The sequence below is a fragment of the Phacochoerus africanus genome, chromosome 6 (genome assembly GCF_016906955.1).
Source record: "Phacochoerus africanus isolate WHEZ1 chromosome 6, ROS_Pafr_v1, whole genome shotgun sequence".
Lineage (NCBI taxonomy): Eukaryota > Metazoa > Chordata > Mammalia > Artiodactyla > Suidae > Phacochoerus > Phacochoerus africanus.
Window position 1 is genome coordinate 85,548,117 of NC_062549.1, and position 65,613 is coordinate 85,613,729.

A 65,613-nucleotide genomic window follows, 5' to 3' on the forward strand; every position below is an offset into this window, starting at 1 on the left:
TCGATTAGTGAGTCAGAGATCCAGTGTTGCCATGAGCTGTGATGTAGGTCACAGATGTGGCTGGGATCCCGAGTGACTGTGGCTGTGGCTGTGGCCTGCAACTGTAGCTCCGATTCAGCCCCTAGCCTGGGAACTTCCATATGCCTCAGGTTCTGCCCTAAAAAGAAAACAAAACAAAACAAAAAAAAATCAGGGCTACTAGCTTAAGTACATAGGGGGGATCCTAAATTGCAATAGCAACAGCAAATATGGGGATGCTTAAGATACCTTTTAACTAACAGGGCCCAGACAGGAGAGGCTGCCCTAGGAGGCAGGAACCACCAATACTGTTTGTTTCCCTTCCCTTTGGTGCCTACTCTGTGTCCATGTTTGCATTTTCCTCCACACCCCCATCCTGTGTGTGTCCCCACCCCTTTTTGCAACTGCAAGCTCCCTATTCTTCTCAAAAGCTGCTCCGCGTCTCCAGATCATGTAATGCCCGTTACCATAGCACCCAGTACTTCACATTATTAAAACAATCTCTTTATTAGTGAGCCCGCTCCTCCCAAGAAGCCAGGCACCTTGGAGCCCATTTGACAAGATGATGAACCTGTATTTCAGGAGGCTTAGGGATTTGTTAGGGGGCGGAGGGGGGCAGGCCAGAGAGGCCCAGAGAGCTCAGACCTCACACGCTACTCCTGGATTGCACCTCGCTGCCTAGAGACGCTCACAGTCGCGTCTCATTTCCTTGCCTTTTCCTTTTCATCATGCACTCATAATAATTATACATGTTATCACATGTCACATTTTACAAAAGGCTTTCAAATGCATCCCTTCTTTCAATCCTCACAATATCCCTGTGAACTAAGAATTTTGTGTTCAGTTTTAAAGGCTGAGGGTACTGGAAATTGACGTTCAGAGGGATCTGACTGTTTAAGGTCATACAGACACTTAAGAGGCCAACTGGGACTCAAAACCCAACCATCCACTATCTCTACACCTACTTTTCTTATTGTGGACAAAACAGAGAGATAGATACACAGATAGATAATTCTATGGCTCTTTGCAGAATGGGTGCTCAATAATAATTTGTTGGGTTTTTTTTTTTTTTGGACTAATGTGTCTGCTTTTGAATCAAATGTAATGTTATGAATCTACAATCACTTGCTCCCTCCGCTCCCCTCTCCTCCCCTCCCCTCCCTGCTTTTTCCCCTTCCCTTCCTCATTCTTTCTTTGGCACATACTATGAACAAGACACCACTGGAAGTGTTGGAGGAGGACAGAGAGTGTCCTCCATCACCTATATTCTTAGACAGTGAAGGGGGCTGAGACGTGTTATACACACAAGCTGTCATCTGGCACAGCGTGTGATAAATGCCATTCATCCATTCACCAACTATTTTATTGCCTCCAAACTATGTCCCAGGATTCACTGATGAATCCTTCTTCTGTCTATGGAGGGAAGCAGGTGTTAAAAAACAGTTATATCGTTATTTAATTAGAATTGTGATATATGCTGGAGAGGAAGACTGGGTGTACAAGAGCATAGAGACGGAGGCTCTGATGTTGGCTGGGTGGAGGGATTGGGGGTTGCAACATGGAAAGCTTCCCAAGGAAAATAATTTAATCCGAAGAGGTGGGATGACATGCCTCACCCCCTGCCCCTACTCTGCCCCAGGAGGAAATTAAGGTCCTTGCTTCATCACAATGAGGCTGAATCTGCAGTGGAGGCTGAAGACAGCAAGAATTAAAAAGGTGAAAGTGAAGGGCACAAGGGACGGGTTTTCAGTAGCAGCATGTTCAGTGATATCAGTCGGTAGGAATGCTTCACATTGAGAAAATTTGAAGGTCATGTGGCTGCACTGGTTGTGGATCAGAACAGAGAGGTCCTCAATGCTGGGAGCGGGGGTGGGGAGGGAGTTTCAAGAGCAGGGAGAGAGAATAAGAGACACAGAGAGACTTATAGAGAGAAGAGAGGGAGAGAGGGAGAGATTACCAGCTGGGGAGGATCAGGAAGAGGTGGCATTTAGGATCCACTAGGATTCAGCTGAAGGGGACAAGTAGTAGGGACAGTGGCATCTGAGGGTGAAGCAGCCTGAGCAAAACGGGGAGCAAGGGGGAGTTCCTGTTGTGGCTCAGCAGGAACCCATAAGGACTCAAGTTCAATCCCTGGCCTTGCTCAGTGGGTTAAGGATCCGGCATTGCCGTGAGCTGCAGTGTAGATCGCAGACATGGCTCGGATCCTGAGTTGCTGTGGCTGTGGTGTAGGGCAGCAGCTGTAGCTCCAATTTGACTCCTAGTCTGGGATATGCTGTGGGTGCAGCCCTAAAAAGCAAACAAAAAACCTGAAACATGGTTGTTGAGGGGCAAAGGAGAGCACAAGATGTGTTCTAGGAAAGAGTATGCTGCATAATTCTCTGGAGTCTAGAAGGTGCTCAGTCAGGGGAGGCTGGAGGGCTTGGGGAAGTGGGATGGGACCCAGTGCAGATACCTCTGTAGGCCAAGGGGAGCCATTAAGAGTATTTGGTCTAAGGAGTCCCATCAGCACTATGCATTAGGAGGATTAATCTGCCAGGAGTGCACAGGATGGATGGGCAGAGAGAGAGGAGGGTGGCAGCTGCCCTTCTACTTCACTTACAGCATCTTCCCCTGGCAAACTGATCAATAAATGGAAGTTTTCAAACAGTCTTCTGCCCGCCCTTCAATGGAGAAAGGGCGATTAATTTTTAGCACTCATCATGATTGCTTTTCTTAATTACCAGGCATGACTGATACCTCCCTGAAGAATTGACAGGGTATATCCCAGCCCCTCAAACCACTGGGGACATAATGGATGTTCAAGAACTACTTGTTGGATTTATTGAACCCCCCCCCCGCCTTTTATTTTGTTTTTGGTGGCCTGAAGTCCTTGGGAGGTATTTTTATCTGCCAGGGTGTCAGGGGAAGTCCTCTCTGTTGCTGCTGCCTTCTCCATCTCTGATTTCACAGTCCTTCCAATCTTGGCTGGCTGAGGCTGGCAAAGGGCTAGACCAAGCGCATCCCGTGGGCCAAGGGGGAGGGGGCAATAGCAGCTCACACAGAGGTCTTGACTGGGCGTCAGAAAGGCTCCAGTCCCTAAATATCAGTGCCCCAGGCTGCTGCTGTGTCTGAAATTCCACCTTGAGAGTCATTGATATTTGGGCGATTTCAGAAATAGCATTGCATCCTTAACAGCTGCTGATGGGTGAAGTCATAGCAGCCAGCAAAGCCTTCCTCTCCGCATGCCGTTGCATCAGCACACGGCTTCTAGACTTGCCCCTTCTCCCTGCCAGCCTTCAGTTTCTCTTGGTTAGTTCTCTCTCACTGGAGATCTTCCGGATCTGCTTTGGCCAGGTGGTGCCTTTCTACTCGGGCCTTTGGGTAGTAAAAGCTTTGAACCCTTTCTTATCTCTTGGGCTGATTTCTCTCAACTAAGTCTTTCCAAGCCCTGTTGCTGCAGGTCAGCACCACCTCACTCCCATGTGACCCCTGTACTCAACCCATTTTCCAGAACCTTCATCGGACCAGAGGCTGGGCTTCCTGCTTGCTGGGGACAGAAGTTTGGACAGTTCAAGTGTTGCATCTCCAGGGTAAAGTGAAACATAGTGGAAAGAGCACAGAATTTAGAAGATTTGGCTCCCAAGCTTGACTCCATTACTTAAGAACCATGCCTTTAGGAGGTCAGTTAGGTTGTGAAAAGGCATTCATTCATACAGAGTAACCAGAAGGTGCCAGTGGATAATCTAACACTAAAAGTAGGCAGACATGACTAGTTAAGATATGGGAGTTCCTGTCATGGCCCAGTGGAAATGAATCCGACTAGGAGCCATGAGGTTGCAGGTTTGATCCCTGGCCTCGCTCAGTGGATTAAAGATCCGGCTTTTCCGTGAGCTGTGGTATAGGTTACAGATGCGGCTCAGATCTGGCATTGCTCTGGCTGTGGTGTAGGCTGGCAGCGACAGCTCCGATTAGATCCCTAGCCTTGGAACCTCCATATGCTGGTGGGCGTGGCCCTAAAAAGACAAAAGACAAAAAAAAAAAAAAAAAGAGAGAGAGAGATCTAGCCTTTTCTCAGATACCGTTCTATAAGGCTGTGAATCTCAAATTTCTCTGCTCATAGGAATCACCTGTGGATCTCATTAAAAAGGCATATGTCCAGGCCCTAAAGATTCTGATTCAGAGGGTCCTGGCCGTGCCCAGAAATCTCTGTGTTTAACAGGCCCCCTGACATAAGTCTGACTCAGATGTGCCTGGACCCTTTGAGCAACCCTGCCGCAGGGGGACTGTCTTAGAGCCAGGCTTTTTCCATGGTTGAAACTGGCACTATCTCCTCTAGAGCTAATATAATTAAATACAACAGCTACTCAAACTGTCTGATGTTGCTCAACATTCTGACTTAAAACCTCCCTTGTGCCACCCTCTCCTCCTGCCCTCAATCAACTGTTCCTCTGTCTTTAGCTATTTCTATTCATTTTTGCTACTGGACAGTTACCTAAATGCTGGTGGTAAATATAGCTCTCACGCAATTCCTTCTGAAACTAAATTATCATTATTATTATTTTTGGAAGTTCCCAGGCTAGGTGTCAAATTGGAACTGTAGCTGCTGTCCTCCGTACACCACAGCCACAGCAATGTGGGCACCGAGCTGCATCTACGACCTACACCACAGCTCGTGGCAGCAACAGATCCCCAACCCACCGAGTGAGGCTGAGATCGAACCCACATCCTCATGGATACTAGTTATATTTGTTTCTGCTGTGCCACAATGGGAACTCCCGAAACTAAATTCTTTCTGGCCTTTTGGGATCAGCTGCCTGGAAATAGAGGTGGTTATGCAGTGTTTGACTTTCGGCAGAAAGAGAACTACGTCTTGGCTGAACACTAAGTCCTTACCCATTATAGGGAGAATCATTACAGCAAGATACACTCTCATGTCTTAGTATCTGACATTTTTTCTGACTGCAGCCCCCTTGGTTGCTTTTAACAATGTCTCATGCCTATTTATAAATAAGCTATAAAAGCATGTGGTAGGCTCTCCGGTGTTATACCTATGGGAAATTTCATTACTATTGCTTATATAATTGTAAGACCTCCCTATGATATAAATGCCTGAGAATAGAACAAGGTCAGTTTTGCCTCAGTCCTCCTTTGCTGCATCTACTTGCTTTGCGCAGTGGCTCTTTGAAGGGGTCAAAATAGTGGTTTTCACTGCCCTACAAAGCCCATGCCCAGGAACTCTTAAATGAAAATCCAGTAAAATATAACAGACACTTGCCCTTCTGTAAATATAGCTCTACAAGTGGTGGGGCCTTTGGGTTGTGCTGAGGCTAATGGTGAGCTTCCTGACGTCCCTGTCTGCCCCGCCCTGCTCAGCTGCCAGCCATGATCGTCTGCCTCCAGCAGTCACTGGTCGGTATATTTAGAGCCTCTTCCCTAAGAGTGAGTAGGATCTGAAAATAGATTGCTTGGCCTGTGTGTGATTGAGTTGCAGCCTCCAGATCTACACCTGAGTACATGCAGGCAGGAGCCAGCTCAATACACATTGGTTCAATAGCATCCAAGTGACAGTGGCCTGGTCTTGGGGGCCTGGGCTCTACTGGAACATTTTTTCCTGCTTTGCAGGGACTTGAACAGACCTTTCTGAGGTCTAGGGCTGACATCCACCTCTTTGGCTGGGACTTCTTGGATTCAGACCCAGTCTGGATTAGAGTGACCCATATTTGCATGGCTGGCCTCTCTCTGGAAGGGACCAGATGTTTCCCTCTGGTCTCAGCCTGATTCTTCTCTCAGCACGATCACAGTTGTTCTGTATCCTGAGAGCTCCCATGTGCTTTGCAGCTGTGGTTGAGTTGTTTATGACAGGGCGGGTTTTATGATCATCATTTGACTGGGAACCAAGAGATGGAGGCATCTCTATAACTGTTCCTTCTACCTTGAAATTTTTATGACAATGTTATTTAGTTTGGAGTGAAGAGTAGTTATAAGTTACCCTTAAACTCTCAGCTTATAGCCCCTAAGAGCAGGGACAAAGCTCCTTCTGTTCATAATCTCAACATCCATTCAATAAGCGTTTAACAAGCCCTGACTGTGTACAATGCAAAAAATGCTAGATTCTTTGATAATATAGAGATGAATAAGAGGGTCTCCCTACACTTAAGTAGAAGATTCCGGTTTAACAACTAGTTATGATACAAAGGGAAATTAAACTAGTGCTGTAATAAATATTTAAGCAAGTTTTTTTTTCTCTTTTTTTTGGAAAGCAGTGGAAGTACTATTTGTATAGGAAGATTGACAGAGGAAACGGCCTTTAGATAGTGCCTTTAATGAGTAAGATTTTGACAGCAGAGGGGGTGGGGTGTGAGCATGTCATGCTGAGAACACAGTGCCAGCAAACCTCAAGTCAGTATATGCAAGTCTACACAGCAGATGGCCTCAGCCACCATATCTCCTCTAAGCAAGAGCTTCTTGGGTTCATAAGCCCCAACTGTATGTACTAGCAGATGGGCAAAGTGGATCTTATTGGTTCCTTGGAACTATCCTGGGAAGTGGTTTCTCATTTTCTGCTGATGGGTCCTTCTTAGCCTTTTGTTGTAGGAAAATTCTCTTGCCTTAAGTTGATAGTTCCTAAACTCATCTGCGTGTTAGGAATCTCCTGGGATTCCAAAAACATACTTAACAGTTCAAAGCACACACCATAGCCCCAGACCAGTTGAATAATCTCTGGAGACAGACAATGGTATTGGTAATTTTTAAAGCTTTCTGGGTGATTCTAATGCAGAGATAAGTTTGGGAATCACTCCCTTAAGGCACACTTAACTCAGCTGCTTTTACCAGTGACTGAGCAATTAGCTATGAAAACGTCACTGGTTGCTAAGCCGTAGATGACACCTTGTAGATATAGCATGTGCTTTTGGACACTTTTCAGGCTTTATGGAAATAGCCCAGTCTCTGATGATAGCTGAGACCATTCTAACTTAAAGGTAATCAGCATTCTTTCTGAATTAGGTACCTCATTTCTGTCCTCAGAGGATCTCAGTCACCAGGACTAGTGTTCTGTACTAATGCTGGCATGAGGCCTGTCCACATGTGAATCTGGGATTCCAGGAAAAGGAGTTCATGAAAATGAAATTTGGGTGTAAAAACTGTTGAAACCTAGGAACACCCACCTCCTCTTGTCCAGTGCCCTGAGTTGACCTCAGGAGATCTCAGCATAAACAACAAATTTATTCATTCACTAATTGCACATTTACTAGATTTCTATTATGTGTTAGGCTCTGGTATAAAGACTGTTAGGGCTACAAAAATGACTCAGATCAGTTATTTAAGCTTTGCAGTCTAGTGAGACAGGTGTTCAGTTGCAGTCATGGTTATAATAACATAAGGAGTTAATCCTGTTGAGTGACACAAGGTGGGTCCTAATCATAAACTATGGGAGTCTAGGAGAGAGTGGTTCAACAAGAGAGCCACCTAAAAGGCCTCATGAGAATAGCCTTGGGGAACGGGTAGTATTTGGACAGAGAACAGTAAGGGGAAGGCTATTCTGAGCAGAGGCGAAGAATGAAGATGGGTTATTAGGGGTTGTTCCGTGGGCACAAATGGCAAGTCCTCTGAATATGACCAGCATGTGAAGGAGAGACAAAGCCGGGATGGGAGGTTGTTCAGCAGTACATTTGACATTGCATGTTTTTTTTTGTTTGTTTTGTTTTGTTTGTCTCTTTTTTGTCTTTTCTAGGGCTGCACCCAAAGCATATGGAGTTTCCCAGGCCAGGGGTCTAATTGGAGCTGTGGGCATCGGCCTATGCCACAGCCACAGGAACACCAGATCCTAGCTGCATCTGCAACCTACACCACAGCTCCTCCCAACTTCTCTTTTCTTCCCTTGGCTGAATCCTACTCATCCTTCAGATCCGAGTATAACTGTCATTTTCTCAAAGAAGTCTGCCCTGACCTTTCAATTGAAATTAGATTCCCCTGCTATAGTGTCTCATCTCATCCAATTATTTTCATTTCTTTGTACTTATCGCGGGTTAATAATGATATATTTGTGTGTGTGACCATTTGTTTGATATCTGCCTCTTCCATCAGTCTGCATAAGCTCCATGAGGTCAGGGACTGTATCTGTCTTGTCTCTTAGTGCATCCTCAGTGATTGACAGACAATAAGGTCTCCATAAGTGTTGGCTAAATGATAAGTGAATGAAGGAATGACAGCAAAGAGAAAAAACTATATATATATAGAACCCCTCCTCCCCATTACACACACTCACATAAAATAGAAACATCTCATTAATAAGAGAAGGATTGTGGTCTGGTGCAAGACACATTGGCTGGGAGTCAGAGTTGGGGACCTGGTTTTTATACTCGCTTCTGTCACTACTTAACTGTGAGACCACATCCAAAATCTAATTTGTTTGAGTAGCTATTTTTCCTTCTCTTCTGTCACAGCCTTGGTCTCAAATTCCTCATTTATAAAATTGGGATAATACAGCCTGTCCTATTTATTGTCAATATTGGGGAAAATACTTGAGACAATATACTGTCATGTAGGTAAAGTACTATACAAATGTAAAAATATTAATCCATAGCATCAGTGTGTAGATATTTGCATCTAAATTTTATATCCAGTGACTATTGGCAATTGCTAAATAAATAACTTTGATTTTTCATACATGTTTGCTGAAAAATATTGTTTTCTATTGCTATTGGTTTAAAGCTTTTTAAAAAAAAAGTGGTAAAGCTATATCCTTTCATTACCAGAGTGAATATAAGATATTATGTGGAGTCTGTGTTGAACATGCTATGAAAACACGTCCTCATTTCATTTACTCAAAGGTACTAATGGCTTTCATAAAAGCAGAATATATTGTTTAAGTGGAATAAATAATTAGCCTTGACAAGAAGTAAGCTCAGAATTCTCATGAATGAATTAGCCAATTCCCACTATGGACATTGAACATTTGGTTTTTAATTTGACATCCTAATGAAAATTTAGGACCAGCTGGAGACACTGGACTGAGACACAGGGTTGTCTGGGAAGGGCTTAGGTTAGGATAAGGTTGTTATATCAACAATGGTTTTAGACAAGACACAGTGGTGCCAAGCCAAAAAAAAAAAATGTGGATTAGGAAGAAAAGCCACATTCATATTTCTTATACTTTAGGCTTAATACTTTATGGCTTGTAATGGAATGTTAAACCATATGGAAGGTATCCCATGAAGACAGCAGGTTGGAATATTTTGGGTCTAAGAATATCAAGCATTTTTTAATGGAGAAATATTTATTGAGCACCTATTGTGTGTCCCAGTGTTTATGTGGGAAAATTTTATGTGGGGAAACAGTTGGGAGAAGGTAAACAGGCATGAACAATGAAGCAGAGGTTAGAATGAACATAGCATGCTCCCACAGTAAGCAAAATAGCCAGAACGAAAGGGACCAAGAGAGAAAGGGAAGAAAGAAAAATAAGAGAATATCACTTCCTTGTATTTGTATAGAACTTTATGGTGTAAAACAAACAAACAACCCCCCCAAGCCAAACCAAACCAAACCAAAATACATGCACGACTTGCATTACATTTGATCCATCCACAAAACAAAAACCAAACCCAGAAACCTCAGTGAGGTCTCGGTGTGGGTGTTTTCCCCAGGGAGTAACGGAACTTGCCCAAGTCCACACAGCTGGACAGAGGGGGAGGGACCTCACTTTACTGTCCCAGGGCACTTTCTTCTGTAGAGCTAAAAAGGCAGGCTGAGACACGATGGTGTTGGTGGGGCCTTTCCATGCTAGGCTAAGGAATTTCATCTTTATTCTGTGAGGAAAAGAAGTAGACAGTATACCCAATTTAGCAGAAGGGGAAGAAAGAATCCACCACAAACCGCCAGCAGATCTATCTTGACACTGACCCTGGACAAGGCACTATGGAAAACCTTCTAAAGAAAGTTTTTTTGAGTGCCTGGAAGAACCCTTGTCAGCACCAGTTCACCAAAAAGCCAGTTGTTTTGGAGCAATGCATTTCCTTCTCTGACAGGCATACCATAGAAAATTTAGTTTGTACTTCAGCAGGATACTTGCTTCAGGTACCTCTCTGGAGAAAATGGACAATTATGGGATGAGCAGTGGATTAAGTTGTGTTGAGTTTTAGAGTTGAAAGGGATTTTAGAACTCATTTCACCCTGCTTAATCATTTTGCAGATGAGAAAAAGAAAACAAGGAGTAAAGTGTTGTATCATCATCATCATCAAAATAGCTTACCCATATTGAACAATTACTATGTATCTGGCACATTCTAAGTGATTAATATGTGTTGGCTCATTTAGTCCTCACAACAAACCTGTGCACTAACCGAGGCTCAGGGAGATTCAGTAACTTGCCCAAACCATGAGGTTGTAAGCAATGGACTTGGGGTTTGTATCCAGCAAGGCTGGTCTCTGAGTTGGTGGTTTCTCTTTAGGTACAGCCTCTCTAGACCATAAAACTCGCAAGTGGCAGTGTCAATGGCACTGATGAATGGACTTTCTGGGGATATGCTGTAAGAAGTGGTCCTTGCCAGGTCCTTTTCAACGTTTTTATCCACGAGTTGGATAAAATATGGAAAATGGTTCATTAGATCTTCAGAAATCATGATATGGGGAGAGGTATAAAAATGCACTGGACAAAAACAGCAGGATCTCAAAAGATCTGGTATGATGAATGAATGAATCCAAATGTTTTCATATCAGAGGAATATAGGAAGATATTTCTTGTTGATTCCCAAACCAATTGCCCAAGAATGGGATGGAGAATGTATGTAAGAGAGAATACAGCTTGGGGAGTGGGATTTATTGAGTTGGTCCTATAAGAATTAGCATGTGGGGCTGCCCAGAGGCTCTTGCAAACAAGTACATGGTATTCTGTGTGCATTCTGCACTGGTCATGAGCACACTGGTTCTCCACTGATGCTCTGACCAGCGACCAGCCAAGGGAGCTCCAGGCACCAAGACTCTTCATGGTGATGGCCTGATCTTTCTTCCTCCTTGCTGACCTGCTTTTGCTCGGACCTCCTCTTTGCCCCCTTATTCCTTGTCATGCTGATTTTTCCTGCATCTGACCCTTTATTCTCAGTTTTTGTTCTGGGTTCTCCTAACATGTGAATCTTGATTGTTTCTTCTCATGGGGCATTGGTTTGATTGCTTCTGTGGCTGTCTATATGCTGTGCCGCATCAGTAGAAAACCCCGCGTCCTGGTTTTAGCCCCTGAGAGCTCAGCCCATAACTCTGACCCCTGGTAGGTTGCAGATAGTACCCCATACATCCTGATACATACTCCATGAGGAGAAGATTTGGGCCATCTCTGCAGTATTATATCCAAGTCTGGCCAACCTCTTTCCCTACCTCGAACGTATCTCTGTAAATAGAAGTACATTCATAGAAAGAGGATGGATTGTGAATAGACTTGAACAGTCTGTGATATGTGAAATGAATGAAAAGAGACAAGAATGCCTAAAAAGGGTGGACTGTAGGCTTGGGGGATTTATCCCTGAATTTTTAGACGATCCCACTGTAAGAGACCTCACAGGCTTCTCCTGTGTGGCTCTAGGGAGTAGGCTAGAATCTGTGGGCAGAAGTGGCAGAGAGGAGGCAGATTTCAGCTCAATTAAAAATTTCTCATGGTAATAGCTGTCCAGAAATGGAATGGAATGGTAGTGAGCTCCCCATTGTTGGAGGTGTTCAAGTATAGCCGGGGCAGTGGCTTGGCAGGAAAGCTATATAGCAGACCCAAACATCAAAGGGATGCTTAGATGTTTTGATCTGTGGGTTGGTTCCATCCAAGAGGCTCTTTGTCAGTGAGGACGCCATGGTGCTTGGTGAACAGGTGGCCTGATGACAGTGGTATATGAGGTGAATGCATCCTTCCCTTCCTGTAAAGTGTCACAGAATGACCACTACGCCTGTCTTCCCTACCTGTCTGTCTTCCATGTGTTCAAGCTCTGGCTCTTAACTGCCCTTGTTCAGTGTCTGCTGTTAGATAGCAGACAAATGCTTCCAGCAACCAGATCTGGAGGGGCCCACCCCACATCTAAGGGCCAGTCTAGTTTAGTTTTCCAAAGCTGGGGATGGAGTCTCACACTGGCCAATCTCGGGCTTATGAAAGGGCTCTGTTCTCTCTTGGCATCCACCCCCACCCCCTTTCCCAGATCAAATACCAAGTGCACTGGAGAGATAGAAGTCGCAGTGAGAAAACGCATTTTAATAAAACCCCATTGATTTTGGAGGTGCAAGTCAAAGAAAAGGCACCTAAAGAGTCCCCACCCCACCTTCCTGCCACCTCCCTTTCATCTCCCCTGGGGCGGTCACACATCGATTGGCTTCCTTGATAATAGATTGTGCCACGGGTAGGGACCTCTGGGGATCAGCCAAGAGCTGGGAGAGTCGCACGCAGCAGCCCAGCCCCGAGTTAATCAAACTAGCAACAGGATCTCCCGCGGCAGCGCCGGCGGTGGCAGTGTGGCAGCGGCGGCGGCGACGGCGCATTATGCGTGATTACTGACAGGCACCAGCTGCTGCCGCCACCGCCGGCTCAACGCACGATGTGGACTCGCAGATCGAGAGGCAGATTCCTGACTAATCCCAGAGGGCTGGCCCAGCCCGAGCTGCCCGGGCTGCTAGGAAGCGATGACCACTCTTGTTAGCCCAAGTTGAAGGGAGCCCCGGCTGCGCTCCGGAGCCGGGAGAGGCCGAGCGATTGAGCAGACGCGCTACGGCGGACTATGAACTGAAGAGTCAACATGTATGGAAATTATTCTCACTTCATGAAGTTTCCCACAGGCTTCGGCGGTGAGTATTTCATACGGCTTCACCAGGTGGACCGTCTGGAGAGCCGGAGCGGAGCCGGAGAGATCCGGATAACCGGATTAGGATTGAATTAGAAAGAGGGCATAGATGTTTAGAGGCATTTATAGTGTGTTTCCTTGCAAGTGTGTGTGCGCGTGCAGAGAGGAAGAGGGGGCAGAGAATGGTCCATAGGTGAGGATCAGTTTGCACATCAGAATGAGTGAACAGATGGGAGGATATGGGGATATTCTAAGGAGAGTCTCAACCAACATGCCTGGGAATATGTCTGAGACAAAGATAGACTAAGGCATTGTTATACCACAGTGTGTTTGTGTGGGTGTGAAGAGTGGACGGAGGTCAGGGGACATTACTAGGATGTACCTCTTATTCAACTTGTCAGAGAAAAAAAATGTCTAAAAAGGTTTTGCCTGTATCAAGGGACCTGGGATACTTCGTAACAAGGGACTGATTGTTTTATTTAAAAGCAGATTTCCCTATAATTGGATTTTTAAAAAAGAAAACATAGCACTTTAATTTGCTACCCTGTTTTCCTTCCTCTGTTTTCTCCCCTTTTGATTTGCTAATAGCCTCCTGTCCCCTCCCCTGTGGCTGCCCCCAGTTCCATTTCAAGGATCAGGGCCCTCACTTTCCACTTTGAGGATTGGCCTCTGGGAATGGGGGTTTGAATGCTCATCACCGGAAGCGACTGTGGAATCGCCAAACCAGGCAGAGCAGCCCGGTGGCACTTCCCTGGGCTGGGGGGTGGGGACTGCCTTAACACCCAGGCACTCTGGTCCCAAGGCTCCTTTGATTCAGTGTCAGGGCAGCACAGTCGCCCAGCTTTGGGTAAATGGAACCAACAGCTGACCAACTGGCCTCTCACCTGTCAGCTGGTGGTGGCATGTAGTTGGTGTTCTTGGGAGCCAGAGGGAGAGCTTTTGCCCTGTGGATGCTGGCAGGCGCGACAAAGCAGAAATTCTTGTCAGGTCTTGAGAACTGAAAAGTCCCTGCTCTGCCCACCTCCTGTGCAGACAGACAGGCAATTCATCGGAGGGCTTGGGAGCAGAGCTCACCTACTCTCCTGGGTAGGACCCTCTGTGAGGCATGGTGAGAGAGGGCAAGTGGATGGGGTCCCTGTCCTGGAGGCAGTAAGCCAGGTGGTTTGCAAATGAATGATCGTTTGGTGTGCGTTGGGGTAGTTTTATGGGCCAAGCATGGAGTAATAGAGACGTGAGTGGGATACAGTCTCTACTACTTGGACTGGGCAGGCCTGTTCCCTGGTCACGTCATACTGCACGGTATGTGCCCTACTGGGTACAGGAGGAGGTTGCCTCTCAGACACAGCGGGTGGGGGGCCATGGACACACATCCTGGAGGAGGTGATGTTCAAGTTACTGGGGCCAGTCTTGTACCATGACCCAGTAAGATTGGTGGCCAAGACTGTGACCTGGACATCTGATCTCCAGTTTACAGTTGGGTCCTGGGTGTGAAAAGCCTTCTCAGCTCCCATCTTGGTCCCTCCCTTTGCAGCTGAGAAGCACTTTTTCCTTTACCCTCTGAGTTCAGTTGTCTGAAGAACATCCTTTTCCATGAGATTCTTGGGACCTCCAAGGTCTATGGGGTTATGGCTTCCTGACTGCCAAGAAGACCCTCTGCAACAGTTGGGGTAAATACAGGGGTTGAAGGTGGAAAGGTGGAGGGAGAGAAAGTCTGGAGAAAGAAGGTCTAGCCCCAGATTCACTGAGGATGCCTGCTGGATCCTGGGAATGGTAGCATATATTTTTTTAATTTTTATTTTTTTGCTTTTTAGGGCTTCACCCACAGCATATGGAAGTTCCCAGGCTAGGGGTCGAATCGGAGCTACAGCTGCTGGCCTGTGCCACAGCCACAGCAACGCAAGATCCGACCTACACCATAGCTCGGAGCAAACCTGGGTCCTTAACCCACTGAGCAAGGGCAGGGATTGAACCTGTGTCCTCATGGATGCTAATGGGACTCATCACCACTGAGCCACAATGGGAACTTCTGGATGGTAGCATATCTTAAGGAACCTCAGAGAGCATCTCAGCCCTCTCATTTTATAGATGTATCAACTAAGGCCTCAAGGAAGGCAGGACTAGGGTTATGTGGGGTTGAGGTGGGGAGCCGTTTTAGAAAAGTCCCCAACTCAAACTTAAAATAGTGTTCCTTCAATCTGATATACTGAAAAGAGCATGAAAGACACACGCACGTGTGTGCGCACATACACACACACACACAGAAAGAGAAGAGAGAGGGCACTGAGTTTTGTTCCTAGGTTTTGACTTATTAGCTGTGTGACCTTCCACAAGATATTGAATCTCTCTGAGCCTCATCTTTAAAATGGAGTTTAAAATCCCATCCCCAGACCATGGTTGTGAGAAATGCTTGAAAAAGCAGCTGTAGTGTGCTGTCCATATATTTAGTATTTAATAAGTTAATACTTTCATCCTCTCCATTTTGTCCAAGTACTTACATGCAAATTAATTTAAAAACCAAACATTACTGTAGAATAATGCATTAGGAACCTAGGGAAATAAAATTAAATCCATAAAGACCCACACACGTTGCTGGTTTAGATTTTCATAATTGGGAGAGCTCTGGTATTTAGTGTAATTAGGTTTCAGATAAAAGGAAACACAACGGCTGGGCCATCAAAGAAGCCGAGGAGCCGGAGGGAAAGGATCATCCAGGCTGTTGAAATGTCTACCTCTAATGCTACTTTTCCTGCCATCCCTGAGGGAGGAGAACAATTACTTTGCGTAGTTCTGTTGATATTTCCTGTTTCGTTTGCATGTGTCAGTTAAGAGGTGGGAACACTGAGCTAAGGACTGAGCCCCCATCTGCAGGGAGGTCTGCCTGAGAATTTGCAGTAGTGAGGGAGGAAGGGAAGGAGGAGGAGGAGGAGGACCCACCGGCAGGTACTGGGGAAACCTGAGGACCAGAGCGTAGTTGCCTGCAGCCTCTAACTACCTTTGTCCCAGCATGGCGTGTTGCAGCACATGTTAAACGATTTAGCATATAACCCCTGCCCTTTTAGATATTTGTCAAATGGAACCACAGAGGGCTCCTGTGATTTGTAAGAATCTCTAGGGAAGCAATGTCACCCTTGGGAAATAGCACCTGGGGTTGTGTCTGGGCTGTACTCACCAAATGTCAGTCCACCCTCCCATCAGTGAATAAGACACTGGTCAAACTGGCCACTGAGCAGGGACTAGCTGGGTTGCAATGGCCCCACCAAGGTGCCCACTCTCCCGGCTCTGGGCCCTGCCATGTGAGGGGGTGAGAACCCCTCTCTTCGCCTTTTCTGCCAAGTCCTGGCTTTGCCAGCTGCCCAGTAAGAGATTTGTTTGCCTGGATGAGACAGTTGCTGCCTCTAAGAAGATGGCAAAACAAAGCCTGTAATCCCCCCATCCAGTTGTGCAGTAATCCTCAGGGTGAGAAGGAGATCAGGGAGAGGGGACGTCTCTCGTTGCAGTTAAGAAGCACACTGTCGCACTTACTGGGTGCCAGCACTGCCAGTATCACCTTGTTTTATCCTCATGACAACCCTCTGAGTTGGTACTATAACCATCATTGTTGCACTCCTTTGATAAACAGGAAACTGAGGCACGGCAATGTGCAGTTACTTGTCTTAAGTTCCTCCGGCTGGAAAAAGGCACAGCCAAGGCTTTGAACCCAGGCAGTCTGGCTCCAGAGTCCAGCCCATTCAGAGCTGCCTCTCATGACTTCTGTGGGCCACAGATTTGTTGCAGGAAGCTCGGGCAGCAGCACAGTCCAAGAGGGGCTGGGGACCCCTCAGCCAGCTGCTGCGCTCCCCAGGGACTGCAGACACAGCCTGGCATTGAGGAACAAAACAGGGGAGCTTAGCAGTTGCTCAGGAGCAGCAGTGACCTCTGAAGAATTTATGGCCGGCTTCTTCCAGGGCCCTGCTGATTTGCAAGAGTCCTGCCCCACTGACTCTGATCATTTGTGTAGAGTATTCCCCTTTTTACCTAAGAATAGTCGGAGAGGAAGGGTTGAGTTGGAGATGTGTGTGTGTGTGTGTGTGTGTTTGCGCGCACGCGCATGTGTGCGTGTATGCATGGAGGGCAATATGAGGATGTGGGAGGAGGGTATGTGTGTGCGCGCGTGCCCCAGAACATATTTTTCCCTTCCACAAATGTGTAGGCGGCTAATAAGGACCTACCATGGATGTAAGTAGTTAGGGTTTATGTAGGAAGGAATAACTGTTTATGAGATTTAGGAAGGAACATATTTAGTATAAACTATTTTCTGAAACATTTACAATCTTACCAAGAGATAGAGGGCTGAATAGCAACTGGGGGAAGAAATTATGCAAAGAGTAATCAAAATTCTCCACCTCTTCCTTCCCGTCATTATGTAGCTTCTGTATCTGCTGAGAACTTAGCCACCAGAGTCGGGTGGCTGGGATGCCAGGGGCTCCTGGAGGAAGCTGCTATTTTCTCCTCTTATTTGAAAGTAGACAACACAGAGGGGCGGGAAACCTAAGAAGTTTATGTTCTAGAATGCCTGGGTTTGGGTGGCACTCATGAGATTGACCGCTGTCTTGGTTTGGTAATTTTCCCCAAAGAGTGAAAGTAATAGCTGATGTTTATTAGACACCTACCATAGGTCAAGGCCTCTTCCAGGGGTATTACATGCACCATCTCATTTAATATTTTCAAGGACCCCAGAAGATAAGATCCCAATATTATCCTGTCCCCATGCTTACTGACAAAAATGGCAAACCACAGGGAGGTTGGCTAACTTGCCCAAGATAACCCACCTGGTAAGGGATGGACCTAGGACCCCAATCCAGGTAGATGTCAGGACTGCTGTCCTTAACCCTATGCTGTGCTTACAACTTGCAGCTTTCTTGGAAGAGGGAGGGGGTGTGGAGTCCCAGATTCGCTCCAAATGGGGGATGAATTACATAGAACTTCAAACTAACATTCAGTTCTTACAGTGTTCTTCAACTTACTTAGGGACCACAATGCTTTTTTTGGAACATGCGTAATTACAACAAAGGAATAAAATGAAGTTGGAAGCCAGGGACTAGACCATTTCAAGGTGCTAATAAAACAAAGGTCCCAAAATTTCCAGGTCAACCCCACTTTATTTTAATACATGGAACTCAATTTTGTATTCTAGGGCACAGGTTGGCCAACTTTTTCTCTACAGGGCCAGATAGTAAACATTTTAGTCTTTGCTGGCTCTGGTCTCTGTCACAACTGCTCAGATCTTCTGTGGTCAAGTGCATAAGCTAATGCATAAGCATGTGCAGTGTCCCAGTACGTTTGGAGACCCCTAGGGGATCATTCTGGAAAAGTTTTATTACCATTTCTGATTGTCCTCCAGTTAGCCGTGATTCCCAACGCTAACTCTAAACACCAGCTCTTCCCCTGGCATCCCCGCAAGAGCTGAATCTTTAAAGTTAGAAAAAGGACCTGCAGCTCATCTGTTCCAACCCCTCAGTTACAGATGAGGACACATGGGGAAGCAGGAGGGGTTTACCCAAGACCTTCAAACTGGGTTCCCCTGAGCCCCCTGGGGTGGCAGAAGGAAGAGTAGAGGGAGGTTAAGTCACAGGGAGCCCCCTTCCCCAACTCTTTGGTAAAATAACAGTACGACCAACTACATAGGGTCAGGGTTAACCTTCCACAGTATAGGGATTCAATAAAAGAAAGCCTGGAAAATTGTAAACAAACGATAAAAGTTAGTTTCTCTTTCCTACTTTGGAAAAGTTGGAGATGATGATACTAAACTCAGCTAAAATTTGGAGGTAGGTTTTTCTTAGAGGAGGGATGCGTATTCTTAAAGTGGCAGGCTGTGCTCTATGGGAGGCTAACAAAGCAAAGTAAAGAAGACATGGTTTTTGTGCCAGTTACAGAAAATTATATTTAAACAAATCATTCCAAGGGAAACACTCATGAGATCCGGCAGCAAGGGCAGTGACCTGGGACCGTCCATCCCTGTAATCATCGGGAGACCCTCTGCTCCTGCCAATGTCCTCAGTGAGACCTGACCCCCTGCGTTTCCTCAACTGCAAATTGAATAACCAGGGGCTCCTGGCTCCCTTTATCAGATACTGTAACTGAGAAAGGGGTGAGGGAAACAGCAAGAGTTTCTAGGTTCAAGACCAGGCTCAAATTTCTGATGGGTTTCAGGATTCAATGTCTGAACATGAAAAAAATAGAAAAGCTGGTGATCTTTAATTCAAAAAACCTTTAAAGGAGTTCTCTCCGTGGCACACTGGGTAAGGATCTGACTGCAGTGGCTCGGGTCATTGGGGAGGTGGGTGTTGAGTCACAGCTTTGGCTAGGGGTCAGTCCCTGGCCTGGGAACTTCCATGTGCCCTGGGGTGTGGCTGTAGGAGAGGAAAAAAAAAAGTATTTACAAGAAGTCAGAGGCTCGGCAAAAAAAAGTACTCAATGTTGGGATGTTCCTTCCAGATAGTTGCCTGGGTTTCATTTCTGTGACTCAGCGTCTCTTTTTCCCTCCTCTGGCTGGTCACTAGTGTCATGGGGAAGCAGTCTCTTGGAAGGTTTGGAGCTCATGGTACCTGTGTTTTCTCAGCCCCAGCGGCATGGGGAGCAGAGCAAAAGTTAGAGATCGCAGGGAGGAAGAGAATATCCCAGACTGCTCTGGGAATGCCTGTCAATCATTCATTCAGCACACCTTGGCTCAGCCTCTGACTTGTGTAAGGGTTGTAAAGACACCAAGAGCTAAGACCCATGCTCTGCCCTGAAGGAGTATATAAACTTGTTAGTTATAAGCTCTGAAGTCTGTAGGACATTTAGAGAAAAATTTTTCCTGGAAATATTTCTTGGGGCTGAGGTTAAGTGAGTGGATCCAAGGAATTTAGGCACTTAGAACCGAAGGACAAATAATACTATGTCCATTACCCAGGGGTAACATTGCACTAAAGGTATGGTTCACTGTATTTTATGATGATGGCGGTCTTTAGAAGACAGTGTATTTAGAGGCAAGGGAGATCATCCGTGAATAAGAAGTCTACAGAGAAAGGGATTGGGGTCATGGGTTCAAGAGCTGGGTGTGGATAGAATTGGTGTTCAAGGATTTCAGGAACAAGGGGCAAGAAGGGGCACCCTCAGCAAATTCCTGAAGCATTCCATGGCATTTGTCTTGGTGGACTGGCTGGTGCATGATGTAACCAGTGCATGGAACTGGTTTAAAGGGACAGAACGCCTATCCTGGATAGTAGAGCCCGTGCTGCCATATCCCCTGGTGCCTTGAATGTGTTAGGGGTAGCACAACATCCACTTGCACCAGCAAGGTTCAAATTTGGTCCTGGATGGGGAGGGTGGCATGCGAGCTAAATGCTGTTAATCACATGCAGAAAGGTTGGTGAATTATGCTAAACTAGACTCAGATTCTAGGTCTCTGATAATTCACAGCAAGCACTTTGTCATTCTGAACCTCAGTTTCCTAATCTGTCTAATGGGGATAATCTCTGCCCTTCCGACGACTCTGAGTCAGTTTGAAGCTTGAATGGAACCCACAGTGGCCTCTGAGGGACTGCTATATCTGTGGTGCCTAGCACAGGACCTAGCACATAGTAGGCGATCAACAATTATTTTTGACTGAACCAGTCATCGATCTGGAAATACACAGTAGGTGATTAGAAAGAGTTTTATGAATGTAAGACAGTATGTAGTGGAGGGAATAAGCTTGGACCTGGTGTTTTTGTCCTGACTATGTAGCCTTGACCAAGTCATGCAACTTCTCTAGAATTAGTTTCTCTTCTGCAAGATGAGGTGGTTCTTCATGTCTGGAAAGTCTGGTTTCTACCTCCAAACCATATGGCCTTATTAACTTATGATATAATTAACTTGGAATGGTGATGAAATTGATCATGGCAGGAACTCGTTTGTATTTGCTCATTCATGAAAAAAATAACAGTGAAGAAAGGGTTGTTAAGCAAGTAAGGTTTTAAAAGAGTTGAGCCTCTTTAAGTCACATTGGTTTTCCGAGCAATTTAAAAAGCAAGCATAGTAGGAACCTCATTAGCATATTAACGGGTGCTAATTACAAAAGAGTCTTTAAAAGCAGATTTTATAAAATCCCCACTTAATAACCATTAGCTTGTGGTACTTGAAACACAAACTCTTCACGTGTGTTACTTAGGAGTCATAAAATTGTAATTTAAAAGTAATCTGCCAACTTGTCACAAATTTAGACTGATTTTTCTCTCAATTGATCCAAATGAGTGAGGCTTTGCTATAATTATATATAATGCTGGTAATAATGAGGCTGATTATCAATCTTTGCCTGCTTTTCACTACCTCCATCACTGCAGATTTTAGGGTAGGGGGGGATGGAGGGAGAAGGGAAGAATGGAGGGAGGGGGCGGAGGAGAGGAAGGGATGCCAATCTCCCCCTCCCCCCTCATCCAAGCACTAGAAGAAGCAACTCTCAGCCCCCACCCTGAGCATCCAACCAGCCCTCCTTTGGGGACTGCAGGAATCAGGTGTAACTGCCCTGTGTGAGCTCAGAGAGGCTGGCCCGCTGGTCTGGTCTGGGCTGCATGCAGTGGTGTCAGCCCATCAGCAGCTGCATCTTTGGGTCCTCATATTCCTGCTGAGAAGCTGAGGGGGACTGAGCTTGGAGGCAGGCTCTCCACTTGCTCTCCACTTCCATCACATTTCTTCTTTTTCCCCATGGAGAAACCCAGAAGGGGTGTTGATAGCCGAGAAGGATCCCCATTAAAACAGGTAACTTCTATTTCTGTTTCTCACTTCCTGAGAATTCAGTTAATATCTTGTTGTCCACATCTGATAAAATGTGGAGCTCTGTGCCTGTAAAATACCTTCCTGTCCAATTTCAGGGTGGCATCGTGGCTATGATGTGTATGTTAGAGTGCTTTTGAAAATGTTATAGTGGTTTAAGTATAAGAAATGCATATTAGCAGATCCCTGGCCTCTGAGTGTCCCTGCAAGGAAGAGGGAGGGAAAGGCTGGAGGAAGCTGGAACACCTGATGAAGGAATCCAGAGCTGGGGTTTGATGTGAGGGGCTGGAGTCAGATGGAGAGTGTCCTAGTTAGAAAGTGCCAGGATCAAAATCCTGAGAGGTCAGGAGTTGGGTTGGGAACGGCAGAGATAGGGACAGAAATTGGGCCCAGTGAGGCTTGAAGGAAGAGCAGTCCTGAGTAACTGCTCTAAGGAGCTGCACAGCCTGTACAGTATATGGTGGAGCTGGGATTAAAATCTGGATCCGCTGCTTTCCCCCTAGAACCAAATGCTACTTGTATAATTTACTAGCCAAATTCTCTTGGGCAAGTTATTTAATTTCTCTGGCCCCAACAGTTTTTGCATTTGTAATTTTTTTTTTTTTTTTTGGCCACACTGTCAACATGTGAAAATTCCTGGACCAGGGATGGAACCCATGTCACAGTAGCGACAGTGTTGGGTGCCTCTGTGCCACCATTTCTGTGACACATGAAATGAGTCAATACATGTAAAATGCTTAGAACCGTGTCTGGCTCATGGCAGTTGCTTAATAAATATTATCTGTTGTTGTTACTTAGCAGAGGAGATGACATTTAAGTGTCAGTAAAGTGCCTTCATACATCAGACCCCTGCTTGCCTCCCTTGCAGCCTGTCTGTGTATTATGATCCAAGCAGGGAAAGGATGTGTGAATAAGTTTCCCTTTGACTAGAAAGAACAAGCCAGGTGTCTGAATATTCTGTGATTCTTAGGCTAATGCACCACATCCTCCCAATGGCGAAAAGCAGGCAGTTTGGGTGTGAGATTGTGCCCACTAGCGAGGGAGTAGAGTGGCATAGGTTCCTGTGGTGGTCCCTTGACTTTATATGGAGAGTCTCAACTCTTAGAAATAGCAAGTTTTTACCTCTGTCCCCTTCCCTGTGAGTGGGCATTAACCATTATCAATGATTCATCATTAGTTTCCATTCCACCCTGAAGATGGGACAGCCAACTCTACCCAGGCACAGCAGTAAAGGGGCAGAAACGCCGAGCCATTTGTTCTCGTCTAGCCAATCAGAAAGACTCATGCTTGACATTTTACATTTATTGGCTGAGCATGAGGTTGCTAAGCAACTTCCTTGCCTTGATAAGAATTCTGTAGTTCCAAGTACCTGGGCTTCTCTTTCTCAATAAGTACCCGCTCAACACACACATGCAATTCGTTCTCTCCAGATTTCACAGGTTTTAGTTTTGGTAAACATTAGGAACATAGATTTCTTATGCAAATAATTTCTATTGATGAACTCTCTATATACATTAACTCTTTTATATACATTAATTAACAAAAAAACTATTCCAGGAATTCCCATCGTGGCTCAGTGGTGAACGAACCTGACTAGTAGTGTCTTTGAGGACACGGGTTTGATCCCTGGCCTCGCTCAGTGGGTTAAGAATTCGGCGTTGTTGTGAGCTGTGGGGTAGGTTGCAGACGTGGTTCGGATCCAGCATTGCTGTGACTGTGGTGTAGGCCATCAGTACAGCTCTGATTCGACCCCCAGCCTGGGAACCTCCGTATGCCACGGGTGTGGCCAAAGAAAACCAAAATCAAAACCAAAAAAACTATTCCGTGTGTTGATCAGTCAACAAATATTTTTTGAGCATCTATCATATTCTAGATGGAGTGCTAGATTCAATGATACTTGTGGCGAAATTTTAAATATATGACAGCCAGTAGGGTACCAGGCATTCCGAATGGAAGTTGGCCTGGAGGATCTCTGTGTGCCAGGCTGGATTATGGGAAGATCTGGGGGGTCCTAGGGGAAGGGTTGGGGTGTCTGAGATGATGGAACATCACTCTGGGCTCAGAGAAATGGCTAATATTATAAACAACTGGTGCATTTGTACTGGTGTATGATATTGACCATCCTTAATAGAGTGTGTACTATTGGCATGGTGTGGGTTAAACCCTTTACTTACATCATCTACAATGGTATTCAAGCCAGGCACAGACCTCCCTAACAACCTTTACAGTATAGTAAGTAATTGCAGCGGCTACCATTGGGCCAGTGGCCTCAGATGTTCTCAGCATACCTGAGATAGGCATGTGTACCCCGACTTATGGCTGAGGAAATGATGGTTCAGAGAAGTCAAGTTCCTGGCTCAAGTGTCAAGTTCTTCTCTTTTCAGGAGAAGAGAAGCTCCTGAGAAAGTCCCCTGGAAAGTGGTACAGCCTTGATCCAACTTAGAACTTTTGGGTTTCAGAGTCTCATATTCTGCATAAACGGCTCCCCCATGTCCACACAATGCACAGTGGACTTTAGAAATCAATATAGTATATGCAGCCTGCAGATTTCCTAACAGCTTTGTTTCCTGGTCCCACTCTTAGCATCTCAAACTGCAGTTTGGAATCCCAAACAGCCCAAAGAACGAATATGGTCCAGCCGATGATGGCAGGGCCTCCTTGGCAAGGAGTTCAGACTGGGACCATTCCAGACTGCCACCACCTGCACGTCCTTCTTTTAGATGCCAGTGAGCCAGATCCTTCCTAGCTCGATGTTCAGGGAACAGCACTGGATGGGATCTTAGAAGCCGCTGGCTGCCAGCTCCTTACATGGGGAGAATGAGGCCCGGGAATATGAAAGGCATTTCTTAGGTATGTTGCTAGGAGAGAAGAGAAGCTCCTAAGAAAGTCCACTAGCCCTCTTCCATCAGATAAGGGATTTGTGCATTTCCCAGGTGTCTGACAGTGGGCACGGTACGAGGGGCTGAAGAGGCTCAAGAGGGCCTGTGGTCAGGGAGCCAGCAATGCTGCTGGCTTGCAGAGGCTGAGAGAATTGAGCTTTAGAAAAAACTTGAGGGAGTTCCCGCCGTGGCACAGTGGTTAACGAATCCGACTAGGAACCATGAGGTTGCGGGTTCGGTCCCTGCCCTTGCTCAGTGGGTTAACAATCCGGCGTTGCCGCGAACTGTGGTGTAGGTTGCAGACATGGCTTGGATCCAGCGTTGTTGTGGCTCTGGCGTAGGCTGGTGGCTGTAGCTCCGATTCGACCCCTAGCCTGGGAACCTCCATATGCTGCAGGAGCGGCCCAAGAAATAGCAAAAAGCCAAAAAAAAAAAAAAAAGAAAAGAAAAAAGAAAAAACTTGACTTCAGATTTGGACCAGAAACCAGATTTTTGAAAAACTTGTGCTGGCTGTAGTTCCTACATGGCTATGAAAAAAAAGGAGTGAGAGAAAAAGGGGCTGTAAAAATGTGGACAAATATAAGTTAGTGTCTGGGAGAATGAATTAGTTTTCTGTTGAGAAACACTTTTGCCATTACAGGCATTGTTTTCCACCTTTTTTTTTAAAGGCTATTTATTTCTGAGAAATACTGGGTCATTATGAGAGGCAAAGAACCAAAAATGCATTTGTGTAAAGAAGTACTTGTCTTTTGGAATTTTATTTTAAAAAATATGGTTATAAAGTAGCTCACCTCTTCTGGGTCATTAACGCAGCAGAAACAAATCGCCTTTTTTTTTTTTTTTTTTTTTTTGCTTTTTCGGGCCGCACCAATGGCATATGGAGTTTCCCAGCCTGGGGGTCGAATTAGAGCTACAGCTGCTGGCCTGTGCCCCCAGCAATGCCAGATCTGAGCCGTTTCTGCAACCTATATACCACAGCTCATGGCAACCCCAGATCCTTAACCCACTGAGCAAGGCCAAGGATCAAACCTGCAACCTCATGGTTCCTAGTCGGATTTGTTTCCACTGCACCACAACGGGACCTCTAGAAACGAACCACATTTTTAAGGCCATTGCAAACCAAACTCTAACTGGCTCTTTCTTTCTACCTCAACAAGGTACCATTTTCATCACTGAGTAGTCAAGGCATGTTCTTTTTTTTTTTTTTTTTCTTTTTTACGGCCACAACTGCGGCATATGCAAGTTCCAGGGCCAGGGATTGAATCTGAGCTGAAGCTGCAACCTACACCACAGCTGTGGCAATGGCAGGCTGGGGATTGAAACTGTGCCTTGGCAGCAACCCAAGCCACTGCAATTGGATTCTTTTTTTTTTTTTTTTGTCTTTTTGCCATTTCTTGGGCTGCTCCCACGGCATATGGAGGTTCCTAGGCTAGGTGTTGAGTTGGAGCTGTAGCTGCCAGCCTACGCCAGAGCCACAGCAACACGGAATCCGAGCTGCGTCTGCAACCTATGCCACATCTCACGCAACGCCGGATGGTCAACCCACTGAGCAAGGGCAAGGATCGAACCTGCAACCTCATGGTTCCTAGTCGGATTCGTTAACCACTGCGCCACGACGGGAACTCCTGCAATTGGATTCTTAACCCACTGCCCCTCAAGGGGAACACTTCAAGGCATAGTCTGATTGTGCTTTAAATTTCAGTTCTCTCTTACATCACTCATTTTATTCTGGAAATGATTTTTGAGTTTCCCAAGTCTATATGTTTATATTTTTGGACCGTTTGTGTTCCTTAAACATCATTTCTTTGCATACTGTTTTCATGATATGCTATATATCGTGTGTTCTTGTACTTTGAATTTTCCTGAGGTCAATTTACTTTTTTTGGAAACTTAAATAGTGGTTTTTAGGAAGGTAATTTTATACAAACAATGAAAGCAGAGTCCCTTGCTATAAACAGAAGGAGACACATAAAATAAATATAAAACTATTAATATTTGTTTTATATTAATACCTTCCACTTAAAATACCACCTAAAGTGTCCCTTACCACTGGTGTTGCAGGTCCCTCACCTTGGGAACCCTTGGGTTGATGAGTGTCTGAGGCAAAACCTTGTTCCTGTCTGTCCCACAGCTCTGGGCCTGGTGTTAGGCACTGGCTTCTCCCTGGGGATATAGAACTGAGAGGCACAGTCTCTGAGATGCATTTAAAACAGAATAAGGAGAGTTACAGGGCCCTTTGGTCCGTTTTTGGAAGGCTGGTGCTGGAAGGGAAGACCCATTTCCCTCAGATGGCTTGGCCGGAGGGGAGGACAGCTGTCGTCCCCGCTGAGTTCACGGCTCCCCGCCCATCAAGTCAGGCTGGCTCCTAACTCACCTGTCACATGTTATCTTGGTAACAGGCTCAAGGTGTACATTGGCCTCTTCAAATGTCACAGCCTACCAGGGCTTCCAGAGAGTCTAAAGTTGTTCTTTCTAATCAGTGGCCGTCTGGGAAGAATTTTTTGGTTTTTCTGGCTTAAATTCCTGGAAGCTGCCCTTGTCTCTCTCCTTCAGATGCACTTTCAGCTTGAGATCACTTTATAATTGAATCATCTTGTACGTTGTGATGTGATGGCTCCCCAAATCATCTCTGCTGTCCTTGACAGAAAACACAGGAGAGAGTGTGGACTTCAGATTGACGGCCCGAATCTGGGTTCTGTCACTTACTACCTGGCTAGTGCCAGGCACTATGCTAGTGGTGAGGATACAAAAATTGACACTTCCCCCTCCCTCATAATTTAGCAGAAAATACAAGGAAATAAATAGGCTGTTATGTGGAAAACAGAAGAGGACATCAGGGAAGGCTTCCTGGAGGAGGTGATGCTTGTGTTTGACCTTGAAGGATGAATCAGAACTTGCTAGACAAAGGAGGTGAGGGCTGGTCATCCTAGAACTAGAAACAGCATGCGGGTGAGACTGAGCTTAAGGTGTCTCATCTGTAAAAGCCTGAAATCATGCTCATAGGCCTACTGTCAGGATAAAATGAGTTAATGTACAGAAATTGCCTGATGCTATTCAGAACGCACAAGAAGTATCATTTGAACCCTTTTGCCTCTTCTCTGTGGACCCACAGCATGTGGTTCGCCTCAGGTGTGGTGCTTAGAACAGGGTGATTGGGATTCATCTGACTATGAGACAGATAGACTGATAGACTGAAGGTCCTAGGCAGAGTCACTAGAAGATCCCAGCCTCCTTGGGAATGATGGTTCTTTCTATGAGTAGACCTTAGCCAAACCCTTAGAAACTCCAAGGGCAGCTCCAAGCTGACATTTGTGCAGTGGGATATTGACATTTAAGAATAGCTGCACAGGAGTTCTCATTGTGGCTCAGTAGGTTAAGAACCCAACATAGTGTCCATGAGGATGCAGTTCAATCCCTGGCCTCGTTTAGTGGGTTAAGGATCCAGTGTTGATGCAAGCGGTCCTATAGGTCACAGATGTGGCTCAGATCCGGTTGCTGTGGCTGTGGTGTAGGTCAGCAGCTGCAGCTCCAATTCAACCCCTAGCATGGGAGTTTCCAATATGCCGCAGGTGCAGCCCTAAAAAAAAAAAAAGAAAGAAAGAAAAAAAAGAAAAAGAATTGTTTCAAAGTGATGCCTCTGATGCCCCATGTTCCCCTTCAGAATGTGAAGGGAGCACGTCTCTCCCTGCATCCTTTCCCTAAAGCTACACTCAGTGCCACCAAGCTCTCCAAAAGGCTTAAGACTGCCCTGCGTGTAGAAGGTGCTCAAGAGACATTCCTTGAATATAGTGAATGTCCGGGGACTTGTGAACGACGCCCTTGTGGCCGTGGCTGTTGATCTGATGCAATTCAAGGTGAATTCCTTGCAGGACACAGAGCACTCACACATCAATGAGTATTTCTGTCCTGTATCAGGCCCTCTCCCCTCTCTGTTCTTTGATTGCCTTCATTCTGCCAGTTCTGAGGGATTCATTCACAGGTGTGCAGATGTGGCTGGAAGGAGGGGAAGGATACAGGAACAAAAGGAGGTGTGCTCTCCCTGGTACCATCTCTATGCTCCCCTGACCTCCCATTACCTATGACCTTCTTCTCCCTACAGGCTCCCCTGGCCACTCTGGCTCCACGTCCATGAGCCCATCAGCAGCCTTGTCCACAGGGAAGCCAATGGACAGCCATCCCAGTTACACCGACACACCAGTGAGTGCCCCACGGACCCTGAGTGCGGTGGGGACCCCCCTCAATGCCCTGGGCTCTCCATACCGGGTCATCACTTCTACTATGGGCCCACCCTCAGGAGCGCTGGCAGCCCCTCCAGGAATCAATCTGGTTGCCCCACCCAGCTCTCAGGTAGGTGCCTGCCATCTCCAAGGACTTTCCAATCAACTCAAAACATTTCATCCTGGTGCTCCTGGCATGGAGCCAGCACTCAGCAGGTGCTTAACGTGTGCTTGCGAAGCGGTTGGGTTGTCTCTGCAGATTTCCCTCCTATAGGGCCTTTAGTGAACATGTCCTCAGGCAGAACAGCCCCAGAGAACTGATGATGCCTCATGGTCCAAGAGACTGTGGCCCAAAGAGAGAGCCACCCCTGGGGTTTCAGTGGTTCAGCCCTGGCTGAGATTGCAGCATCTCTCAGGCCTGTTTGTCATCCATGGGTGGATTCCCTTAATACTTTTGAGTCACTGAAGTGCCTGGTGCTCTACTGCATGCCACAGGGGACACTGAAATGATCATGATATTGTCTTTGCTTTCCAGGAGCTTGTAGTTGATAAGGGAGATAGGCAGGTGTGGCAAATAGATATAGAACAATGCAGACTGTGTTATATACATGCTGTCTCTGAGATAGAGGCAAAGATTGTGGAAACTCAGGGGGGGAAAAAAACCCTTCATTTAATTCTTAGTTCCTCTTGCTACAACAGAGGCAAGGATGTAGGTGCATGAAAGACACTGCATTGCTGCTCTGAGGAACTTACAGGATGGACAGATGCCATGTATGTCCTTCCATCAGAGTCACATGAGATCATTGATCTTCCTTTCTTGTAGTGGTCAGCTATTCCTGTAATGATGCTATATAACAAACAACTCCCCAATTGCCATGGCTTCCAAAAACATACAATTTTTTTTCTTACAAGTTTATGTGTTGACTAGGAAGATTTTGTTTCAGATGGTGGGTGAGCTGGGCTGGGCTACAGGCTGGGTAAGGTCACATCTTCATGTCCCAGACTAAGGCAGAAGCTACTTAGGGCATGCCTTTCTCAGCATATCTCCCAGAAGTGTGAAATCTAAACCAAATCAGGAAAATACAGTGAAGTCTCCACTTAAGTCATGTCTGCTAATATCCCATTGGGCTAAGAGAACTGTATGTCTGACTCCAACGTTGGTGGAGCAGGGAAATGGTTTGTGCCTGTTTTCATGGGAGGCACTATGAAGACATAGTGCAAAGGATGTGAAAAATTAGGAGTGAAGAATTAGGAACAATAATCCCACTGACCTCACTTTCTTCTCACTGCTGTATACCAGTCTCACTATTGGGCCAGGCTGCCTCTTGCCCCAACCACCAGCCCCATCTAGGAGCAGAATTAGTAGGTCCTGTAGCCTTCTATGAATGTATAATTTGAAGAAGAGACAGGACTCCCATTGCGTTAGCATTTCTTGCTGCTACAGAGAGAAGTTCAGAGACTACCCCTAGAGTCCCCTCCAAGACACTTCATGTGCTCAAAGTCTTAAAGCAAAACCATGGGAAATCATAGAATGTTAGAGTCAGGAAGGACTTCAGAAACGTTTTCGTCTATGAATTAGAGAATCTGAAAAAGACCTTAGCGATCATCTAGTGTAGGGATTATAGGAGCCAGGTGCCAGGTAGGTAACATAGATGGATGAGTGAGGCTGGTGGAGCCTGTAGGGAGCTACCCTTCTCCCTTGAAACTATTCACATTCAAAGATTTAAAGCACTCCATGGGCCAAGCAGAGTACTTTTGTGGATCCTATTTGGCCAGCGCTTTAACTCCAATTTATAATCACCTGTAGGGATCTTTTTTCTTCTTTTTTTTTTTTTTGCCACCCCAAAGTATATGGAGTTCCCGGCCCAGGGATCATATCCAAGCTGCAGTTTTGACCTATGCCACGGCTTCAGCAATGCTGGATCGTTAACGCTCTGTGCTGTGCTGGGGATCGAACCTGCATCCCAGTGCTCCAAAGACAACATTGATCCCATTGTGCCGCAGAGGAAACTCCAAAGTAAATCTTTTTCAGAGTACACCTTTCTCCCTTATCACATATTTTGGCCCTTGTGCAGGTTGTCAAAGCCCTACGGAGAATTCTAACTGCCCTGCACCTGCCCCTGCCCAGCTGAGAATCACTAATTGGTCCAAGTCCTTCATCCCACATAGGCTTGGTGGACTCAGGTGATGTGTCCAGCCTCGTACAGCCAGTCACACAGAGCCAGGGTTGGACCCCAGGTCTCCTGACCCCCACTCAGTCTTCAGGATGCTGCATTTGCCCACTGCTGTTGTATATACCAACTTAACCAATCACCTTAGGATCTTCCTGTTGGCTGCCAAGAATTTAAAAATAATCAGTGCTCTTAAGGAATCTTGTGGCAGACATGGCATATCTTGCAGATAAATTGCAGTGTCGTGGTCATAGGTGTAGGGGCAGAACCCAGGAGAGCATAGAAAAGGGAGCTGTGAATTGCCAGTCATGTGTGTTCCATGAAGGTGTCAAGTGCTCAGAGGAGTAGGGACCAAATAACAGTGGGGGGGGCATGTATTTATGCCAGTCTCACCCACTGTCATCAGCAGAGCTGATGATACCCACCCTTCAGGAGATGGGGCCCTGAAGACACTTGCTTATTCATTTTTTTTCATGTGAATGGATTCCAGGAAGGCGGGCCAAAGCCAATAGGTTAGATACAGAACGAGAGGTTGAGGTTCTGGGACAAAAGTGAAATTTTGCAAAGGGCATTCACATTCATTCAAAGAACTATTTAGCAGGACCTGCTCTGTATCCGGCACTGTTTGACACTGTCCTAAGGTCCTAGGCATAGGCACTAATAAGCCTTTACTTTCATGGCAACCACACTGTAGCAGACAAGACAGAAACCAAACAAATGAACCAGATATTTTCAGAGGGCAATTGTTGTGTCCATGAAGAAATAAAACGGGGAGGTGATCAACAGTGACAGGGTTTGGGGGTGGGGAGGGGGCAAGGTGCTGGCCCTCCAAGGCTGCTTTTAGCAACCACAGTCCAGTCTAACTGAGCCAAACCTGGCCGGTAGATTCAGCTTCAGAGCCCTGTAAGTGGCAGGACCGCTATTCCTGGACCATATGTCTGTACAGAGGGATTGGGGTTGAAAGGTCAACTGAAAGCTTTGGTCCTGGCCAACTGGGCTGTGTGCAGAGGCCGAGGCCAAGTTTGGCTTTGGGAGCTATATTAAGCTTGCCAAGCCCTGGTGAAGCTCAGCAGCCCCAGACACTGTGCAGCTCTGTGGGCTTGGGTTCTGGAACCACACGGCAGTGACACTTTGCCCAATTAACTAGATAACACAGGACATCTAGTGCCCTCAGAGTGAGCTGTGGTGAGTTGGACTCCGAGCACTCTGAACAGACGATTCCTGTGTGTCTTGCCTTTCTGGCCCAGGACTGGGTCCGAGTGGGACTTGGCTGGGAAACATGCTCCTTCTGTGACCTGGTCTAGGGTAAGTGCGATTTGGGGGTGAGGGGAGGAGGGAGCGCACAGTGTGGGAGTGACGGATGGGGTATCCTAGTCTGTGCTCTGTCCTTCTGGTGTTTGAGCTTCTCCTTTTGCTCTGGTTGGATTTTCAGTCTTGAGGAGTAAAGAGAACTAAGCTGACATTCTGGAGGCAGGGACTGTGGAAACCACTTTAACTTGTATTTATCTCAGTTCCCTCTTCTCTATTGTGGGGGAACACTTTTTGCCCTGATTACCGATGAATATCCAAGGAGATGTGGATTTGAAAAATCACCTCTTAAGTGCTTATGATGCTCTATGGCAGTAAGGTTGTATTATTATTATTATGCAGAAGTGAGAGATCATGCAGCTAGGTGATGTATATTGTACACCTACGTGACCGTTGGTTCAAGTGTGTGTACTTTGTTGTTGAAAGGTTCCTGAGACGTTCAATTCTATAAGCAGTCACTGAACTAAGCATTTTAAAACTGTATAAGACTCAGCCCCCTGCCCTGGGGAATATCTAGTTGGAGTGAGAAATTTCCCAAAACACCAAATATGTAATTGGAAAGGTATTTCAGACAGAGTGATTTAGATCACATTTTCCTGTGTGTGTGTGTGTGTGTGTGTGTGTGAGTGTGTGTGTGTGAGAGAGAGAGAGAGAGAGAGAGATTCAGACAGACAGACAGACAGACAGACACTGAGTTTTTGTAAGTATGATGTCTTTTGACTGGACACTCCCAACCCAGCTGCCTGACCTGGGTGTTGATAATCCCTGCCCAGGTAGTGATTGATAACTGAACGATTATCCTTTCAGGTGCATTTTTTGCAGAGAATACTTAGATAACAAAAATTGCAGAAGTTAGAGCTAGAACAGACTTTTAAGATCCTCTTGTTTAATGATTTTTAAAAGCCATAATGTCTTTGCTTCAAGTGATAGCATGTTTAGAAGCCAAACACACATCACATAAAAACAGGTCTGGTGAACGAGAGGCGGGAGATGTGAAGACTTCTTACTCAACCTCCCCATCCCTGGCCACACACACACACACACACACACACTCTATGGGCTTGGAAAACCATGGCTCTAGTTTGTGGATGAGGAAACGTAGTGTCTCAGTCAAGTCATCCATCTGGTCAGGCTCACACAGCAATGAAGTGGCAGGTCCAGGCTCCCTACTTTTCATGACAAAGACCCTCACTAGCTGAAAGAAATGGCACTTTAAGGAGTCAACTCCTGGAAGAGAAGTGCTTGCCTGTGACCTGACCAGCCAGCCACATATCTGCCTTGAGTGGAATAATTTGGGCTGAAAGCAGCTCAGAAATGTGGGACCCAATGTTCCATGATAGCTCCAGGGCATCTAGGATGCGTTTGGTCCTTGGCTGAGAGCCTGCAAATGGAAGACGGTCTAGCCAAGTGTGTTTCTGCCCTATTCTCAGGAGCAGCCAGCCGCCTGGTAAATCCCAGCTCTAAAGTGCTCATTTCAGCAGAGCTGCTTCTAATGGAACAAGACAGCTGGGGCCGTGGGACTGGGGACCAGACAGCTAATGGGTTTGAGCTCTGGTGGCCACCTTCAATCTCATCTGCCATTGCACTGAGCCCACACATACCCTTGGCCAGCAGAGATCAGTGGAGGAGAGAGCTTCAACAGACCTGTCACAACTTCTGCCTCCCACTGCCATCCCGACTCAGGAAGAGAAGGGGTGTTGGAGAGGGGCTGCCAGGAGCATGGCTAGAAGCAGGTCAGCGCCTCGGGGGGCTCATTGCCAGTGAGGTGGGGCAGGAAGCAGCCAGGGCAGGGGTGGTCTGCCAGAAAAGACTGGCAATGTGGGGAAGGAGGAAAGGTGACTTGGGATCCAGTAGTCCGGGGATCCTGGCTCCAACCTGTTAGATCTGGGAAGGCCCCGCACCTGGCATCTGGGCAGGTGCCATAGTTTTGAGTGTCTCTCTAGTATTGGCTGCCTCATACTTTTAGGGCATAACTCCTCTGCTAAAAACCTCATGGCTACTCATTGCCTTTCAGATTAAATCCACTCTCTTCAGTCACGCAGTCAAGCCCCAGGCTCAGTCACAGCCCACCTCCTAGCCATGTCTCCCATCCATCCACAGGACACAAATACCTGGGTTTTCCTCCAGGCCTTGTTTGTCAAAACATTTTGCCCATCACTGGCCCATACAAACTGAATCCATTTTTTAAAAATTGATGTGGAGTTGATTTACAATGTTGTGTTAATTTCTTCTGCAAGACAAAATGATTCAGTTACACACACATGTACATTCTTTTCTACATTCCTTTCCTTTATGATTTACACAGGATATTGAATATAGTTCCCTGTGCTATAAAGTAGGACCTTGTTGTTTATCCATATAATAGTTTGGTGTTGGGGGTTAACAGATGCAAACATCTCCATTTTTGAAGGCTGTCAAGTCCCAGATCATATGCCACCTCCTTCAGGACATTTTCCCTAATCTCGCTCGCTTGTGATCTTTCTTTCCCAAACTATGCCAACTCTTTTTTTTTTTTTTTTTGTATTTTTAGGGCCAGACTTGTGGCATGTGGAAGTTCCCAGGCTAGGGGTTGAATCAGAGCTGTAGCAGCGGGCCTACGCCACAGCCACAGTAACGCTGGATCCTTAACCCACTGAGCTAGGCCAGGGGTCAAACCTGGGTGCTCATGGATGCTAGTCAGATTCGTTTCCGCTGAGCCACGACGGGAACGCCCCAACTGACTTTTAATCTCTTTGATGGCCAGTTTCCTGAGAAGTCTGCATCTTCTTCCTGTTCATATCCCAGTAGGATTTTTTAATGAGAGAATGAATAAACAACTTAAAGGCTCCATTTCCTCATTGGAAAAATAGGAAGACCTCATAGGATTGTGGCAAGGATTAAAATAGTTAATTAGTGCTGAGCAAACTTTCCTCAGATGGTAGCACTAACAGTAGCAAGAACAATCATTACTGTTCTATGACCTCTGGGAGTTGGAGGTAGTGGAGCTGGTTCTGCTGGAAGTGGGAGGGGGAAGGGAAGGTGGGGGGGTACCTCTTGAGCCCCAGGTGCCGGTACCCTCTTCCTCATCCTCATGACCTTTCTTATCCATCTGAGGATTTGGGGACAGAGTCATGAGCAACTGGAGGCTCTTTTTTTTTGCGGGGTAGGGAGGCATCTCATCTAAAATACTTCCATTTCATGGGGTGGCTCTAAGTGCTAGTAACTGTTTCCTTGAGGCACTCAGAATTCCTAGCACGTAGTAGAATGTTGGCTCATAATAAACTCAAAATCTGAATTAACCAGATTGTATTGTAATGATAACAGCTACATTTTATGGAACCTTTACCTGTGCCAGTCATTGTGATGGGCATTTTATATTACTACCTCATCTAATCCTCTGGGAACTCTATAAATTAGGTATTACTATGTCCCTTTTACAGACAAGGAAACCAAGGGTCAGGAAAATAAGTATCATCTTTGAAGTCATGCATCCAAGCAGGGCAGCCTGGGAGTCAATCCCAGGCCTGTGTGACTCCGAGGCCTGTTTTCTCTGCAACACCAGTGATTCTTAACCCTGGTTGCCATTAGCACTACCTGGTAAACTTAAAGAGATGCCAATACCAATAGCCCTCGGACCACTTCTGGATGTGGGGCTTTGGAATTAATTTTTTATTGAGAACCACTGTACTGCACCACCGGATTACAGAATACAAAATCTAGGGGTCTCGTCTGAGCCTTGTATAAAACAGAGGGAGCAGGAGGAGGAGAAGGAAGAAGAGGAGGGAGAATTTGCCCATCACATATGTGATTTCCTCCCTCATACTAATGAATTTTTAAAAATTCTAGTGACTTTGATTTCAGAGCAAGGCCCTGAAAGCTGTCTTTTCTTTTTGTGCATCCCTCACAGCGTTTAACCCGGAGCCTCTGCCCACCTCCTGTGCTCAATAAATATTTGCTTAGTGAATTGAAAAACTAGTAAATTTAGAAGGAACTTAACTCAGGCTCTGTTGTATTTTATGTTTTATTGATCATTCCCTCTGTCCCAGAGGCCTCGAATAGAGAAGAAAATCCTCCCTTTGGTTCAGTTTGGAAATTACAGTCACATTAGTTAGGCAATACGATTCAAAATTCATATGGACCATGCAGAAGTCAGTGGACCTTCCCTTAAATTCCCAGATAATCACCAGGGGCCTTTACTGGGTATCTAAACTCACTTTCAGCCTCACCTTTGTTGGAATTTACTTAGAAGTGTTCCTAGTTTTTGGGTATGATCTGACTGTTCAGTGAGATTGCAATTTTGAGGAAAAAGAGACAGATCTAGTTTTTGTTTGTTTGTTGTTTTTTTGTTTTTTTAAGGCTACACCCACAGCATATGGAAGTTCACAGGCTAGGGGTCAAATCAGAGCTGTAGCTGCCAGCCTACACCACAGCCACAGCAATGGGGAATCTGAGCCGTGTCTGTGACTTACACCACAGCTCACGGCAACACCGGATCCTTAACCCGCTGAGCGAGGCCAGGAATCGAACCTGCATCCTCATGGATACTAGTCGGGTTCGTTTCTGCTGTGCCATGACAGGAACTCCCCAGATCTAGATGTTATATCTCCCTTCACAGCACCTAGAATGTTGACCTGTACCCATGGGTTCGGAAATGCTGCTGATTGGATGACTGGTTCATACTTATTTAACTTTTCTCTGATGAGTACAAAACACACAGTAGTGACTTCTCAGTCATCTCCCCAAGAGCACTGGGGGACATGGGGGTGATAGTGGTGAGGAGCTAATGTTAACTTGGGATAAGGGGTGAGGAAAGGAAGACATACAAGGTTCCTTTATTCAGCCATTCCATTCTACCAACTCCCCACCTCGTGCTGGGTTCACATCAGGCGCTGGGAAGACAAGGCAGACCATGTCTGGCTCTGAGGGTTTTATATTTTCATGGGAAGATGTGTGCTCCTTACAGATAAGTTCCTAAGCAGGATCTGCAAGATCTGGGGCTTTTAGCCCACTTTTTGCTGCTATCGCAATGATTTAGACATTTGGCCCGGCACCTTCAGTAGGCGTATTGAGATGACCACCATAACCGGTCTTCTCTTCCATTTTACTGTGAACTCCTTCAGAGTGTGCATTTTATTTTATTTATTTATTTATTTTTGTCTTTTTAGGGCTGCACCCATGGCATATGGAGGTTCCCAGATTAGGGGTCTAATCGGAGCTGCAGCCGCCGGCCTATGCCAGAGCCACAGCAACTCGGGATCTGAGCCGCATCTGTGACCTACACCACAGCTCACAGCAACACGGGATCCTTAACCCACTGAGCAAGGCCAGGGATTGAACCTGTAGCCTCATGATTCCTAGTCAGATTCATTAACCACTGAGCCATGATGGGAACTCCAAGAGTGTGCATTTTATTTACCTTTTTACCCCAGAGCCTGGCACGGTGAATGCTTGTGAATGTATGTTGATTCACTAAATGAATGGATTTGCATATTTTTCTTGTGTCTTGGAGTCTAAGTCTTTTGCCTGAGGGCCATAGCTCCTCTTAGAGCCCTGCTGAATAGGCAGAAGGCAGTTAATAAAAAATTTAAAAATAAACCATGGACTTACCCTAAGTGTGCTGATCAGTGCGGATGTCTAGCTCAAATAGAACACATGAGTAAGATGAGTAAGAGCAAGAGTTCTGATGGAGATGGATTGTGATTTTCAGTTGAGGTTTTGACATTCAGAGATGATTTAGTTCTTCTATGCTATGATTTTTCTCCCATAAACTCACATCCCTCCTAGGCAATTTTAGATACTCTGTACTTGGAAACTCCTTCTTGAAATAGAACCCACTTTTTTTTTCTTCTCAAGGATGGCCTTGTTGCTTTCTGCCTCAGGGATTGGATTTACCCTGGCTCTGTGTTTTATTGTGTTTTTTTCTCTTGCAGCTAAATGTGGTCAACAGTGTCAGCATTTCAGAGGACATCAAACCCTTACCCGGGCTTCCTGGCATTGGAAACATGAACTACCCGTCCACCAGCCCTGGATCTCTGGTTAAACACATCTGTGCCATCTGTGGGGACAGATCCTCAGGTATGTACAGAAGCAGACACCCCTCCCAAGTGCCCCAGGAAATGGGGGTCCCAGAGAAGGCATTTTATCCTCTGCCCACTTGGCTCCTTTGCACCCAGTGGGAGAAATGGGGTCCTTTAGGGTGGCCCAGCTTGGAGCCCAGGCTATGAATTTCTGTCACTGCAGCTCAATGAATTTACATCATGATTTCATTTTAGGGAATTAGATTTATAAGAAACATTTCAGAAGCCCCTCTCTGGAGTTACTTTGTTGCATGTGTATCTGGGGTAGACAAACTGTTGTGATGAGCAAGTATCTCAAGCTAGAATCTCTTCAATTAAAAAAAAAAGTCTTTTTTTATTTTTTATTTTTAGGGGTACATCTGTGGTATATGGAGGTTCCCAGGCTAGGGGTCAAATCAGAGCTGAAGCTGCCAGCCTACACCACAGCCACAGCAATGCAGGATCTGAGCTGTATCTGCAACCTACACCACAGCTCATGGCAACACTGAATCCTTAACCCACCGAGTGAGGCCAGGGATCGAACCCGCGTCCTTATGGATAGTAGTTGGGTTCGTTACAGTTGAGCCACAGCAGGAACTCCCCAAAATTCTATAAATCACATCCCAATGTAGGAAACATGGGAGAACTAGAAAAGTACCAGTGAAAACTAAAAAAGTTATCTGTAATGTCCCCAACAAAGATAAACTCTGAATTTTTTTTTTTAAGAAAATTTCCTTCTATAACATTCGAGGTTTTTTAATATGTTTCCATGGGTGGAAATAAGTGTGTTTTCACTGATTTCATCTTCTTTGGCTCTTTTCCATTTTTTACCCAAATTATTTCTTTCCTGATTTATTACCCTACTTTTCCACCATTCCTGCCTCCCTTCCCTATCTTACCAATCTTGATGAAATTTGAATCTCTGACTTGATAAATGAGTAGATGAGGAAGATTCTTTTCTGCAGTCTATGATGGCTGATTGAATATTTCCTCATCTCTTACTGTCACCAAAGCCACTGCAAAATGTCACTCCATCAAAAGTTCCCAGTGCCTAGAACTTACTTAGCAACATGATTGGTGTTTGCTTGTTCTCAAAAAGTTTTTTTCAAATCCTGCAGACTTGGCCATTGCCATGGCAGCAGAATTCCAGCCACACCCAGATGGAGAGTTTTCTCTGCTGTGGTTTAGTTGAAAGTCAGGAGGTTCATTCATATATGGAAGAGCCATGGGGATGACACATTGGTCCCATGTTTTTTTTTTTTTTTTTTGTCTTTTTGCCATTTCTTGGGCCGCTCCCGTGGCATATGGGAGGTTCCCAGGCTAGGGGTCTAATCAGAGCTGCAGCCACCAGCCTACGTCAGAGCCACAGCAACGCGGGATCCGAGCCGCGTCTGCGACCTACGCCACAGCTCACAGCAACGCCGGATCCTTAACCCACTGAGCAAGGGCAGGGACCGAACCTCCAACCTCATGGTTCCTAGTCGGATTCGTTAACCACTGTGCCACGACGGGAACTCCCAGGTCCCATGTTTCTTGAAGACACATACTTCAGAGCTGGCAGCATTAGGGTCTTTAGGCCCAAGATAAAAATCCTGTGTTTGTTATTGCTGTGAGTTTAGTAAATTAGTATAATCAACTCCTTAGGCATAGACTAACTTCATCAAGCAGGTTATCTCTAGCCACCATTGCATCTTACAGTGGCTTCCTCTGAAATGTAACCTGGGGTGCAGATATTTACATTAGCTAGTTCTCAAGGACTTCAGATTCACTTCGCCATCAGCCTAAATACAACCAATTAGAAAGTCATGTCAGGGAGTTCCCATTATCGTGCGGTGGAAACAAATCCAACTAGTATCCATGAGGATGCAGGTTTGATCCCTCACTCAGTGGGTTGAGGATCTGGCATTGCCATGGGCTGTGCTGGAGGTCACAGATGTGGATTGGATCTGGCATTGCTGTGGCTGTGGCTTAGGCAGGCAGCTGTAGATCTGACTCAACCCCTAGCCTGGGAGCTTCCATATGCCACTGGTGCTACCTTAAAAAAAAAAAAAAAAGAGGAAGTCATGTCAGATGTCAGGTTTACAGCTAAATGGCATCATATATCATACTCAGGGATCAAACATAAATATGTTTTGAACAATGTGTTTCATTCGATTTTTCAAGTCCCATAGTTCCAATCAATTGAGCATCGCTGCCTGATGTTGTGGTATTGCGAAGGCTTCTAGTTAGAAATAGTATGGTAGCTTGTTTCTTGATGCCTGTGTGGGAATGGGTGTGGTGAGTCTCCTGACAACAAACTTGGCACCTCTGGCTGGGGTCCTGGAAAATTCCATGTGTGAAACAGGTAATAAGGGCAATGAAACATGTAACAGATTATGCTGGTTCAAGCAAAACCACCTTCCATCAGATCTTTACGTCCTATCTCAAGATTACCTGTCATGGTATGCTGTAAAAATCATACACCACTTTATTTCTCCAATAGGCAATAACATTTGAAAAACTTATAACCCAGGTTCCTATTCATAGTTTATGATGAAAGATAATACTTTTAAGTGGGATTCCTAAGTCCTTGGGTTTCAATCATGGGGAAGTATGAGAGAAGCTGAGGTTCTTTTCCTGCTAGATAATACGTGACAAGCATAAATATTTTTATTTCTTATGTACACTGATGTCTTGAATGGACACAGGACATTTGGCTTAACTAAACACGAGTTTCCCTATTAAATAAACGTAAGCAAACTCTTAGGTCAGAACTTTTTAAATAATGGACTCTAGAATGATCGATTCCAGAGAATTGCTTCCAGGGGGAAGACACAGGAAGGGCACATTTTTGCTGCCTTTGTCTGGTTCCCGTGATCAAGCCTGCATTCTCTGCTAGTTATTCTTTGCTTTTGGTGCTATTGCCTTGGTGATGTGCCAATTTCCCTGAGGGAAAGCCAAGGGGCTCTGTTGCATGAAAGATCCTGATAAACACAAGAACAACTGACAGAATATCCTTTTCTGTGACCAGGAAAGCACTACGGTGTGTACAGTTGTGAAGGCTGCAAAGGGTTCTTCAAGAGAACCATAAGGAAGGACCTCATCTACACCTGTCGGGATAATAAAGACTGCCTCATTGACAAGCGCCAGCGCAACCGCTGCCAGTACTGTCGCTATCAGAAGTGCCTTGTCATGGGCATGAAGAGGGAAGGTGAGGCTTCCCGTTACCCCTTCTTCCATGCAAGCGAGAGTGGTTTGCATAGAAATAGCAGAAACAGATGCAGGATGTAGGAAAGAGCCTGCTAGGCTGGTCTATTTGGGAAGACATTTCAAGGGCAGGCTGGAATGATTTTGGGTACCCTGATTTCTTGAGTATTGCAGTTGAATGTCTCCTGCTCTGGTAAATGAGTATCCCTGAGCAGAGACAGCAGGAGCATCTTCCTCCTCCATGTGCACCTGCCCTCCCCTGGCGCTCAGAGGATGCTCCAAACCGGACCCTTCTTCTTCCTCTTCCAATAGCCGGTCAGCATGTTTCAGAGCTGAGGGCTTGGGGGCCCCAACATCAGGCTGACTTCTGGGCCGACTGACTTCTCCCCTCTAATCCTCACTCTGGGGAAGCCTGCTGGTTTGATTAATCTCTCTGGGCTTTTATAACCGTGGTCTGCCGCAAATCCTCGGAGAATGGTGAATTCCTGAGTCTTTGCCATTGGCATTACCAACAATCAGATTTAACCTTCTCATTCCGAGAGATCACCATGGTATGTTTTTGAAATGTTATATCTTTCAGTTCACAGTGTGGGTTGGCTGGCAGAAAAAGAAATCTGGAAGTGCTTTAAATTGAATTGGTACTATTTGATAAAGATAAATACGTAAGTAAATTGTGTTGGGTGGTTAATTAGCTTGTGATGTCAAGCAGGTACAGATTGTAGATGGTGAATCTTACTTGGATTGCAGAGTAAGGAGGTCCCGCCTCTCTCTCTAGGAAATGGGAGCCAGTTGTTTAGTCTGTACCAGGTGGCTCCTTATTCTTGAAGAGCTTCTTTTCTGTGAGGAGGGGCAAGACTGACTGAAAGGACCAATGAAGAAAAAAATCTGAGCCCCTTCTAGAGAGGATGCTACCAAGAAGGAAAAAAAAAAAATGATATTCTTAGTATGTGTGCGATGGAGGTGGTCCTTGGGAATAACTGAATAACCCTAACCATTTTAGAGCTGAGGAACCAGGCTTGGATTGGTGGATTCAGGTTTCCGAGGTCCCAAGGGGTAGGTGATGGACAGAGACCAGGACCTCTTACTCCCAGACAAGAGTTCATCTCGCATCTCTTCTCCTGCCAGGATGTGAGAAGCTATGGAACTAAGGGTGGCATCTCCATTTGACAGGCCCCCAACCTCCAGCAGGCCCTCATTTTGATAGCTAACAGGAATCTCATATGGACTAATCCAAGTCTACCCTTTCAGCATGTTCATCGGTCCTCCCCATCTTAGGAAATGGCCATGTTTCAGTTGCTCTGACCTAAAACCATTTTTCAGTTGCTCTGACCAAAAAAGCATTGGGTGGACCCCTCTTTTTCTTTCATGTACAACATTCAGTGGGTGAGGAAATCTTGTCTCTTTCCCAAAATATGCCCAGAATCCTTCCATCTCTCACCGCTTTTACTGCTGTTACCGTAATACAAGCCACCAATACAGATAACCTTAAAAGTTTCCCAGCTTTCATCTTTGTCTTCCTACCGTCTTTCCTTAATGCAGCAATCAGAGTGGGGCTTTGAACAAGTGGGTCAGGTCAAGCCTTTCCTCCACCCAAACTCTCCAATGCCTTCCCTTCTTGCTCAGACAAAAAAAAGGCAAAATCCTGGTTATGACTTCAAGGTTATACGTGGTCTGGCTGGCCTGTGTCTCTCTGCTCCAGCCTTCCTAGTGTCTTTGCTGAGCCATCAGGGGCACTCTCACCTCAGGACCTTTGCACCTACTGTTCTGTCTGCTTGGACTGTCCTCTTCCTGGGTATTTGCGTGGCTCACTTCTTCTCCTCCTTCATACCCTTACCCAATTGTCAACCTTTTTTTTTTTTTTTTTTGCTTTTTAAGGCCATGCTCGTGGCTTATGGAGGTTCTCAGGCTACGGGTTGAATCGGAGCTGCAGCCGCTGGCCTATGCCACAGCCACAGCAACACCAGATCTGAGCCACATCTGTGACCTATGCCACAGATCACGGCAATTCCGGATCCCTAACCCACTGAGCGAGGCCAGAGATTGAACTTGAGTCCTCACAGATGCTAGTTGGGTTCATTGCCACTGAGCCTTGATGGGAACTGCAGTGATTGTCAATGTATTGATAAAGCTTTGCCTGGCACTGTCTCAGATTGCATCAACTACTCTGGAAAACTTCCCTGTCTCATTCCCACAGCACTTATCACTCTCTAGCATATTTTAAAATGTTGGCTACTGTCTGTCTTCCAGTATACCAGGGGTATTTTTCCTGCCTTTTTTTCTCCCACTGCCATGTCACCAGTGATTAGCACCTAGTAGACACTTAAAACATAAATAATTGTTGAAAGAATGGATGGATGGTTTAAATGAAATATTGGCTTCAGAAATTTTGCAAACACAGGAGCTCCTAAAAATGATTCCTTCACTCACTCAGCTATTCATTCGTCAGGTATGAATTAATGCCTATTGTATGCTTATGTCGTGCTTGCTGTAGACGGGGCAACAGTCTTCTAGCCTGGAACCTGTGATGTGAAAATCAGCTGGTGGAGACTGTCTTCTCTTCACCAGGATAGAACTGATACTCTTTGGAGCTCCTGCCACCGTGATAGTCAAAACATAAAATTAATGACCCCCAAGTATGTCTCCCCTCAGCATGGAGCCTGATTGCTACAGATTATGAGTCACCTACTGCTTCACAATCTAATTCTGCCTCTCGAAACTCAACTCGAGGAGTTCCTATCATGGCTCAGTGGAAACGAATCCGACTAGCATCCATGAGCACCCAGGTTCGATCCCCGGCCTCGCTCAGGAGGTTAAAAGTCCGGCGTTGCAGTGAGCAGTGGTGTAGGCCGGCAGCTACAGCTCCGATTGGACCCCTAGCCTGGGAACCTCCATGTGCTGTGGGTGTGGCCCTAAAAAGACCGAAACAAAACAAAACTCAACTTGAATATTTCCAGCTCAGGATCAGAGTGGTTCACAGTGCAAATGGTGGGAGGGGTGGTTCTCTCATTCTAAAAAGTTAGTCAAACAGGGTCATGTAGATTGTAAGAGGCTGTGCAGGCCTTCTTTTTTTAATTTTAATTTTTAAATTTTTTATTAAAATATATTGATTTACAAGGTTGTGCCACTTTTTTTGTTTTTTGTTTTTCTTTGTCTTTTTTTTTTTTTTTGCCATTTCTTGGGCCGCTCCTGCGGCATATGGAGGTTCCCAGGCTAGAGGTCTAATCGGAGCTGAAGCTTCTGGCCTACACTAGGGCCACTGCAACGCGGGATCCGAGCCGCGTCTGCGACCTACGCCACAGCTCACGGCAACACAGGATCGTTAACCCACTGAGCAAGGGCAGGGACCAAACCCACAACCTCATGGTTCCTAGTCGGATTCGTTAACCACTGTGCCATGACGGGAACTCCCCAATTTCTATTGTACAGCAGAGTGATTTGATCATACACATATATATTCTTTTTTTTATATTATTTTCCATCATGGTCTATCCCAAGAGATTGGATGTAGTTCCCTGCACTGTGCTGTACAGTAGGACCTTCTGGGCATCCCTTCTTTTAAACCTAGTATTATTCTTTTTTTTTTTTTTTTGCTTTTTAGGGTCACACCCATGGCATATGGAAGTTCCCAGACTCAGGGTCAAATCAGAGCTACAACTGCCGGCCTACAGCACAGCCACAGCAACACAGGATCCGAGCCCTGTCTTCGACCTACACCACAGCTCATAGCAACACTGGAACCCACTGAGCGAGGCCAGGGGTCGAACCCATGGATACTAGTCAGATTCATTTCTGCTGCGCCACAATGGGAACTCCCTATTCTGATTATTTAATAGAAAATTGGGTCCAGTCTTGTCTCCTGCATTTAAAAGAATAATGTGAAGAAACAAGAGTGGCGGAAAGCTGAGTAATAAAGATTAGGAGGGGGTGGGGGAAAGGCCCATTGAGAAATTGCTGAAGAAATTGATACCTCTTGCCCTGAGAAAGAGAAGGCAAAGAAATGAATCAATTCCTAGTCTCACTATAGGAAAGGTCACTTGTAAAAGGTTATTGGACAGCCTTTCCTTCACCACTATCATTTCTGGCTTTGATTTACAGAATTTGGGGCTAAGTTTGGACACCTTCTTGAGGACAGGAATGGTAAAATCCCGGCACATGTAACTGAGTGAAACTATGGATTTTACGCTCTTACAGAGCTGGACAGATAGAAAGAGATAAAATTGGGCCAGGGTACATAATGAAGCTGGAACGGACTTTGCTATTCTCTGATGGAACATATTCATTTTCTGCAAAAAGAAACAGAGATTCTCAGAGGCTGGGGTCTTGCCTAAGCTTACACAGCAAGCTAATGCAGAGCTGCTGTAGGATGGGGACCTTCTCCCCTCTGGGCCATCAGATAATCCTCAGGGATTCTGGGGAAGTCTTTTTCCATGATTTTTGGTCATATAATGTGGTTTGGGTAGTTAGAGAATGGGTTATTTTTGAGACAATTTGTGGACAGCATATGACCTGTGAATTTATTAACCCAACCAGCCCAAAGCCTTGGAGGGGGTTAGAGGTGGGCTCAGGAGGCAGCCAGTCTGGGTCTCCATGCTGGCTTCACCATTTTCTAGCTCTGTGACCTTAGGCAAGTTACTTCACTTCTATGTGGTTCATAGCACTTCAGAAGTTTTTTGTGGCGGTTACATGAGTTATAATCTATGTAAAATGTTGAGCATAATTCTAACACAGAAAGCTTCATCAGTATTAGCTGTTTCCATATATCATGATAAATATATGTTGGATTAATGGACAAAATACTGTTGTCATCCTATTTGAGACTCCACCGTCCCCTGAATGTCCCCTGATGTCTGTAGAAGCAGTAGCTCAAAACGTCTGCCCTTTGGAAGATTTTCCCCAGCAACGACACCTCATTTATGACAATAAGATTTATGGCACAAAAAGAAGAAGTGACTAGCAAAGGATCACTCAATTAATGGCAAAATTGGAATTAGACTCTAATTCCCCGAGGCCAAGGTTATTTTCTTTGAAGCTTGAAGGTGATTTTCCTTGAGCGTTACAAATCTGTAGAAGAAATCAATTGAAGACCACAAAAGGAATTTAACTTAGTTTGCTTTTCCCCATCTTTTCAAATCAAGACAAATAGAAGCCCATTAACCTACCTTTAAAAAAACTAATATGAGAAGCATTCAACTTTAACTGGCAAATTCAACCGATAATAAAAACTCATGTGAGAGTTTCTGTATGCTGTCAGTGAATGAAGACTAATGGACTGGACGGAAAGAAAGAATGAGAGAGGATGAGAAATAAGGAGAGCAAGGGAGAGGTCAAAAGAGGGGCTGGAGAGAGGACCAGAGCAGAGAAGAGGAGAAAGAGAGACCAAGGGGGGGGGGAAAATGCTAACTTTTTTCGAACTTTTAAATAATGACTTATGTAAACTTCACAAACCAATCTCAGTATGATAATCACCACTTTACATACAGGGAAAAAGGCTTCAGAGGCTGAGTACTATGTCTGATGCAGGCCCATTTGGAGTAAGTTTTCTTTGACTCCAAGGTACATGTTTGTTCTATTTTCTCCTCTCTGTTCCCTTTCTCTTCTGATTCTTCTTTTTCTTATTCCCCTGCTCTAATCTTTCTCCCCTCCTTCCTTCCTCCCCTCCCTCCCTCCCAACCCCTAAATATCATTCTCATCAGGAGACTTCCTTGACTAGAGGCTGTGGCACGTCAGCCGTGCTTGTGCTGTCAGACCCTTCCCTGACCTACTTTGAGAGATCAATAATATCACTCGCGTGACAAACTAGATGTCCAGCATCCGGTCCCAGTTCATTCTGCAGCCTCTGTGGCTCCTTATGTCCTCAGAGAGTGGGAGGTGCCTGGGAGAGCAGACGATGGGGTGGAAGGGAGAGCAGAGGAGAGGTCAAAGTTGCTGATGGAGTGGCTGTCACTGAGGTCTAGGTTAGCCACCCACGTAGAGTGTAATTTTCTTGCTTCTTGGGATTAGAAAAATGGGTACTTGTATTGCATTCTGCTTCTTGACACTGGGAATAAGAAGATGGAAACTGGAACTTTCAGGAGGATGGAAACTAACCCAAGAGACTGCTCTCCCAGTGAAGAGGACAGAACTGGGGGAATGGGGTCTGCCTGACATCCTAATGCGCAGACCCAGAGGGTTCTTTGATGAAAACCCTAAGTTTTGAGAGGCTGAGGTAATTCCAGCCTACACCTTTGCCTGTATACCCTTCCCCACCCCCCAAGTCAGCTGCTGATTCTGAAATGTCATCCAGGTGACATTCCTCCACCCTTCCGCTTACTAAATACCCACACGGCTCCCTGAAGATCTTCCCTGACAAGTCAGATCAGGTGATGTTGTGTTCAGGCCGGTGCACTAGGGGCAGACCTAATGGGACGTGAATGCCAAGCTTGATGCATAGGATCTGACAGAGGGAGTTTTTAGAGTAATGTGCTTGCTGCTTAACTATTGCATGCTCACAGTTGAATAGAGGTAGCAGGTGGAGGAAGGATATGGGAGGAGGTAGTCAGTCGTTCATGAAAAGAAAGGGCAGAATCGGAGGTTATTAAAGCTTAAAATGCACACTTCAGGAGTTCCCGTCGTGGCGCAGTGGTTAACGAATCCGACTAGGAACCATGAGGTTGCGGGTTTGGTCCCTGCCCTTGCTCAGTGGGTTAACGATCCGGCGTTGCCTGGAGCTGTGGTGTAGGTTGCAGACGCGGCTTGGATTCCGCGTTGCTGTGGGTGGCTCTGGCGTAGGCCGGTGGCTACAGCTCCGATTCAACCCCTAGCCTGGGAACCTCCATATGCTGTAGAGAGCGGCCCAAGAAATAGCAACAACAACAACAACAAAAAATGCACACTTCTTCCAGTGGTCACCATAATGAACCGTGAAGAATATGGATAAAAACCCCATAGTCTGGCGCAGGCATAAGCAAACAGTTCTGCTTTCTTGGTTTCATCTGTTACCATTACAACAGTCTGATTCATATATCATGATGATGTCCATTTTACAGATGGGGAAATAGAGGCTGAGGGAGGTAACTAACTTTCTCACTGTGGTCCTGGGCATATGGTAACATCTGTACCTCCTTGCCCCTGCCAGCTGTGCAAGAAGAAAGGCAGAGAAGCCGGGAGAGGGCTGAGAGTGAGGCTGAATGTGCCAGTAGTGGCCATGAAGATATGCCTGTGGAGAGGATTCTGGAAGCTGAACTTGCTGTTGAACCAAAGACGGAATCCTATGGTGACATGAACATGGAGAATTCGGTATGCATGTGGTCTTAGATCTCCATCTGACTTCCATTTCCTGGATGGGGTTGGAAACAAGGAAGGGGTATGTTTGAATCCCAGAATCTGTCCCTCAGAGTTACTTTGTTCCTTTTTCAGACAAATGACCCTGTCACCAACATATGCCACGCTGCTGATAAGCAGCTCTTTACTCTCGTTGAATGGGCCAAGCGTATTCCCCACTTCTCTGACCTCACCTTGGAGGACCAGGTCATTCTGCTCCGGGCAGGTAAGGAATATCAGGGATCATTTCTTTTTGGGACAAGGGCTTGGGCTGCCACTTTGAACTCACCCCGGGGATCTGAAAACAAGTAACCTAATGGCGCTATAACACATCCGAGCTGTGTACCTTGTTGAGACAGGAGAACCCTATGCAAGATTGTTCTTTTTTATATTATTCGTAGGCTCTTAAATGTGGATAGCCCTCCCCTAAGCCTTTTGTTCCCCATGAAACCTTGTTTGTTAAATGGAGGAGTAAGACTCTTTTTTCCATGCAGATTTTGCCCAGGCCTTATCATTTGCATTTAATTTTCAAAGACAGCGCAGCCATTTTTATTGAAGACAATTTGAGGCCAAGCCTCATCATTCTCATGAAATCGGAAAATAGTGATATTCCCATTTCACAGGTGAAGTAAGGGAAACCTGGGATTTTTGCTCAGGCTTGTCCTAGACAGGTGCCAGGGTCCCTTCCTATTTTAAGATTCTATGTGCTGTCATCTCTCTTGCCTCCCGTTTCTGGAACACTCTGCAGTTGACATATGCCAAATCTGCTCTTTGTCACTGAGCCAGCAGGGAAATTTCACGAAGATTGGCCGAGCCCCGGGAGCCAGGCCACTCGTTTCGCTCCTATTAGATAATGAGCGAGCCCTGAGTGTCGATGGAAAGCTGCATACCGGCCAGGGTGCTACTAGACGATGCCAAAGAAACAAAACTAAGCTGTCAGATCCTGGGGGCAGAGACTGCAGGGTGTGCTTGCTTTATCCACCATGACCGCTAACATAGTGACTATTACCTGTCAGGTATTCAATCCATATTTGCTGACAGGTTGGGGAGAAAAGGAGTCCTGTCCTCAAGCTCCCATTCTGGGCTGCGCTGGGGAGAATGGGGATGCATACAGCCACAAGTCAGGGGACCCAGTCTTATCCTCTGTCTCTGCACTAATTAGTGATGTTGTCTGGCGCAAGGTCCTGACCTCCCTAGATGGTTTTTCTTTTTTGTTTTTTAGGGCCGAATCCACAGCATATGGAGGTTCCCAGGCTAGGGGTAGAATTGGATCTACAGCTGCTGGCCTACACTACAGCCACGGCAATGCAGGATCCAAGCTGCGTCTGCGACCTACACCACCGCTCATGGTAACACCAGATCTTTAAGCCACTGAGGGAGGCCAGGGATTGGAACCCTCATCCTCATGGATGCTAGTCAGGTTCGTTAACCACTGAGCCACAAAGGGAACTCCCTCCCTAGGTTTCTGATTCTGCTTTTCTTCCAAAGGGTAATAATACATGCCTTGGATGCTTATCAATGAAGCAAGAGTGTGGTCAGGGTTCCCTCAAGGCCTCCTTCTTATCCTTGCAGGGTGGAATGAATTGCTGATCGCCTCCTTTTCCCACCGATCGGTTTCTGTGCAGGATGGCATCCTCCTGGCCACGGGTTTACACGTCCACCGGAGCAGTGCCCACAGTGCTGGGGTTGGCTCCATCTTTGACAGGTGGCTCTCTTCTGCTGCCAGTGCTCGTGTGTGTGTGTGTGTGTGTCTGTGTGTCTGTGTGTGTGTATGTGCATACCTGTGAGCAGTGCTGGGATGTAGGATGGATACCCTAAGTAGCTGTACCTAGATGGAAGCAGAGCCCATGAAGCACATGAAGACAGAAACCTGGGGAATGAGAATGGGATTAAAGGAAATGTTGATCGAAGGAGATGGAGTCGGTCAGAGGCTGGCAGAGGAAAGAACCCGTTATCCCTATGGGTTTCCAAGGAAGAGACTGGATTGTTGACATTATCCACGAAGGTGAAGGTGGGGAGTTTGGAGCTGCTTAGCCAAGGGGGTCCGGGTGGGAATGAGGATTTAGGATCTGACTTTAGGAGTCTGAGAAGATGAGCCGAGGTTTTGGCTAGACTCAGCACCAGGATCTCTGGGGGAGGCCTGTGGCAGGAGCAGACCCAGCTCAGTCAGGCAGCGATGGCCTCAGTCTGGGACTCCGGGGTAGCCTGATATATGCAAAAGGCAAATCAAGCACAGTGATTTAAAGAGACAAATGAAATGAATAGAGATGAATGATGTAGGGTAACAGGATGGAGAACTGGGAAGGGGAAGGTTGAAAATTGTCTTTCTGTCCAATGCCAGGGCCCCATGGTCCCTTTCCAACACCATCATAAATGGTCTTCCAGGGCTCTGTGCTTGTTTTCCTAGGATGTCTCTGCTCCTTCCCTGCCTTTTCCCACAACTCATTCCACACAGAGACCAACATGGTCTGCAGTTGACTCTACCCTCTTGATGGCCCTGGAGATTTCTCCCCTGTCCCTGCCATCCTCTGCCGTGTTCTTCCAGACATGCAGTGCCCTTGCCCTGCTTCACCTGGTGCATTTCTACCAATTTCTAAACCCTCTAGGCTGCCTTACTAGCCCCCTTCCAAGTTCACTGCCTCTCCCTTGGTTGCTCCCTTGGCCTCTGATCAGGGCAGTTATTGGTTTGTGTTGCTGATTTGTATGTTTCTATGTCTGTTTCTTCAGTTAAACTCCTTGAGATGAGGGACTGCATCTTATTCATCTCTGTGCCCCAGTACCTTGTGCATCGTCTGGAAAGGAGGCGGGGGGGGGGGTTACATAGAAAATAGTGGTTGTATTCATTTTATCAGCCCTGGGCCTGGTACTGATGATTTTCTCATCACCTGCCATTGTTTCCCATGAGCAGAGTCCTGACTGAGCTGGTCTCCAAAATGAAAGACATGCAGATGGATAAGTCGGAGCTGGGGTGCCTGCGAGCCATCGTGCTGTTTAACCCAGGTGACTACGTGGTGCTCAGCCCTCTCCACAGTCAGCCACCCCCACCCATTCTCTGATGTTTTCTGATCTTCTAATGCAGCCGATACAGAGAAAACACAGCCAGGAAGCCTGTCCTTGGGGGGACAGAGGGTCAACTCTTCATGGCCTCTGCTCCTAGAGCCATCTTGAAAAGTGCATCAAATGGGCGTGGTGTATGCATGTTTAGGGGCAAGTGGGGGAGACAGGAGATGCCAAAGGCCCCAGATGGTAGCGAGGGAGGTGGTAAAAAGTGGTCAGGCTCTGCATCTATTTTTTAGGCAGCAGAGCCAATGGGATTTGCTGATGGATTACATAGAGGATATGAAAGAGAGGCAATAAAAGTAACTCCTAGAAGTTTTAGTTTTGTTTTCCTGAACAATTGGAAAAACAAAGTTTTCATTTACTGACAGGGGACTCTAAGGGTAGGTGGATAGGAACCAGGATTTTTGTCTTTGGACATTTGAATCTGAGATGGAGAGTAGTCACTCTTCCTGGCCAAGGGTGACTGTCCAGGAAGCAACTGTTTATGTGAGTCTGGAGTTCAGAGGAGAAGCAGGACCAGAGATAAATGTTTGAGAGCTGTCACCCTGCACCTGGCATGCAAGGCTCTGAGATGGCGTGAGCTCATCCAGGGCATATGTAGCAGGAGAGCAGAGAAGGGGTCTGAGGGCTGGGCCCTGAGACACAGCGACCTTTAGAGGTTTGGGAGAAAAGTAAGAGCCAGCAAAGAAGCCTGAAACAGGGAAGAACCAGAGAGTGGTGTCCTGGGGGCCTGGGGAAGAAAAGCCTTTCAAGAAGGAGGAGGTGATTAGGTTTATCACGTACTGCTATGGGTCAGGAAAGATTACGCAGAATTACCTAGTGATTGACACGCTTCACCTCCTGAATTAGGTAGTCAATTACCTGTTGCAGGATGTGGCTCTGTCTGTTTTTTGTACCCCATCTCTTCACTCAGCCCATGCCTAGCACTTAGCACTCACACATGTGAAGGTACTATTTCTAGAATGGCCTGGATAAAAGAAAACTCTCCTCCTCAGAGTCAGCATTGGGTACCTTTGCTCCAAGAGTGTATTGGGTGGATTGGACGCAGATAGGAGGGCTGGGGGCACATATATTTTGCAATGGCTCTCATCCACTGTGGGAGGTGTCCTGGCTTTGTAGAGGGGTGTCCAGTGGATGTGTGTAACCAGAGGTTAAATCAACCATTTTTTTTCAGATGCCAAGGGTCTGTCCAACCCCTCAGAGGTAGAGACTCTGCGAGAGAAGGTTTATGCCACCCTTGAGGCCTACACCAAGCAGAAGTATCCAGAACAACCGGGCAGGTGAGGAAATGCTGAGAATAACGGGAGCAACAGCAGTAGCGGGTCTGATTTTCCTGAATGAATGGTGACTTGCAGCAGATGTGGCGTAGGTTTTTTCAGATGTCATTTAATCTTCACAACAAGTTCAAAGCTACTCAAACAGTTGGTTTTGTGAAACTAGAGGTCTTGTCTCTCTGGCTCACCTACAGTTCACCACTCTGGCACCTGCAATTAACAAATAGTATTCATCACGGGAGTTCCTGTTGTGGTTCGTTACCATGGACCGGACTAGTAAGCATGAGGATGCAGATTTGATCCCTGGCCTTGCTTAGTCGGCTAAGGATCTGGTGTTGCTATGAGTTGTAGTGTAGGTTAGCAGCTATAGCTCCAATTCGACCCCTAGCCTGGGAACTTCTGTATGTAGCACATGTATTCCTAAAAAGAAAAAAGAAAAAAAAAACCCAAATCAAAAACAAATAGTATTCGTCTTTAAATGTGGAGTGAACATGCAAATGACCAAATGACTGTGGGAATCCTTATCCCTAGTTTTTGAAGAGGTGCCAAGGCTCAGAAAAGGTAAGGAGCTTGCCCAGAGTCACAGAGCTGGTACACGGTGGATCGAGATGTGAAGAGATGTGAATCCAAGCTTACTGGATCTCAAAGAGCTTGTACTTTTTAGTGTGACTGCATTGCTTTCTGCTTTGCCTCCATGGAAGCCCTCCTGCAATAGAAGTACAGGCTTCGGTCACCGGAAGAAGTGACCACTGGCCCTGAGGGTGCCATCTGCAGAGCCTCTGGCAAAGTGCTAGGTCTGGGCTCCTTATCTGAAAAAGAAGACATTGGTCAGAGGATGTCTGAGGCCATCTACCAGTTTTCCTCAGTCAATTAAAAAAAAAAAAAAAAAGCAACCCTCAAATGTTTTCCCCAAAGCAGAGCTAAATAAAAGCTTTCATTCTCTACTAATGCTAGTTAAAAAGAGAGAATATGGGAGTTCCCATTGTGGCTCAGCAATAACAAACCCAGGTAGAACCCATGAGGACTTGGGTTCAATCCCTGGCCTCCATCAGTGGGTTAAGGACCCAGCATTGCTGTGAGCTGTGGTGTAGGTCTCAGATGTAGCGTGGATCCCACTTGCTGTGGCTATGGAATAGGGCAGCAGTTGCAGCTCCGATTTGACCCCTAGCCTGGGAACTTCCATATGCCATGGGTGTGGCCCTAAGGAAAAAAAAAAGAGAAAGAGAGAATATGATTCTTAAATTTCACAGAAAACTGATATGAAACTTGAAAAAAAACTGCTTTAAAGGCATTAGCTTGTTTTTATTTTTGTGTGTGCCGTTTTTTATTACGCAAATGAATTTATCACATCTGTAGTTGTATAATGATCATAACAATCCAGTTTCACAGGATTTCCATCCCATAACCCAAGCACATCCCCCCACCCCTAAAACTGTCTCCTCCGGAAACCATAAGTTTTTCAATGTCTGTGAGTCAGCATCTGTTCTGCAAAGAAGTTCTGTCTGTCCTTTTTTCAGATTCCACATGTCAGTGAAAGCATTGGATGTTGGTGTCTCATTGTATGGCTGACTTCACTTAGCATGATAGTTTCTAGGTCCATCCATGTTGCAAAAAATGCTGGTATTTCGTTTATTTTAATGGCTGAGTAATATTCTGCTGTGTATATGTACCACATCTTCTTGATCCACTCTTCTGTCGTTGGACATTTAGGTTGTTTCCATGTCTTGGCTATTGCAAATAGTGCTGCAATGAACATCAGAGTACATGTATCTTTGTGAGTTGTGGTTTTCTCTGGATAGATGCCCAAGAGTGGGATTGTTCCTCAGAAAACTAAAAACAGAACTACCGTTTGTTTTTAGAATTAATTATATATGCTCCCTATTCTCATTGATGACTTTTATCCCTCCATGAAGTCTAATTTCCACTAGCCCATTTTTCCTGGACCATAAGCCGCTATCTATCCATTGGCCAGAAGCTCTGTTTTTTATCAGAGGCAATCTGAGTGAATGGGGTCCAGCCCCTTGGTACGATAAATGTTCAGGCCTTGTGTCGTAGGGAGAGGAAGTTGTGACAACAGCTTCCCAGTGTCAGTAGTTAACACAGCACAGGTTTCTTTCGTTCTCACAAATCAGTCCTGGGTTATCAATCTAGAGCAGTGACTCTCTTCCACACCATCACTCAGGGACCAGGCTCCTTCCTTCTTGTGGCTCCACCGCGTCCCAAGCCACATTGTGTTTTGCATCCTGATGATGGAAGGGAAGCCGGCGGCATGGAGGTGAGATTATATGGGCAGCACCTAGATCTGGAAAGGGCCCCCTCCCTTGAGTCTCCTCCATTGGCTAAGACTTGGTCACGTGGACCAGCCAGCCAGCTGCAAAGGAGACTGGAAAATGTATGCTGCTGGATGCCAAGGAAGAAGGGGAGAATGGGTTTTGGTGGACACCGGCAGTCTCTCCTCCAGCTGCAGTGGGAGGGATTGAAAGAGCTTTACCTAACCTGCAGGGCCAGGCCGCCAGCATCAGCTCAGCCTCTGGCTAATGGGAGCTGACCCCAAGCCCTGTGCTGGATGATATCCTCTGAGTCTCCCAGCTGTAAGGATAGTTTACACCTGTTCTTTGTGTGTGCACATATTGTGTGCCAGGCATTAGGGCTAAGAAGGCTCATACTCATCTTTTTCCTGAAACTGGCTCTAGGTACTGCTGTTTATCTCTTAAAGAAACAAAACTCTCTCTTTTTTTTTCTCATTGTAAAAGCCAAGCATGCTTTGGCAGGAAATAAGGAAAATATATATATATATTTTTTTGTCTTTTTGTTGTTGTTGTTGCTATTTCTCGGGCCGCTCCCTCGGCATATGGAGGTTCCCAGGCCAGGGGTTCAATCGGAGCTGCAGCCACCGGCCTACGCCAGAGCCACAGCAACACGGGATCCGAGCCGCATCTGCAACCTACACCACAGCTCACGGCAACGCCGGATCCTTAACCCACTGAGCAAGGGCAGGGACCGAACCCGCAACCTCATGGTTCCTAGTCGGATTCGTTAACCACTGCGCCACAACGGGAACTCCAGGAAAATATTTTTTAAAAAATAAAATGAGTAGGAGTTCCCGTCGTGGCGCAGTGGTTAATGAATCTGACTAGGAACCATGAGGTTGCGGGTTCGGTCCCTGCCCTTGCTCAGTGGGTTAAGGATCCGGCGTTGCCGTGAGCTGTGGTGTAGGTTGCAGACGCGGCTCGGATCCTGCGTTGCTGTGGCTCTGGCGTAGACCAGTGACTACAGCTCTGATTCGACCCCTAGCCTGGGAACCTCCATATGCCGTGGGAGCGGCCCAAAGAAATAGCAAAAAGACAAAAATAAATAAATAAAAAAATAAAATGAGTAATAAAAATTGATTATAAATTTTGGAGGTATATTTCTTTATAGTACCTTTAAGTACCAATGTATGTATACATAGAAATACGTATTTATAGATATGAAGCCATACAGGTTGGTGTATTTTTTTCCCTCTGTTAGCTATTTTAGGCATTTTATCAGATGTTGAAAAGTATAAAATGCTTGTTTTCAAAGATCGCGTAATATTTCACAGGGTGGAGGTATCCTAATGCATTTAGTCATTGCCCCGTGGTTGACATTTAGATTGTTTCTAATGAATATCACTTTAAAGACTGTGGAACTTGTCTGTTTTCCCAGGAAGGCGGCTGCTAGGGGTCTGGGCTGCCTCCAGGCATTAGGGAGAGATGCCAACACTGGTTGCCTGGCCTCAGGCAGAGCCTGGAAGTTCAGGGAGGGCTGCAGAGACTGGCCTCTGCATGACTCCTGGGTGTGTCCAGTACAGCCTGGACAGAGGGTGACCACCCTGAGGTTGAGCAGGTCCCTCAGGGATGTCACCTGGCTCAACCAGGCAGGCAAGTGTGCCGAAGGTGGTCATCTCTGGTTTGCAGAAAGTGGTTAAAGGAGTTGCAGGCACAAAGGGCCGGCCAAGGCCATTTTCTCAGTGGTGAAGGGCTGCCCCTCCGTGGAGACTTTTCAGAAGTGCACCTCCGGGGTGAGTGAGTGCTGCTTCCTCCAGTCAAAAAAGCAGAGATCAAACCCAGGAGGGGGCGGAGCTTGCGACAACCTTCTCTCTCGGCCGGGGGCGGGCAGAACAGGTGCTTTCACAGGCTTCGAGTCCCCCTCGCTGCCAACCCTGTGAATGAGGAATGTAGCAGCTCTGACTATTAGTGGGTGTGTTTATAGTCCTGACCTCAGCTTCTAAACCCGGGAAGGCCAGCAAAGAGTGGTGTTAGAGCATGGTTAGCTTTTTACACTTTGTAAAACTTTGGCCTTTCTGGAGTGAAAAAAATTCACCCTTGGAGCTCATCTCAGCCAAACTTCTCACTTTACAGAGAAGCCATTTCCTTTGCCTAAGTCTATAAAACTCTCACAGCAGAGTCATGATTAGGAGTTCAGTCTCCTGATTCTTTATCTAACAGCCTCTTCCCTGCACAGTGATACTATTCAGATGCACTCAGAGGCTTACATCAACATTTTTGAAGGTTTGTGTTGGCTTTGGTATAGACCTTTAATTTTTCCACGAAAGGAAGTAATTCTTACCTTTTGAGGTGGTACCTCTTTCTTTCTTTCTTCCTTCCTTCCTTCCTTCCTTCCTTTCTTTCTTTCTTTTTGTCACATTTCTTTAAACCTTGGTGCAGTGTGAATATACCCATTCTCAAGGGGTATTAAAAGTCCAATCTGAAAACTTTGCATGAAATAATGTCATGACATCCAGTGAAGATCCAGCCCCACGGGGAGTTGCTGGTTTAAGGCCTTAGTAACTAGTACGATTTCGGCTTTTGTACTTCTTATTGGAAGTTGTGAGTACATTTGTTTGATTTCCAGTCATTATCATGAATAACATTAAAAATGATCTTCATTGGCAAAAAGGATTTTGGGAGAAGAAGGATCACAGAAACAGGTTGGAAATGTGGCAGATCGAGGTGCCTGAGTGTAGGTGTGAAGCTGATTCCTTCACACACGAGTCTCTCTCCCTTTGGTGAGTCTCACAGCTAAGGTCCTTAGTTATAGAAGAGTGTGTGTGAGTGTGTATACACAAGCATGTATGTGAGAGTGTGGGAGGGCAGGTGAGAATGGAGGAGGGGAGTGACTCAGCAGTAATGAACCTGACTAGCATCCACGAGGATTCAGGTTTGATCTCCGGCTTCACTCAGGGGTTAAGGATCCAGCCTGGTTGTGAGCTGTGATGTAGGTCACAGACACGGCTCAGATCCTGCATTGCTGTGGCAGTGGTGTAGGCCAGCAGCTGCAGCTCCAATTTGACCCCTGGCCTGGAAACTTCCATATGCTGCAGGTTCAGCCCTAAAAAAAAAAAAAAAAAAGAGAGCAAGCAGGAGAGAATAGAGGAGAATGTGTGTGTAAAACATACATGTGTGAACATGTGCAAGCTCATGTGTGAGGGTGGATAAGCGTGTGAGTGAACTGTGTGCATGTGTATGTATATGTGAGAGTGGTGAGGCTTGTGTGTACACAGGTGTGGGAGGCATGTGTGAGTGTGTGTGCATGCACTCGTGTGTTGGTATCATCTTCCCAAACAGATTGTGGGCACCTCAGGAATGGAGACTGCTATAATTTAAAGGTAAGAACATCCATGCTGCTGCAAATGGTGTTATTTCATTTTTTATGGTTGAGTAATATTCCATTGCATACATGTACCACATCTTTATCTGTTCAGCTGTCAATGGACGTTTAGGTTGTTTCCATGTCTTGGCTATTGTAAATAGAGCTTCTGTGAACACTGGAGTGCATATGTCTTTTCAGATTAGAGTTTTCTTCAGACATATGCCCAGGAGTGGATCATATGGTGGTTCGATTTTCTTTTCTTTTTTTTAAGGAACCTCCATACTGTTCGCCATAGTGGCTAGAGAGTATCCTATTAAGTAAAGTAAGTCAGACAGAGAAAGACAAATATTATATGCTATCACTTAACATGTGGAATCTAAAAAAAAGCATACAAATGAACTTATTTACAAAACAGAAATAGATTGTCAGACATGGAAAACAAACTTATGGTTACCAAAGGGGAAAGGAGGAGGAGGGATAAATTAGGAGGTTGTGATTAACGGATACACACTACTACATATAAAAGAGGTAAACAAGGTCCTACTGTACAGCACAGAGAACTCTACTTAATATCGTGTAATAAACTATAATGGAAAAGAATCTAAAAATGAATATGTATAAATGCACATATGTATGTATAACCGAATCACTTCACTGTACACCTGAAACTAACACAAGATTGTAAATCAACTCTATTTCAATAAAATTAAAAAAAAATAAAGTCACACTTCTCAGGCAAAAAACTAAATAAATAGAATTTAAAAATGAAGGTAAGCACAGACTAAGAAGCTGATGTACAAAATGGTTATAAACTGGCCACAGAAATGTGGTAACTGAGACACGGTAAGGTCTCATTGCTTAAAACAAGGGTGGTTCCTGTGGAGTTCCTGTTGGTGTTCAGCAGTAACAAATCCGACTAGTAACTATGAGGTTGCGGGTTTGATCCCTGGCCTTGCTCAGTGGGTTAAAGAACTGGCGTTGTCCTGAGCTGTGGTATAGCTCGCAGATGCAGCTTGGATCCTGTGTTGCTCCGGCTGTGGCTGTTGCCGGCAGCAGTAGCTCTGATTCTACCCCTAGCCTGGGAACTTCCATATGCTGCAGGTGTGGCCTTAAAAAAGCAAAAAAAAAAAAAAAAAGTGTCTGTGGTGTGAGGAAAGCATGGTCTGGCAAGGAGGCAAGGAGATGAGAACTGCTGGTTCAAAATCGGGGGCTGGTCCTGGACCCCAGAACCTCCTGCAGTGCCTGGGGCATGGTGCATGAAGACCTTCATCCAGTGGATACATCTGTGGAGTCTGCACATCTGCTGTGCAGTGTGCTCTACTCTAAGGGCTTCAGCACATCTGCCCAGGAGCCTTTGGGCACAGGGCATGAAAGGAACACCAGCTGGTTAGGGTGGGAGATGCAAGTCAACATAAGCAGGCTTCCTCTCACCTACCACGAATGGGAGTGCAGAGGGCAACTCCGGGACATGGCCGCAGAATTCAAGAGCTTCCCAAGAGCTCGCAGCACCCACCTTCTACCTTTAGGAAACTGAAAAAGACCTCTAGCCTATTTCTGAAGCTTCCCAGGGTTAGAGATGCTCCAGCTGTCTTAGTTTCCGCTTTGAGGCTCTTCTAATCAGAGATTGATCAAGAAGACCAAAGGATCCTGCAGGCAGCTGCCCCGTGCATGCCACCCCGCTCCCCTTCCTAATGTCTCCTGCTTCCCTGCAGGTTTGCCAAGCTGCTGCTGCGCCTCCCAGCCCTGCGCTCCATCGGCTTGAAGTGCCTGGAGCACCTTTTCTTCTTCAAGCTCATCGGGGACACGCCCATTGACACCTTCCTCATGGAGATGTTGGAGACCCCGCTGCAGATCACCTGAGCCCCACCAGCCACAGCCTCCCCACAGAGGACCAGCCTGGGCAGGTGTGTGTGGACCCCCATCCTGCACACGTTCCTCCACCTCCCACCCTGACCCCTTCCCATTCCCCAAACGTGATGCTTATAATAAAGAAATCTTTCTACATACACGACTTTTTATAGGTGGAGTTTTGTATAGATGTCAAAGGTGACCTTCTTTGCTATCTAAGGGACTGGGGATCTTTCTGGAAGTTCTTGGGAAAACTAACCAAGCCTCTGTACATATAATTGGTTTAAATTATTTTTTCATTTGCCTTGGAAAGCCAGTGAACGAATAAAAGTAATATATGTGTAATATTGGCACTGCTTGGACCATGGGGTGAGTTATTGTGCTGCAGGACAGTTCTATCAGATGTGGGAGGAAAGGTCTCAGGGGTTCAAGATGGGGAATGAGGCTGGGGTCCTGAAACAATCCCACAGTTAGGTACCCCAAGTCTAAGCTGGGCACAGCCTGCTTTGCCCCAGGGTCTCCCTTGGAGAAATGAGGAAGAAACCTTGTCTTTCAGAGTCAGTTTGGTTTTTTGGTTTTTGTCTGCCTTTTGCTTTTTTCCTCCCTAGAATAATGAGTACTAAGAGCCTTGTCTGATTGGGGGTAATGGAGTATAAGGCCAAGAGGAGATGTTCACTTGATGGGGGGGAGATTTTTGGATCCTGGGAGTTGGTGGGAGGTACTGGCAAAGGAAAGGATTTTCTGTCTTTAGCTAGCACCAGCAGCAAAAAGACCAGAGTGCGCCAAGTTTGTTTATCATCATTATGTAACTCTGCGAAACCTGTGCTTAAAATAGAGAGGAGTTCCTGCCGTGGCTCAGTGGGTTAAGCACCCCGTGTTGTCTTGGCGAGGATGCAGGTTCAATCCCTGGCCTCAGCGGGTTAAGGATCTGGCATTGCTGCAGGCTGTAGCTTGGGTTACAGATGCAGCTTGGATCTGGTGTTGCTATGGCTGTGGCATGGGCCGGCAGCAATAGCTCCAATTTGACCCTTAGCCAGAGAACTTCCATATGCTGCAGGTGCGGCCGTAAAATAAAATAAAATTAAAAAGGAAATGAGAAAACCTCTTCTAGCTTTGAGCCCTACTGTCTGCTGGACAGTGAGCTCCTTGAGGGTGGAAACTATCTGACACCACAGCCAGCCTACAGCCCATCTTCTTCAAGTCACCTTCCTGTCATCTGCAAGAACAGGGCTTAATGGATACAGACTTCTAAGCTGTGATTCAACCCTGAGGGTTGTAGAGTGTACAACCTGAACAGCTGCACGTGGCAGTCCTGCTTACCTTCTTTGTACCACCAGAACCTGACCTGGGTCCCGGCATGCAATAGGCACATATTAAATGTGTGTTGTTGAATTAGGTTCCACATGACTGGAAAGAAGTCCCCAAAGGGCCTTGTGGATGGCGTTTGCCGCATTCCCCAGCACCTCACCTCAGAAAAACTCAGAGCTAACTCCCCAGCCCAGATCCATCCATTAGGGATCATACAGCTTTGGAGAAGTAAAAATCACTTTGTTCCTGGGAAAGACGTTTTCCTTAGCCTTGGACATTAAACAACAGAATTAAAATATTATTAATTTCTTTTTTATCTATTTATTTGTGAGCCATGATGAAAATGATCGGGGTGGGAGGAAACTAAAATTTCATTGTGGGCTCCCTGACCTCCTCCCTTCAACAACATAGCTCACTGGACACATTCAGCTGCCTTTCAGGTAACATGGGGCTTCCAGGAAACTCACCTTGCCTCGTTTGTGGTGACCCAAGTTCCATTACAATTTTTTTTTTTTTAAGGGCCGCATCTGTGGCGTATGGAAGTTCCCAGGCTAGGGGTCAAATCGGAGCTGCAGCTGCCTGTCTACGCCACAGGCATAGCAACTCGGGATCCGAGCCACATCTTTGACCTACACCACAGCTCATGGCAATGCCAGATCCTTAACCCACTGAGCAGGGCCAGGGATCGAACCTGCATCCTCATGGATACTAGTCAGGTTCATTACCACTGAGCCACAACGAGAACTCCTCCATTCCAATCTTCAATCCCTTCCTCACTGAACCCTAGCTCCTGCCTGGAACAAAATTCAGGCTGATGAAGGCACAGCAGGGAGTCAGAATGTCCACTGAGCTTGACAGAAGCTGGTGTCTTTCTGGGCTGGTCTCGTGACATTCAGGGTCCCTAAGACTACCCCTTCCTGAGCTGGCCCCCTCATACCCCAGGAGGAGCAACTAAGTGGATGTTCAATCTTCCTTAAGGCTTGAATTCACAGTAGCCACAAGAAGCTTCCAGAACCCACATTTCTGAAGAGCGAGACTTTCTTCATTCAGCTTAGGTCATTGACAGGAGTCAGCTCATGGGAAGAACAGATTGTCCAAACAAGGCTGATTAATGTTTCCTGAGTCTCTTGGCCCCATACTTCCCAGGCTGACTTGCACGGATAACAAAATTGGGGCTTCAGGCCTGTGTTCCCAAGGCTTCTCAGAGAGCTGGACCCAAGGCTTCGGGGCGAAGAGTATGGATTCTGAAAACAGCCAACCACGGCCTGGCTCCTGGACCCACCAGCAGGTGGTCTTGTGTTTGGGGGGAAGTTGCTTCACCTCTCAATTAATTAACAGATTTGTTATTATTGATCCAAATATTTTCTACAGGATTCCTGCTCTGAAAAGAAAGCCCCAGACCCCATGGAAAAGTTCCCTCCCCACTTCTCTCCTCCACACCTTTATTCTTCAGCCTGATAGCGCCCCACACATTAGCCTCCTCCCCCGTGTTCATCCTTCCTCAGTGAAACATGGTCCCCTACCTTCCTCAGATGGTTGTCATGGAAATGAGTGAGATAATGTTATGACAGCACCTGGCACACTATTAGGGATTGTTAAAAAAAAGACATCCTTTGCACAGCAAACATTCCTTGGCCTTGGCCACTCCTGTTCATATCACTCAGTGAAACCAACCAAATGAAATTTGATGACAGACTTGCAATGACTTCCTTTTAAAAAATTTTTATTTTACTTTTATTTTTAAAAAGTTTTATTGGCGTGTAGTTGACTTAACAAAGTTGTGTTTCAGATGTATAGCAAAGTAAATCAATTATATGTAGACATATATCCACTCGTTTTCAAATTCTTTTCCCATATAAGTTATTAAACAGAACTGAGTCGATTTCCCTGTGCTAAACAGTAGGTCCTGGTTACCTATCTACTATGTATATAGTAGTATATATATGTCAGTCCCAACCTCCTAATTCATCACTCTGCCTCCCCCAGATTTCCCATTTGGTAACCAGAAGTTGGGTTTCAAAATCTTTGAGTCTGTTTCTGTTTTGTAAGTTTTTTATATCATTTTAAATTAGATTCCACATATTAGTGATCTCATATGATATTGTCTTTCTCTGATTTCACTTCACTTAGTGTGATAATCTCTGCATCCACTGATGCAATGACTTCTTTTGTATGTTAGGCAGTGTTTCTCACCAGAGGGCAATTTTGCTAGGAATCCCTCCTCCCTCTCCCTTGGGGGACGGGAGGTTTAGCAATGTTTGAAGAGATTGTCACAACAGGAGGGGGGGAATCTACTGGATAGATTCCAGGGATGCTGCTAAACAGCTATGCTGCAGGGGGCAGCTGTGCTTCCCCCCCCCCGCCCCAAGAAAGAATTCTCGGGCCCCAAATGTCAACAGTGGTAACATGGGACTGTACCTGCAAGCATCACTAAAGGAACAGAAAATTGAATGGAATTTTCCTATTGTTGTACAATTTTGGCTAAAGCTCCAAGGTGATGTCAGGAGGTCCCCTCCTAGTCTAAAGAGGAACTACTAGATGCATCCACATAAGACTTACTAAGGCAGATGAACTGACGTGTCCTGTTGGTGGGGGATATGAATTGATGCAGCTGCTGTGGAAAACAGTATGGATGGCCCTCAGAAAACTAAAAAGAGCACTCCTCTATGACCCAGCAATTCCACTCCAAGACATAGACCTGAAAAAAATAATAACACTGATTCGAAAACATACATGCACCCAAAATCTTCATAGCAGCACTATTTATAATAGCCAAGATATGGAAGTAAACTAAGGGTCCATCAGCAGATAAATGGATACAGATATGGTATACATATGAACATTTTGGGTGCATGTATCTTTTCAAGTCAATGTTTTTATTTTTTTCAGATATATGCCTTGGAGTGGAATATATGCATACATACATATATAATGTAATATACATAAGATGATATGTAAACAATACTACTCAGACATAAAAAGGAAAAGGCTTGAAAAGTTTTGCCATTTGCAGCAACAGGGATGGACTTAGAGGGCATCATGATAAGTGAAATAAGTCCAAGGAGGACAAATACTCTATGAAATCACTTATATGTGGGATCCAAAATAAAATAAACTAGTGGATATAACAAAAAAGAAGCGGACTCACAATACAGAGAACAGATGAGTGGTTCTGGGGAGGTGGGGAGGAGCGACATCACAGAGGGGATTAGGACTAAACTATTGGGTGTTAAATAAGCTGTAAGTATTTATACAGTGCAACAGCTATTGCCAATATTTTATAATAACTATGAATGGAGTATAACCTTTAAAATTATGAATCATTATATTGTAAACCTGTAACATATAATATTGTGCAGAAACTATACTTCAATAAACAACAACAACAAAAAGATGAGCTGATTCTGTGACTTTTACCCTGTACTTCTTGAGCCTACATTCATAGAAGATTGAAATTTAAGAATAGAGTTCTTAAGAATAAGGGGTACATAGGGGCGGTGCTGTGGCTTTACTCCTCCCCTCCAGGGGGCCCAGGAAGGAGGAGGGACCCTATACCCAAGCCAAGTGAGGGGGACACAAAAGAACCCCTCACAGAGGCTGAATGTGGGTACCTACAATAAAGGGAGGCTTGTCCCTCGCTCCTGGCTGGATGCTTGCTGAGCAGCGGAGCCATGTAGCTAACTTGGTGGAGTAGGAAGTGCTTAGAAGAGCTTGGGGACACCTCCGAATATACAGACGGTTGCCTTCCTCTTGACTAGGGCACTCGTAAGACAGGAGGAATCAGTCTGGGGTGTGGAAGGGGGGCAGGGAGAGAGGGCACCAGGGCATGCCCCACCCCCT

General features: G+C 45.9%; 1 protein-coding gene across 3 annotated transcripts; it reads left to right on the forward strand.

Moving 5' to 3' along the window:
- Nucleotides 1-12,390: 12,390 nt before the first annotated feature.
- Nucleotides 12,391-60,625, forward strand: RXRG (retinoid X receptor gamma). Of its 3 annotated transcripts, none has more exons than XM_047784027.1 (10): nucleotides 12,391-12,807; nucleotides 28,554-28,801; nucleotides 38,060-38,204; nucleotides 41,196-41,375; nucleotides 48,486-48,646; nucleotides 48,767-48,896; nucleotides 50,243-50,375; nucleotides 51,579-51,670; nucleotides 52,905-53,010; nucleotides 60,330-60,625. In XM_047784027.1, the coding sequence occupies exons 1-10, from the start codon at nucleotides 12,759-12,761 to the stop codon at nucleotides 60,475-60,477; spliced, it is 1,392 nt and encodes a 463-aa protein (XP_047639983.1). In that variant the 5' UTR covers nucleotides 12,391-12,758; the 3' UTR covers nucleotides 60,478-60,625. The 3 variants fall into 3 exon arrangements, with proteins under 3 accessions (XP_047639983.1, XP_047639984.1, XP_047639985.1); XM_047784028.1 differs by having other exon boundaries at nucleotides 12,438-12,807; nucleotides 28,554-28,651; XM_047784029.1 differs by lacking the exons at nucleotides 12,391-12,807; nucleotides 28,554-28,801 and adding an exon at nucleotides 32,036-32,147.
- The last annotated feature ends 4,988 nt before the right edge of the window (nucleotides 60,626-65,613 follow it).

Coding starts and splice junctions, on each gene's coding strand:
- RXRG (XM_047784027.1), top strand. CDS start 12,759: ATGTATGGAAATTATTCTCACTTCATGAAGTTTCCCACAGGCTTCGGC. Junction 28,802..38,059: donor TTGCCCCACCCAGCTCTCAG/GTAGGTGCCTGC, acceptor TTTCTCTTGCAG/CTAAATGTGGTCAACAGTGT. Junction 38,205..41,195: donor CTGTGGGGACAGATCCTCAG/GTATGTACAGAA, acceptor TTCTGTGACCAG/GAAAGCACTACGGTGTGTAC.